We start from the raw sequence: 72,089 nt of genomic DNA, 5'->3' as shown, positions 1-72,089 counted from the left end.
AATAGCGCGAAACAAACTTGTAATTAGTCAAAAGCTAAATTGGAAAACAAAGATAGGGGACAAGAAACAAAAATGATAACACGACCGGGAAATAGCGGGAAGAAAGATGGACTGCATATACAACAATGCGCTATATAAGCTAGCTAAATTTTATGCAAATAAGCTACACGTACGGGGGCAAGTTTGCCCCAGACCCCACGCCCCCCCCCCCCTTTCACTCACTGGCATCCAGGCACGGGGGGTATTGGTTCCACATCCAAGAGGAAATGAAAGAAATTGCATAGGAGACAATATTAAACGTATAAAGAAATGAATGGAAACAATTATGAAATCCAAATGAACGCGTTATTTGCTGAATATCACATAATTATATAATTCCAATAGGCAATTTCTTTTCCAGCTCGCTTTGCACGCTGGCGACTTTCACAAATTTTCCCACATTGCTATTAAGTTTTGCCTCTCAAAATATTTGGTTCAATACGCAACTTGGTTGAATAAATGTGTTGTGTAAAAGCTATATTGGTATATGCCCGCGATTTGATTGAAATAGTGACAATCTGCAAGGTTTAATGGCTATGATATCAAAAAATTCCGGGGTTCCGCCCCTGACCCCAACCGCACAGCACTGCGTAATGGAAGGGTTGGGCCATGGCCCACGGTTCAACAAACAAGAACAAAAACAAGGAGGAAAGAAAAGCAACTAAGAATATGAGATATGCTTTTATTTACTGAATATATTATACTGTCAAAAAATAGCTCAAAGTTAGATTCTCATGAAAAGGTGATTTTTTTTCTCGCTCGCTTCGCTCAACTTAAACAAAGCAGCTGATATACTGCGCCCCTCGTTTTTTTTATTTATATTTTTACTCTTCACGCTGACGCAAATTAGAATCTTGTTCACAGTGGCGTACAGACCACAAAAAAAAGGAATCTTAATAAAGAAAGAAGAGTACAATATATCATTCTCTGGATATCATGTGAAAATATATCACAAAAATTTGATATTTGTCTTCGAAAAGGTCAAAAATTTTGCTCCCTCGCAAAGTTTTTAAAAGATAAATTCTGCCCGATGAGCAATATCTGGCCTTCTCAACCATTACGTCGTTTCATACCATGACCGGGAATATTTGGCGCTTGCCCCCCCCCCCCCCCTCCCCCGGCCGCGCGTTTCCGTTTTACACCCTGGCGAAGGCATTTTCCGGAAAAGTAGCCAAAAAGCGACTAGTGAAGAGTCTACACACGTCGCTGGTTGCATGCAGCGTGCGACACAGGCGAGTCCACCACCGCATGCAATTTGCAGTTACTGATCAGAGCACAGAGTTCCTCGGCACTTCATGTACAGAGAGAGCGGCAGTCAGGAGTGAAATCCAAACATGCTTTTGCAGTCGCGTTGTTTGATAGTTTTTTTTCTAAAAATAAATTATTAACTAAATGAATAGAATGACAGACAAAATCAAAATAAACAGATACTTATAATGGAAAGACAAATTGAAGTTTGATGGATTGATACACTTAGAAGCTGCCGAAAGATAGATATAGAAGACTGATAAATAGATAGAGACAAGACAGATAGATAGATAGATAGAAAGAGAGAGAGAGAGAGAGGTGGATAGATAGAAAGAGAGAGAAAGAGGGAGAGATGGATGGATAGATATAGAGAGAGGGGGGAGACAGAGAGGTCGATATATAGAGGGAGAGGGGGAGAGGTCGAGAGAAAGAGAGAGAGAAGGATAGATAGATGCTAGAGAAGGAGAGAGATAGAGAATTTGAGAGCCTGACAGATAGATAGATGTTAGATAGATAGAAAGATAAAGAATGAGAGAGACAGAGAAGATAGACAAATTAACAGATAGATAGATACTCTAGTTAAAAAATAGATAAATAGATAGAGAAAAATAGAGAAAGACAGACAGATAGATGGATAAAGAGATAGATAGAGAATTTGAGAGATAGATAGATGTCAGATAGATCAAGAATGAGAGAGTAGAGCGACAAATTAACAGATAGATACTGTAGTTACATAGGTAGGTAGAGAGAGAGAAATAGAGAAAGACAGACAGATGGATGGATAGATAGAGAGAGATAGAGAATTTGAGATAGATAGATGTTAGATAAAGAATGAGAGAGACAGAGAAGATTATTAGATAGATAGATACTGCAGTTACATAGATAGATAGAATTTGAGAGATAGATATATAGACAGATAGAGAGAAAGACAGACATCAGCAAATCGGCAAAGGCAAATGATCAAGGCAAACATTCGTATTGAACCTGGAAAGTATAAGCTCAGCTGCATTTGCAAGTACGGTATGTTCTGCGGATAACTTCGGTGCGGACTTTGGATCGCGCGCCCAGCTGATAATGTAAACAAACGTAGACGTAGACTCTTCACTAGTCGCTTTTTGGCTACTTTTCCGGAAAATGCCTTCGCCAGGGTGTAAAACGGAAACGCGCCCCCCGGCCACCGACCCCTGTTACGCCTCTGCAGGCTACCTATCTACCCTTATTCCCGTGATACCAATTCACTTTTGTTTTACCTAAGGAATTGAATTAAATCAGGGGCGGAAATCTCTTACAAAAGGTAGGGGGACAAGGAGATGGAAAATTTGACAAACAAAAAAAAGGTTAATGACCCAAAATAGGTCATTTCGACGAAAATATAGAAAAGCAATAAAAAATAACAATAATAAATAAAAAGTTTATTATCCCAAAAGTAAGGTCATCTCGTCCGAAAATACATGTTTTATCATGATTTTGAGTGATGTACTGACCATCATAAAAGACCACGAAAAGAAGAGGGGCATTTGATATTGTGCTCCCCCTACTATTTTTAGTATAGGACACGTACGTCCCCCTGTCCCCCTGGGATTTCCGCCCATGAATTGAATTGAATAACTTTATTGTCGCATAAAGGAAATTCGTGTTTATCAGCTGCATGGATTACACACATGTCGATACAATACACACAACAACGTACTTCTATGTGTCCCTCTTCTTTACTGTTCTCTGTTTTTCCAGGAATCTCCAAAATTCTAGTAGTGGAGTGATAATATCAACTAGTGATATAATGATAGAGAGTTTAATTCCCGGGCTTAATTCTAATTTTTATAGTTCATTGGTGCGTTAACACTGTAGCTCCACAAAAGCCCGGCCTACCGTACGTCCTTGAAAGACCCAAAATACCTCTCTCATCTCTTTTGTATCCTCCTTCGCTAAGCCAAGCTTGGCTCGGAGCTAATTAGGTGGTGGTCGGGGCAGTAGTTGCCCCCCCCCCCCTCAAAAAAAACACCAACATTCCATTTTTCTATCTTGTTTTTCTAGCATTCTTTTAAGTTCCTTTCCCCTTCTTATTTGTTGGTCATTTTGACCGTTTTAACATTTTTTTCCTTTTTTTATTTCTTGCTTTCATTTCGGGTTGTTCCATTGTGCCTATGACAGGTCATAGGCACAATGGCATAGTTTGGTGAATGAATGAATGAATGGATGAATGTGAATGAATACCATTTATGCTTGTCCACTAGTCATTTTTTAGTTCCGTGGACACACGTAACCATAATGTTGCAGGAGATTTCAATGCTAACCCCATGTAGACCTCTCCCAGGAAATGCACGGCTGACATTCTCAAGAATTTTCTTGCTTCAGAAGATTTGATTTAATTTACTTTTCAACAATTTATTTCCTTGCATTACAATAAGAAGTTCTAGTAATTTTATGTCATTGCATGTTTGTATTTAAGTAGTTTTCTATTGTAAATTGTACACATGTTTTTATTCAGCCTTTGGCTGCGAGGCATGTTTTAAATAAACCATTATTGAATAGAATCTCTATAAGCCTCCCTGCTTCAGTTAGCCAAACTTTCACCTCTGCTCACCCCCCCCCCCCCCATCCTTGCCACTAATATCTTATTACCCTCCTCGCACCTAGCTAGCTGTCACTCTTGTTGCCAATGTTATATGACCCACTGCCTCAGATACATTCTTAAAATTCATCATATTCGCTTAGAGAAATTACTTCAACACAAACCAACCTGCGGATAGCCGCTGATCCCGAATACCGGGGGAAGAACAACAAAGAAGAATAAGGTGGTCCTGATGGGTGTGGCTAGCTCTTACTGGATGGCGGCTCTAGGGTGTTTTCTTTACACTGAGGTCTTAATTATCACTCTTTGGAGGTGGAGTCAATTTAATTTATTCACTTAATGTATTCATGTATCCACTTAATAGCTCCTGGTACATGTCTGCATGCTTTTGAGTACCCACCTTAGACTGCATTGTTCCACTGCAGGTGACACTTTGTTTCAGATGGCTCAGTGGTTGGTGTCGCGTGTTGTGGGTGCTCAAGCATGCCGACAGGGTAGGCCTATATTTATTTTATTGATATTATGATATATATATTTTGATGTATTTATAGTTTGTGAATGATTATTTTTTGTTTTAATGCACTTTTTGTTAATAAGAGTCTGAGGACAATTTTTGTGTTTTTAATCATTAAACATGACGATAAAATAATTGATTTGAATTGAATTGAAATTTCCTCCGCCCCCCTCCCCTTAAATTTTGTCTGTCCTATGTGAAATCAGGGCCCCGTCTTACAAAGAGTTACGATTGATCCAATCAATCTCAACTCTCTATATAGAAAACCATCCATTCCATATTTTTTTTCAGGAAATTTGCACAATTTCCTTTGTAAAGAATCACACTGAATCAAGAGAATGATGAATGCATGGCTATACATTGTATCAGTAAATATTTTGAGCAAACATGTAGTTTAGGCGTTGACGTTGCTGGCAGTCCATAATTGTAGTTGATTGGATCAGTCGTAACTCTTTGTAAGACTGGGGTCCGTTGCAGAGAGAGTTGCGTTTAAACGCAAGTCAAAAAATCAATCAAGTCCAAAATGCATGCTGCTGATTGGCTAAAAATCAAGTTGCGCATGATTTTTAGAGTTGCGTTTGATTGCAACTCTTTCTGCAACGGGCCCCTGGTCCCAGTTATACACTGTAAAAAAATGAAGTGCTATATGTATCGTGACTGCACTACGAGTGCTGATTTTCTAGTCTAAATTTGAACTAGAAAATCAGCACTCGTAGTGAAGTCAATATACAAGCACTGTAAGTGCTAAATTAGCACTTAATTTTTTACAGTGTACAAATCAAAGTAGATTTTATGACGTAAGATTGGACATTTCAAGAAAAGTTGGTCATATTAATAATTTTTGCCATGACGCAATATGAGCTAGGTTTATGGAGCATATTATCTGCTTTCTATTTTTTTACATCCTTGCTATTTTCTACTGGCATATTATGGCGTATGATTTCAGAGGTTTCATAAAAGTGGTCACATGTATTTCATTTAGTCCCCGAATTCGCATTTTTCAAACTATTATCAGAAAATTACCTTTGATTGGCCAATTAACTATTGCACACCTAATTTATTGCAAAAATATTACTCTACACTGTAAAAAAAAGTTTGTCAATTTGACTAAAAAAAAATAGTCGTATGGAATGTCTTATAGGATCAATTTTAATTAGTCAGCCACTTATCATGACTAATATATATTAGTAATCTTGACTAATAAATATTAGTAATTCAAGCGATGTCTTATAGGATTAATCTGTAGTCAAGGGACTTTCATTGCTAGTCAAGCGACTTTCCCTTTTAGTCAGTCAGAGATGACTAAACAATCTTAGTCAATCAGACTAATATTTCTTGGTCTGAATGACTAAACAAACTTAGTAATTTTGAATGATAAATATTGGTAATTCAAGTGATGTCTTATAGGACTAATCTGTAGTCAAGTGACTTTCATTGCTAGTCAGAGAAAGTCAAAGAAATTACTAAACAAACTTAATCAATCAGACTAACATTCCTTGGTCTGACTGACTAAACAAAGGTCAAAGCTTCCAAGGTTAGGTTGCATGTAGCCTATACTATAGATCTTGGGCTAACTTGTTAGTCTAAACACAAGTGTGTAAAATTATACTAACATAAAAATATTATCTGTGATATAGACCTTCGCCCCTTGATATTTCATAACCAAGTCAAAACCCGTCGGAATAGACCTAGATCTATTCTACATGGCCCAATATTGGACCAGAAAATTTAGAGAATCAAGCTCTAGATCACTTATTCAGTGAACAAGGTTATGATACAGGGATACAACCTTGTTCTCTGTTAGTGTTACTACTCCCTGTGCGGCAAATTAAGGTTAGCAATGTTTGGCTATTTGTTCTTGGGGACAAATGCTTGATTCTTTTTACAGTCAGTTTCCATTACAACTATTTATAATGTAACTTGGCTCTTAAGTAAATTGAGTTCTTGTATTTATTTTTCGAAATTAAAAATAGAGATTGAAAAATAACAATGCTCTTGAAATTGTATTTTCCAACAATAGATTCTGGAGAGCCTACACAAAAATGCTCAAAATTAGTTTTCGAGTGCTCTTGTGAATGAAAGAAATAGTCCCCAAGTCAGATCTACTAGGCCTAGGCCTAATGAAAAATAAATCACAACTAGGTCTAACGTTAGGCCTACATATGGAAATATTTTTGGTTACTAAACTGACATTTTAAAGATTTTTTCAGTGTATGTTTTTTAACATTACTGAATTGCCACTGGCATAGGCTGGCACTGGCATAAGATCTACCTAGATTCCCCAGCCCAGGCTGATGGGTCAGTGGCGGATCCAGAGGGGGGCGCCCGGGCGCGCGCCCCCCTATTTTCGCCGGATTTTTTTTTTTGGATGGTTATATTTACTGGATTGGTACAATGTAGTCAATTTCAAGGGCTAGATCTAGTCAAAACTATATTTTAACTTACGCTCATGGCCTTTGTGTTCGCACAAATGCACCTCTGTCATACTGTATTGCAATATGTAAATTCCGGAATTCCAGGGCGCGCAAGTCGATTGGTTGGAAAGTTGCACCACTTGTAATCGGGAATTGCAGTGCAGTGACCAGTGTAAAGATGTTGGATTGGATATCATTTTTTCCCGAATTAAGTTGTGTTTTTTGTAACATGCGTTTGTCCGTCTTTATGGCAAATACATGTAAATTGTAAGTAACAGATCGCGAGAGAAAGTGTCAACGATGCGAATGATAATGTCTATCCCCGAGATTATTCTTCACTCAAAGATGAAGCCCTATATCGGGCGCCACGTGCGCAGCATTATCATTCTGCCTTGGTCATGTACGTTTTCACTGAAATGTATAGGTCAGACATATGTAAACTAACTTTTACACTTTCTGGTAGATTCAGAGGCATATTATCCAGGGCGCCCCAACTAAGTTTCGCCGAAGCAATCATTCCAACGAATTATCAAGGACAGTGGCGTAACTACGGGGGGGGGCATGGGGGGCACATGCCCCCCAATCGGTGGCCAAAAAAAAACGGGGAAAAGAAGAAAACGAGGAAAAAGGAAGAGAAACGTAGTGGGGGAAAGAAGAAATTGTTGTTGATCATAGTGTTATATTATATTATGTTATATAACATAAGAAGCATTTTTTCACAACTTCATGAAACATTATTTGCTCAATTGTGTCTTCATTGTTCCTGGCGCTCGCATAGACTTTTTAACGAGATACCTGCTGTACTAAAGCCTCCCGCTTTCAAATCAATATACAACAAAATAATATATTTCCTCACAATTAGAGCTATTATTGTTATAAGTAGGGATATATTCTTCTTTTTCATGACTACTGAAAGTTATTTTAAGGTCTTAATATAAAACATTTCCTGTCCGTGCTAACGTTCGCATTAGTGGATTGGTGAGATTTCTGCTCTTCATGAACTCCTAAAATCAGTCCTTAGAATGTCAATTTTTCTGATCTGAATATAAAAAAATTTAGCTCGCGCTTCGCGCTCGCATCATTTGGTTAGTGAAATACGTGAGGTCTTAGTGAATTCCTACAAACAAGCCTTGGAATGCCCCTCTTTATTTCCTATATTTTCAGCTCGCGCTTCGCGCTCGCAGTATTTCATTAGTGAGATGCGTATAATAATCATGATTACAATGACTTCAAAAAGTGATCCATGTGTTAAGATGTAATTTTAACAAAATCAGCAAGCGCTTGGCACTCGCATTAGATGACTATAGTGAGATGTGTATACTCTGACTTAATGGATTCGTAACTATAGTCCTTAAAATATCCATGTTTGTGGTCAATATATACAAAAATTTCAGCTCGCGCTTCGCGCTCGCATCATTTGGTTAGTCAAATACGTAGGGTCTTAGAGTATTTCTACAAACAACCCTTACAATGCCCTTCTTCAGGTCTATATTTCCTAAATTTTCAGCTCGCGCTTTTGCGCTTGCAGTATTTGATTAGTAAGATGCGTATGATAATCATGATTACATGACTACAAAAGGTGCTTCATGACTGTGTTTAGATGTAATTCTAACAAAATCAGCAAAGGATGGCAATAGCATTAGATGACTATGGTGAGATATTTATACTCTTAATGGATTCTAAAATATAATCCTTAAAATTTCCTTGTTTAGGGTCAGTATATACAAAAATTTTACCTCGCGCTTCGCGCTCGCATTGTTTGTTTAGCGAGACAGTAAAGTATCATGATTACAAAACAATTTGCTTATAATGTGATTTTTAGCCCTCAATGTCAAAAATTTTCAGCTCGCGCTCGCATTATTTAATCAGTGAGATACCTATCCGTTTGATGGCACTGCATGTCCTTAAAATATCTCTATTAGGTCAGTTTACTGGTGCCCCCCAATGCTGTGACCCACGGTACGCCACTGATCAAGGAGCAAAATTGTATATTCTCAATCACCAGTCGACCCTACTCCGCGTTTGCTGTGTATAGGCAGCTATATGTCAGCGTAAGGAGCGAAGATTTTATGTGACGGGGGGGGTGGGGGTTGGGGGAGAAAAAATACTTTCGTGCTGGGGAAAAACGTCCCGAGGACACATTGTGTATTGTTAAAAAGTAAAAATTTTGACATTAACCCCCCCCCCCCCTTACCCCATTTTTAATGTTTGATAATCTATAGGTTTGCTGATTACAATATATCTTTAAAAAAAATTGCCAGCAAAATCGAAAAAAAAAATAGTTTTAAAAATCTAGGGGGGACGACCTCTGGGAAAAGGTTGATTACCAGAAGATGATGTCGTTTTTTTCTGTAGTTTGTAACAATTTACTGTGCATTTTGGGGAAAAAAGAACCAAATTTTATGCATGTTGCCATACGACTAAACAATTCTCGTTTGAAACACACAATGTAAATACACAAATGACAATAAACAGAATGGATTATTCGGAAATTATCGATTACAAGTCTCAGTTTCGTATCATTTAAATTTGACGTTTCAATCACACGATGCAAGCAAGTGAAGAGCCTTTGCCAAATGTATGTTTTGAATGACCGCTTATACGGTGTGTGACTGGAAACCAGCTCCTAATTGAGTCAGTATATGTCTTTTATTCATGAAGTTACAGTGATTTAAGTGTGCATTTTTCTTCTAAAGGTGCTCTCAAAATACGACTATTGGACATGATTTTTTGAAAAAGTCCTTGCCGTGGGAGGGGGGTATCCCCCTCCCACACCCTCCCCCCGCTCGATCGCTTCGCTTCCTCGCCACTGGCGCCCCCCCTATTTCAAAATCCTGGATCCGCCCCTGTGGGTGGTAGCAGTGAACATGTGACCTAGATCTAAATTTAGGTTCAAGGCAGATCCACAAAATTGACAAAGCTCTTATTTTTTATTTCTCATAACAAACACATAAATGTCAAGTCCTAGCCTAATAATAACATAATAAATTGGGGTCTATATCTACAGTACTTAAAACTTAGAAATTCCCTATAATTTCTGAAAAAGTAACAAAATAGATGGTGCTTATGTGCCAAAAAATACAGAGAAGAAATGGTCACACACAGTACAATCATTACATAGGCTAGTGGCCAAAAATATATAGTTTTATAGGTCTACTGCCCTGAACTCTGTTGTGCTTCCCAGCGATGCCATGGAAACATGTCACATTGTCAGACCATCGTTCAACTCAGGTCTCAGCTGCCAGAAAGTGTCAAGATCCCGCTAAACGAAACTAAACGAACCACTAATGCAGGAACACTTGGGGCGCGGCCAACTCACGCATTGACTTTTGTGTATGGCAGTGAGTCCAAACTTCGCGCGTGTCCAAACTTCGCGGACGGCCATTATCTCAAAAACTAGCCAATATCCTTAAAATCTGACATCATCAATGTGAAAAGCGACCTACAATTACCCTTCGCTGAAAGTTTCTTTAGGATTAGTCCAGTATTCATGAAAATATAGGCAAAAGATCGGCAAATTTGTCACCGTTAGCGCCCGTTTTGAAGAAAGCAACAAGCATCACGATATCACCATTTTACAAGCAGAAATCATAAAAAATGTGAGTTAAATTTGGTACTAACCTATTCCATAGCATTTTGCCATCAATCTGATATAAATATTTCACTTTTTGAGCTTGAGTTTTTGTTTAAATCTCCACAAAAGCTTTGGTGCGCGAAGTTAGGTCACACTTTTTCTGAACGGTTTTCAAGCACAGCCCGCATTCGCCGATCAGAATAGAATTTTGAGATCGCGATACTGGCGAAACTCCGTGACCTACTTTATATTTTCGTCCATGATTTTATAGTTTACGATCTTGCCGTTAATGTGGTAACTATTTCTTGAATTGGTATTCTATAAATTATGAATAATTTGTGGACAAAATTAAGCCTGATGAATATTTTTGAAAAGTGCGCGAAGTTTGGACACCCCATCATACATGCCCGACAGCATGATCTAGCGCCCCGATGCGGCATGCCTAGCTAGCTAGGTCTAACGTTAGACTAGGACTAGGACTTGGCTTTGCTGGTAAAGCAGTACGGTCTAAATAGAGATATAGATCTAACAAGTTATTGGCTGTACTGTAGACTCGATCTCTGGCTGATGGATTGCTAAAAGCTGCTGGATTTGTGGTTATTTCATTTAGATCTAATATTTAAGTTAGATCTAAAGTTAGGCTAGCCAAACAAAATAACTGTACCGTTAGACCTAAACGTTAGACCTAAACGTTAGATATGGTTTTGGTCTAACAAACTTCGCTCGAGGTAGGTCTAGGTCTAGACCTACCTCAAGCGAAGTTCGTGCAGGCCTACACCACTTCACTACCGCTATACACTACGCTTCGCCTATACGGTACCCACTCCATAGGTGGAGCGTAGTGTAGCGGTAGTGAGAAGTGGAGTGATCGAGCCTGCACGAACTTCGCTCGAGGTAATCTAGACCTAACGTTAGGTCTATTTACTGACTACAATCTAGACCCTGTATAGATCTAGGCCTACGCTACGTGAAAATTAAAATTCTAACCTGGAAGTTGAAGATTTATTTTTCCTAAACTGCCTCAGTGCTACATCAATGACAGACCAAGTCCATATCGAGCTGGGGCTAGGTTATTAATAACTAGACGAGTCGCGTCGAGATCGATTGCCAGTACAGTGAATGACTTGCTGAATAGGTCAACGGAAATGTTTAATTAGTAACCGTCGGAATTGCATTACCAGCAGAATTAAGTCAACGGAAGTCAAACCATCGGAATGATCGAATGACTATGGGCCTATTGCTGAATTGGTCAACGGAAACTTTAAATTAGTACAGGGACAAACCAGCATCAGAATGAATCCGTTGACTAGTCCAGCAATTGGTCATTCATTCCGATAAAATTCTGTTGGACAAACTATCGGAATGAATGACTTGCTGAATAGGTCAACGGAAATTTTAAATTAGTAACCGTCGGAATGAATTCCAGCCGAATAAGTCAACGGAAACTTTCAATTAGTACAGAGACAAAACATCGGAATGAATGACTTGCTGAATAAGTCAACCGAGTTTGTGGTTTATCGGAATGAATGACTAATAATTGCTGGATAGGTCAACGGAAATTTTAAATTAGTAATCGTCGGAATGAATTACCAGCTTAATAAGTCAACGGAAACTTTAAATTAGTTCAGGGACAAACCATCGGAATGAATGAATTGTTGAATAAGTCAACAGATTCGGAGTTTATCAGAATGAATTAATTGCTGGATAGGTCAACACAAATTTTAAATTACCGGTAGTAACCGTCGGAATGAATTACCAGCTGAATAAGTCAACAGAAACTTTAAATTAGTACAGGGACAAACCATCGGAATGCGAATGACTTGCTGACGAATAAGTCAACGGAATTTGGAGTCAATGACTTGCTGAGTAGGTCAACGGAAATTTTAAATTAGTAACCGTCTGAATGAATTACCAACTGAATAAGTCAACGGAAACGTTAAATTAGTACAGGGTCAAAACAAAGTAAGTCAGAATATATTACCAAGCCAAATTGGTCAATTGATTAATGTTATCTTAGTGTATGACTAACTGAATAAGTCATTGGAAAACTTAAATTAGTAACGGTACAAATATAGTTAGTCAAAACACATTACTAAGCAAAATTAGTCAATTTGACCAATTTATCGGACTGATTGACGAACTTATTTTTACAGTGTATAAGCGCTTTGTAACTTTTGAAAAAGCGCTTAATAAGAAGGAATTATTATTATTAATTATTATTAAATTATTTTTTGGCTCACAACGCTTATTTGAAAATGAAAAGGGTGCCAAACATCTAAAGATCAGCCCCTCAAACTTTTGCCTGATTATGACTCTTTTAATGTTTTAAATTGAGTTGGCTTTGAACTATATTTATGAACTTATAAAGTGATTTTGTTCGCCGATTCTAAAGTATAACTCTTCAAGAAAACATGTTTGATTTATCAATAATGGTATATACACAGAATTATATTTACAATTACTTTGTCACTTTTGTCATGTTGAACAAATTGTGGTGATACTTGAAATTTTAAGGTTATGTCGGAAAAAATCCTTTTGTGTAATCATATGAGTGTAAGAATGTTTATTTTTACTTATTCTATATTTATTTACCACTCGTGGGATGATGGAACACCCCATTAGCAAATTTTGATTTTCGTAGGGGCCCAATCAAAGGGATAATTCTAAGTGGTTTATGTAGGCATATTTTCAACTACTCAGTATGAGTGCCTAAAAACCAAATGATGTTGCACCTTATGTTCGTGAGAATGTAGAACTCAAAATGATTTGTTAAAATCATTTGTTATTCAATTATGAGACATTAATTGTCATGAATTATTGTTTATTTTGCAGTAAAGTCTTTTTAAGAATAAGAAATTGATTACCTCGTGTTTTGCATTGCTGTTTTTTTTTTCATTGACGTCATGAAATGTTGACCAGAATAAAGGAATGAAATAAATTATAAAACCAATTTGAAAATAAGGAGTACATTTTCTCCCAAAAACATGCAAACTACTTACAGATGTAAGATTGTAATATATTGTTTTGTCTTGTTGGGAATTGAAGTGGAGGACATCATTGGTATATAAACCATAATTATGATTGGTACATAAACCATATCCATTGTACATAAATCCGATCGCATTTTCATAAAGTACCAATTTGGTCAGATATAAAGTGAATAACACATAGTAAAGTTAATAATGTACTTTCATTAAAAATATTTGGCATACACATCCAAGGGCGCCGGAAGCGGGGGGGCAGGGGGGCACTTGCCCCCCCCCAAAGAAAATTTTGGGGGGGCAAAACGAGATTTTGCCCCCCCCCCCAATTTTCCCCCCTAAAAGTAGAAAAATGATATTATTTAAGGACAAAAGTAAACGATGAAGGCACTTTTCTGCCTAAGAATTGTCATTTCTTTTGTCAAAAATGAAAAAATTAGCCCCTGACGGGGCAATTACACATCATAGTAAGCCTTGCGTCTTTTAATTTGACGAACATGTCCCTCTGTGAAACATACCTTTGATAAGCCCCTTTTCCATCTTATTACAGTGTGATAAACAAGACCGCTGAAAGACCTTTGAAAGACCATGAATTTTGGTTGATCTTTCAGAGGTCTCTCAATGAACCTACAATGGTCTTTGAGGTCTTACGCGAGTCCTGACCAATCTTTCAGTGGTCTTCGTGGTCTTCATGGGCTCCAAAACTTCTTGAAACGGTTCAAAACAGTCTTACAACGGTCTTACAGGAAAATTGTCTTTCAGTGGTCTTTCAGCAGTCTCTCAAGATTTTTGCGGAGATCACTGTAAGACTCATGAGAGATCATTGAAAGATCATTGAAAGACCAGGCAAAGTCCATGGAAAGAATTCTGAAAGATCACTTATTGCATAAAAAATCTCTGAAAGACCATTGAAAGATCTCGAGAGGACTATAGTCTAAGACCAGTACGACAAGAAATATCCAACTAGTCTTTCAGAGTTCTTTGAGGGGTCTTTCTGAGCCATTCCACAGAGTCGACAAATTTCATTGATCTTGAAGACCGCTGTAAGACCTCACCAATCTTTCAATGGTCTCCGTTCTGTGGAATGGGGGCCTATTAGTATTAATGAATACATTTCAGACTAAAACCGAATGGCAAATTTGCATGCTGTGTCGGCTAACAAACGCGCGGTCGCCCAGAAACGCTCAGACCGGGGTGGTGTTTCATAAATATTTTCGTCCGACAAGTTGTAAGATCTGACAACTTTCCTGTATTCTGATTGGTTGAGAAGCATTGTTACCATAGTAACTGTCGGATAAAACGTCCTACAAGTCCTTTCATGAAACGCTCCCGGACCTGGGGAGTGTTTGATCCGACAAGTTGTCAGATCTGACATCTTTCTCTGATGTTGATTGGCTGAGAGGTACTGTTACTATGGTAACTGTCGGATGAAATGGGACTTTTCGGATAAAACGTCCGACAAGTCCTTTCATGAAACGCCCCCCCCCCCCCCGATATCACCAACGCGCGTGAACGCTAGTTACTCGAGCAACATATGGAATCTGAAAATAGCTGTAAAACCGAAAAGTTTAAAGAGTTATAGAGGATTGAGTAGTTGCTTATTGGATAAATGAGAAGATGCTAGCTTGATTCGGCGAATGGAGTGCAGAGCAGGAGTACTCATCTATCAACTAATCAAGCCTCTTCTTCAACCTTTTCTGGTTTACTGTCTTTATCAGGACTACGCTCATTTGAACAAAACATTACTCGACTTTCACTGTCTACTTCCTCCTATCAATTTCAATTCTTCCTCTATCCACTTTTTTCTCTTTTTTTCGAAAACTCCACATGGTGTACCGTCAACCACATCCGCTGTTGGAATGTAATTGTTTTCTTCTAAATAATTATGAACTGCCGTAGTTTGTTAGTTCATGATTATTTACCAATGAATATTTCCAGGAATTCGATATTCATCATTTCCTAGTTATGGTCACATTTTCCCCAGAAAATATGTAAAGAAAAAAGAAGATTTTGAAGGGGTCATCCAAAAGTGCTTCCCAGCCATACAAAACATGCCAAAGGAAACACATAATTCGAGTAATGTTTTACATTTTCAGAAAAGTTTTAAATTGTTAGACAATAATTAAGCAGGTCATATTTCTTTTTTCTCCAGTTACAAAATATGAAACGTTTTGCCTATGTATGTATAATCAGGGACTCTCTCCAATGCTGAGGTCAGAAATGATTTAAATAGAATGGGTATTTAAGCGCTTATCGTCGTCTGCCACGTCAGAACACCCGCCATTTTGAATTTAAAAAGACATTCATTGGAATGTATTTTGTTTCTGTTGTTACGCTTCTTCTGCTTCTTCTTCTTCTCGCGTCGTCCGTGTATGTAAATGTACATAAATAAATATTTCTGAAAGGATATTGCATGAAAAATGTAATTTCTGGTATTTTGAGTCAATATAAGCGTATTACTTTTTTTTTTTTTTTTTTTTTTTTTTTTTTCAGAATTAAGTGATCGTTTTGCGCGTAGATTTCATAGGTTCTCATAAACTCTGAGTATAGTCTTTCGTAGTGAATTCTATGTTTAATTCTCAAGAAATTTATTTTTGCATTCTCTTAGAAACGTAACTTTTCAACTCCATTTTTACACAAAGTCCTTACCGTGGGGGGGGGGGGGTCCCACGCCCTCTACCGCTCGATCGCTTCGGTATCTCACGCTGTCAAAAATATTGTGCCCCCTTCGGGATTTTGCCCCCCAAAAAACTGAGTGTTCCGGCGCGCCTGTACACATCATCTAAAGTACTGGAACTACATAAACAAAGCCATGTCAATGATTTTGGTGATAAATATTACTCTTAGTCCCATTAATGTTTCACCTTCCACCCCGCTCCCTCCCTTGAATCGGAACCTTGGCATTGATGTACAAGAAAAATCTCTGCCAATCAAGCAAAAACAAAAAACAAATACAAACCAAACAAAAAGACACTGGCTATTATTCTCCCAATACTCTATAACATTATTATCATCATTAATATTATATTGTTATCATCATTATTATCAGTGGCGGACCGTGACCCCGAGGAGACAAAGCATTGGGGGGGGGGGGCACGGCATTGTTCACAAACAATGCAGTGCCCCCCCCCCCCCAATGCTTTGTCTCCTCCGGGTCACGGTCCGCTACTGATTATTATTATGATTAGTTATTTCATTATTGTTCTTTTTTATCATTATTATTATTTAGTAGTAGTAGTAGTAGCAGTTAATTTTATGACATTATAATCATTATTACGATGTAACTCGTAAAGTGTTATGATGTATGTATGTTTTTTTTCTTTCATTTCACCCATTGATACCATGAGACTGAATTTACTTTGAGAGGGCTAAAGTCTGAGTTCCAAAAATTTTCAACTTCACATGTCACTTCCAACGAAATTTTCAATTCAACCGGAGCTATCGTTTGCGATTGATCACGCATGCACGATAGCGATATCGCCGGATCTTGAGATCGCGAATTAATTAATTGGATAGGATCAGGATGAGGGAAATTTACTGGTGATATGTTACTCTCTCGTGCAGTCAGCTAGTGTAATTCTGCAATTAAAGTGCAAAGCTAAAGGATTTCAACAGAATCATTTCATTTTAGTTCACTCTACGACAAGTTTATGACTTCTTAAACTGAACCATTTCTTTTTGCAAATTAGTATTTCATTTGACGTGGTACGGTACCGGTACGGTACGGTCATCTGGCTCTGACGACACGTTGGCACTGAATCGCCGGACACCAGCCGCACAGAGACAGACCAGTCTGAGTTGGCCTAGACCAAAAGCTTCAGTCTCCGTATTTGGTTGTTCCGCTGAACTGCGTTGGCTCACTCACCAAACGGGGATTATTATAGTAAAATGTCAGAAATTGTTGAATAAATCCCAGAAACGATGGTTATTCCTGTCTAACTCTACTAAGAGTCACTCTGAGACTGAGAGTGAGATCGACACGCAGCTTTGCTGCTTTGCCTTTGTCTTTGCAGTTTGTTTGGAGTTGGACTTGGTCTTGGATTTGGAAGTTGGAACGCAGCAACAGTGCCAACAGTCACGCCTTTGGCTTTGCCTTGGCTCTGCCGAAGCCGTTTGACATAAAAAGGTCGTCGTCGGCAACCCTTCAACTTACTGTTTATAAAATAAGGTCTAACAAAGTTAGGCATAGCCATCCCTAGACAGGAATGACCGTAGTTAAATTAGGAGCTGATCTTACTCAAGTGAAGTAGATCTAACGTTAGACAGGAATAACCGTCGTTTCTGGGGATTTATTGAACAATTTCTGACATTTTACTGTAATCCCCATTCACCGACGGTAAAGTGTGCGCGTGGGCTCGCATTTGTTATAACACCAGCACTTTTGTCAATCCAGAGTCCAAACTTTGGGACTATATTACACATCTATGTATGGTGAGTGGAGCCAACGTAGTTCAGCAGAACAACCAAAATACAGAGACTGAAGCTTTTGGTCTAATCTAACGTTAGAGTCCTTGACTTGAGCCGATATTGAAATTGTGCACCGAAATGGAAGAAAATGTAGAGAAGGCTTTCGGGAAGCTGACAGAGTTCATCTGCAATACAACACATTACATTCAACCAACTTACGATGCGGCGATGTTGGAAATGAATCATATACTTTCTTCAATTGACTTGGATAAACTGAAGGAAGAGTGGATTGCCATTGGAAAACGAAGCATTCAACTCGCAGTTGCAGCTGCTGATGGTAGGTTAAGATGAGAATCTCATACGCTTAGGAAGATCATGTAAATTTGCTTCATAAATTGAGCTTTTTCCCTACATGTAGTTTCAGATTTCGTTTTAGTATTTATATCATTTGGTATTTTCTTGAGGCAAACAAAAATTGTACGGTTATGTGTGTTTATGATATGGAGAACCTGATACTATCAACTATGGTAGTGATATCCACAGTAGATATCAAAGTGGTACAAATTTGGTTGAGCCTTGATAAAATGAAATAAGTCATTGACAACATATACAGTTGATTACTTTTGATCTTGCATGGTTCAATTCTTGATGCAAATTACAATGTGGAGTTCTATTGAGAATAATGTGACATCTACAGTAGATGCCGAAATATTCAATATTTTAATTTAAATCAAATAACAAATTATTAAATCAAGGCCTTCACAGCAAAAGTAGTCTATGTCTTTTTCTTCACTCATTCTCCTTTTCTTTATGTACCAGACGCAATTTATAATGATGTCAAGTTTTCTAATTCAGACAATATCTTCAGAAGATGACGAAGTAGGGAAAAAAATCTGACCTCAACCACTTGAATCAAAGCATTCCTAGCATACGTTCATATTTAATTATTTTTGATCAACAGTTTTAAATTATTGATGCAAATTACATTACAACTTACAATGTGGAGTTCTATTGAGAATAATGTGATATCTATATTAGATGCCGAAGTAGTTTACCGGTATATTTGAATTGAACCATGATGAAATATCAAATTAAAGCCTACACAGCATTAGTGTTTCTTATTTTCACTTACTTTCTTTTTGCCCCTGTAGATTGCAATTAATAAATGCAAAATTTTAACAGGGGCCAAATCTACAGTAGATGTGGAAGTAGTGAATATCAAAGTGTGCATCAACAACTTTAATCAAAGCTTTAATAATACCATTTTTTTTAATTCAGTTAGTAATTGACATGTTTGAATTCTTTATGAAATTACAACTTTCAAAATGTGTCATTTTATTGAGGACAATGTTATATCTTAAGTAGATGCTAAAGTAATCTACAGTGTATGTTTGAATCTTGAATCATAAAACCAATGCCTTTAGAGTATAGAGATGTTTTGGTTTCCCTTTTTCACATTTCATTGTAGACTATGAGTTAATATGGATAGTATGGTATCTTCTACAGTATACAGGGGTGTAAGAGTTCAGATTTTTATCTGATTTCAGATTTTTTTGTTTTGATTTTCAGCTGAATTTCAGCTAATATTTGGCTTTCTTCTGTACAAAAATGATGGGAGCTCTTTCTATTTATACTATTTCAATACTCTTCAGCTTTTTTCAGATCTTTTTATTTTTGACCACTTACACCCCTGAGTATAGTAGATGTCAAATTATTGAATTGAGCCTTGGTGAATGGAATTAAGCCATTCACTGTACAGATGGTATTTTAAGTTCCTTATATAATGATTTATTAATCAACATGTTTCATTTTTAATGCAAACCACGACTTACAATTTGCAATTTTTATTGAGGTTATTGTGGTATCTTAAAGTAATGCATATAGAGCCTTAATGAATAAGGACTTCTGCTCTATAGATGTAAATTCTTTGATTTTAATTTTTTCATTTTTTTTTTTTTTGGGGGGGGAGGGATGAGGGTTGACAAATCTTCTTGTGCAAAGTGCATTTTTTAAGCAATATTTTTGTTCGCAAAATTTTAAAGATTATCATTTCAAAAAGCAAAGACAATATTTTGTCCTTGGCCAATTTGAATTTGAGGTTAATAAGAAATAGAATAAAACAAAATAAAATCCCTTATTAAATTGAATAAATTCAATGATTTAATCTTTTTGGATGACATATCTTGTCCACCAATCATGTACATCTTATTTATTGTATGTAAGTCACTGATTTTATGAAACTGTGACCTGATTCGGTTAGTTTTATTTTGCATCATTCTTTGCATTTCATTGTCCTGATAGGCCTATATGTACCTGTACATGGTTTGTAAAAAAACAATTTGTACATGCATTGCATGTGATCTGAAATTCCTGTTCAACAGGATTCTTGATTTAATGACTCTGAAATGATTGAAATAGCTTCCTTTGTTAAAGTTTGAAGAAGTCAGAACTTGTTCTTCCCTCTGTAACTTTTGTCTAGTACATGTACACCAATTTCCACCTTGTAGTACACTTTACTAAGTTAATACACTTAAAATCAAACTTGTAGCACAGGAATCTGTAAAACTAATTTGCAATATTTTCCACCCAGGCATACTGAAAGAACTTCCAAGGCTACAGGAGAATGTCATGTATTGGTTGCAGGAGATCATGGAGAAAGGAGAACAGCTTTCAAGGGATGTTAGCAGCAGAACCATGTGGACAGCATTTTTACTCACTATTGCTTTCATCTGGATCATTTCTCCAAGAAATGATAGGGGCAAGATGAAAAAGGAGTTGGGCAGAGATATAGAAGGTAAGTTATGTAATGCAATGTTACTTAAAATTGTCCTTTCCTGTATTGAAAGTAACAGCATAAAAACTGGGATAATTGCATCTGTTATTTTTTTTCCTGTTCTCTATTATGCTTGGTGAATTTTCATGTTAACGTATATTTACAATGCTAAGGTTATTAAAAAGGAAAAGAAAACTAAATAATTCACATGAATACAAGCCATGCTTTTTCATTGAAACTCAACATTTTTACTGATAGTGATAAATTATTATGTATTCTCTACCAAACATCTAGTGGAAAAAAATTTCAATAATATTTTTCTGTTGGAAATAAACTTTTTTTTTTCTTTCCCACCCAGACCATATGATTCTCAGCCTCTTAAATCTTGCAAAGGTAGGATTACATTATTTGGTGATAGTTTGAATGTACAAGAAAATGCTACAACTTGCTTTATCTAATGGCTATATTCGACAGAATGATTATTCTAAGAAACATGTTGATTAATTGATACTAACATTATCTGTCTTTAATGAATACATATCAGAATTACTATAAATTATTAAATGGTTTTATGTGAAGTTAGTTGTTGAGGACAGTTTATAATGAGAACATGTATTAAATAAATTTTATTCACTGGAACTGTACATATTTCTTAAATCAATACATGAATCCATAATGGCAATGTACCCCGTGAATATAGACATTTATAAGTATAATTCAATTCATGCCAACTCATTTGTAATTCTGAAAGATTTACTTAAAATGTTGTTTATGAGACCCGGGGGAGCCACTTACATTGACGAGTGGATACCATGCGCGACCTAAAAAACACGTAAAAAAGATGTCTTTTTCCACGATAGGGCACGTTACGTACGTAACGTGATAAGGGTGTCAAAAACACAAAAATAATGAAAAAAGGGTATCTATTTCGCTAGGAAAATTACGTGTTTAGGGTCGAATTTGCGGGGAAGATAAAACAAAATTAAAATGTTTTATAAAGGATGTCCTTTTTGCCCCAACACTTCGTGTTTAGAGTCTGATTTGCGCGAGGTGTAGAAGGTGGGGTCGTACTAAACCAAATAAGGTAAAGCTGACGACCGAAGGACCCGTAACAATAAAACATTCCTGTACTTGTTTAGGGGTTTATTTCAGGGAATATTTGCCAAGAGTATCGTTTTTTTTCCAATACTTGTTATGGGTAGGATTTCACACGCCAATACTTATTAAGGGGTGCATTTTCAGAATATGGAAATTACGTGTTTAGGGTGCTTTTCGAGACCCCATGGTCGCGCATGGTATCCACTCATGAATGGAAGTGGGCCCCCGGGTTATGAGACGAGTTGTTTGTATGAGTAGGCATGAAACTGTTTTAATTCTTTTACAAAAAAATCATCACTGGGTATTTTTATTGAATCTAGGAAAACTATTAGGAAATTATTAGAGTGGTTCTTGGCATAAAGAAAATATGTATGGATGAAATCTACAGCAGCGACATGTTTATTACTGCTTTCATCTTTTGGTTTGATTACCTTTAGTTTTATTCTCTTTTGCACTCTATAGGCCTCCTATGTGAAAGCAAATGCTAAAGAAGTGATGGACATTGTAGATGTACTTCACGTTGATCCAAATTACTCAGTTTCCGAAGACAAGATGACACTCTTTCTGGTAAGCAGTCAGTCAGTCAGTAGCCCAAGGTTTTCTGGTTTTCAATCTTTGTTGAACAGGGTGGACCTAATTCACCTCAGACTCATGGTAATCACCCTTACTCCCTCCCTGCATTGAGTTAAGATTTAACATGAATTTCTTATTTCGCAAAATATTTCATTTAATATTATGTTCCTTATGTTATGAGTGAGTGTACCAAATTTCTCATTAAAAATGAAAGAAAAAACACCTCGGGCAGTCATTTTCAGATAGAAAAGAAAAATGGTACCCCATGTCTGCGTACTCATTCACTTTGCACACGATTCAGGGATTATGATGAGAAAGGCTGCACTTTGAGGCTGTCACTTGAAATGCCCTAAATTCATTATTTTTCACCATTTTGAATCGGATATTTTCATGAATACATGTCTATGTATTGCATGTGTAAAGTTTGTGCTCGTTGCGTATCTTCTTTTACAAGAATTTCGCAGATATGCATGCGTTTGCGTATCGCGCAGACTTGGGGGAACTTGCCATACACTGTTCATATTCGACCCAAGATCAATCACACAGTAGATGTCACTCCGGTTTGTGTTCACTTGGTCTAGCTGGGATAATCCTTGGATTATCTTATACCACATGGGCTAAACCCATGTGATCTATCAATTTAGTCTCATTGCAATTTGAAATCTACTACACATTTTCTATTACCCAATCATTCATTCCTTTTCATTTATTCTAATGCTTTGGTCTAATTGGCACTGTGCCTACATATTTATTTTTTGCTTTGTCATCTGAAAATTGTGAACTTCATATAAATGGTTCATCTATTTAGTCTAGATGGTTGGATATACCAAGTGGGTATGAGACAAAGTGGGTTTATCTGCCTAATTAGAAAGTATGCAAAATGTAAATGGACTGAATGGCCAGTTAGACAAATAGGTTGTGGATGAGACGAAATGGAAAGTAGATGAAGCTGGTGTAGACCAATTTCAAGTTTACTGTCGTTCCATGTATAGGCCTCTATCATAATACTTGATTGATAGGATTGAGACATCAGAATTGATTTTTGAAACAATTTAAAGCATATTGTGACTTAATCTGGATGTAGCGCTGATGTCAGATCTTGGGACTGAAATTCCCAGTCTGGTAATAGATTTGGTTCTGCTTGAAATGAAAGTAGTTACCACTTGCAATAATCACACAATCATTCAATATCTATATGTAACATAAATTTAATTCAGAGCGACCAGCTCTATAAATGTACATATAGTTAAAGAAATTGAATAATCAGAATTAAATCATGAGTCACATGCATATCAACATAACATCAAACTGTTTTCAGCAGTTAACATCAGCATGAATTAACCTATACTGAATATGTTGCAATATGTATCTAATGAGAGTGATTTATTTATATTTAATCAAGGCCTAATAATTCGGCATCCAAACGTGACAATATTCTTGGTTATTAATTCCACCAATTAAGTTTCATCAAAAGAGGGTTTATACTTGGATGAATACCTACACTGGACCGTAGTATATCTAATCTGGTTATAATTTAAATAGTTCAGAATAAGGACCCCTTCGACATCGTCAATGACTATCGTTGGTCCGATGAATATAGTCGTCTAAGAGCGAGCTGCGGTGGCTTCGACGACGCGAAGTAAAGCGAGCGAACTCTCGACGAAAAGCCAGTCCAGATTCGCGGACGAAATGATGAGGGCTGAGAGCCACAGTACAAAGATTGCTACGATGAATCACAAGTCACGAACTCTGAGTTCAAGGATGAAGTACGAGCCCAGCTCGTCCCTAAAGAGAGTAAATAAATAACCATCTCCTAATAGACAAGGTCCAGTAATAACACTATAAATGTTCACAAGTCAGTTAAGATATACTAGCTTGAATTCACTGAGCTACTTACGGAAAATAATGTAAAAACAAACTACGGTATCTTTTATCCCTAAATAGCAAAAGGAAATCTCTCTTCTCATAGAAGTATAACTTCTCAGTTCAATGAATATTTACATCAACTATATCATATACAACATCAATACACTGATCCTGGCTATTACTCTTGTTCAGTTCACAAGCCATATATCACATAACTATCAGTTTAAAATATATGGGAATCGTCATTGTCATTGAGCGTATAAACAAACAATTCTTCCATATAAAATGTCTACTTTAATAACATTTAATTACTTCATCTTTATATCATTACTTCATGTTTAGTTGGTTTCACAAAGTTTTCATTTATGAAATATGATTTACTATACAATACAACAAAGCATTTAATATTCTTTGCACTTAAGTGTTCAATACTCCAACATTAATCATAAGCAAAATAATTACTGAATTTCTGTTTTCTTTGAAAACACTGAGTTTTGCTTTTAATTACAATAATTAATTATACCAATAAAATAGTGAACTTACAGTTCTTTGGAACAGTCGTGCCTGGTGAGATGAGGGCAGAGGTGGTGGCTTTACCTGGCCTGTGCTGCCTGGATCCAGCCTGCCAACGATGGGGGATTAAGACTCCGCTGTGCCTGCACTACACAGCCTGCAACATACACCCAAAGTAATGGCCTACGAGAACCACACCCTCATACTCCGAGTTAAGACCAAATGTGGAAGGGTCTTCCTCTCCCGAGGATCAAACGATTTCTGATTTGCTTTTACTCAAACACCACTCCATTTTGACTCTCACAAAGACAAAGTCATTAACATTCTCAATATTCCTCTGCTTTACTCTTCCACGCTGAACATATCCAATTAAAACTACTTAACTATCCAAGCTTTAATTTCACCTATTCAAAACTCCCATCTCAAACATTCTCAACAGTCTTTTCCTCTCATACATAAAAACAAACATCTATAGAATTTTAGAGCCCCATTGAACTTAACTAAATATATCAAGTTAAATGACCCAATGCTCATGACCTAAGATTGTCAAGAAGTCAAAGTAAAATTCTAATCCTTACACCCCAGCGGGTTTGATCACTTACTTAAAGATACAGTTGATTGACTCTGGGGCTATGACAAGAGTCAACCACCCAAATTCCTTTTATTATATACAAGCTGAATGGTTACTAGGGGTTAACACTAAATAGACTTACAGTCGCATTGTGACATATCTCCCCTTCCTTCAAGAAATTTCTATAATTTTTGGAGTGAGTTTCTCCGAACCTGGAAGGAAAATCAAACGATTAATATATATATACAAATATAAATGTATTTACAAGAAAACCAAAAACACTCATTCTGGTTTCTGCTTCATGTAGAATCATTATCCGGTATCCTACTTAGGTAGTCTGCACCGACGTTCTCTACACTTTTGATCGCTGTGATGGTGAACCGGAACGGCTGTAGTAGCAGAGCCCATCTCAGGATCCTTGCGTTTGCCACCTTCGACTTGGCAATACATTTCAGAGGTTGGTGATCCGTTTCTAGGTGGAAGTGCTTGCCATAGAGATACGGTTCAAACTTCAGAACTCCCCATACAACCGCTAAGCACTCACGTTCCATGACTGAGTAGCCTTGCTCTCTTGGAAGTAGCTTCTTGCTGGCATAGGCGATCGGAAACTTCTTACCTTCTGTTTCCTGAAGCAAGATTGCCCCAAGGCCATTATCTGAAGCATCGGTCCTCAAGATGAAAGGGTGATCTAGGTCTGGAAGATGGAGGATGGGTTCTCTAGCGAGCTTCGTCTTCAAGGTATTGAAGGCTGCCTCTTCTGCATCTCCCCATTTCACGAGAAGTGGTTCCCCCTTCTTCGTTTGATCAGTCAAGGGTACTGCTATGGCTGCAAAATTCGGAATGAATCGCCTGTAATAACCTACAAGACCTAGAAAGGATCGAAGTTGCTTTTTGGTCTTCGGTCTTTGAGCTTCTTGCACTGCTTCGACTTTGTCTTGCACTGGCCGAAGCTCTCCTTGACCTACTCGATGACCAAGAAATTCGATACTTACACATCCGATTGTACACTTCGTTGGTCTGGCCGTCAAGTTGGCCTTCTTCAGTCTCTCGAATACCTCCCGGAGGGTATCCAAATGTTCCTCAAAACTTACCGTGTGAATCAAAATATCATCAATGAAGTTGTCTACATACTTCAATCCACGGAGTAGATCTCTCATAATCCGACTAAAACTTGCTGGAGCGTTAACTAGCCCGAAAGGCATGCTTCGAAATTGGTACAAACCTTCTGGTGTCACAAATGCCGTCAACTCCTTGGCTTCTTCTGTTAGGGGCACCTGCCAATAACCTTTGGTTAAATCAATTTTAGTGAAATACTTGGCCCTAGACAATTTAGCAAATATTTCTTCCTGATCGGGAATTGGTTCTGCATCAGTTGTGGTGACTTGGTTTAATTTGCGATAATCACAACAAAACCTAATAGACCCATCTTTCTTTTTTACCATAACAACAGGGGATGCGTAAGGGGAATTGGACGGTTCCACTATCCCTAAATCCATCATCTTTTGAACCTCTTCGTTCACCTTACCTCGCAGAGCATGTGGCAATGGATACGGCTTACTCTTAATGGGCTCCTTAGTGACAAGTTTAATGTCGTGCTTACCTAGGTTTGTCGATCCCGGCATATCTGTCAAGACTTCTTCATACTCATGTAAAAGAGAGTTGACTTTCTCTTGCTGGTCATCATCCAGTTGTGGACTGATTTGCACATCGTTGAGTGATTCTGTAGGGTTAAGATTAGGGAGATGAAGAATGTCTTTTCTTACCGAAGGGTCCACATCTTCACTCTCTCTTTCACAATCCCCTTATAAAAAAAATTGAATGGTATACCATTGACTACCATTTATCATACACCATTGATATACCATTGGAATACCATTCGCACAGCACCCACCATACACCAATGGTATACCATTCAAGCCTCAATGGTATACCATTCAAACTAATTTAAATAATTCGGACGTTACTATTACCATATTCATGAGCACCATTTACCATTCATATACCATTGATCAAACACCATTCACCATTGATCTACCATATGGCCACTATAGACAGGTTTACCATTGACCACCATTCACCATTCAGCCACCATTCACTGGCCTAGCATTTACCATTCAGCCACCATTCACTGGACACCATTGGCCTACCAATTACCTTACACCATTCGCCTACCATTCAACATACACCATTCGTGTACCATTCACCATATACCATTCGTGTACCATTCACCATCCGCGTACCATTCATCGTATACCATTCGCGTACCATTCACTTTACACCATTCGCGTACCATTCACCGTACACCATTCGCCGTACACCATTCGTGTACCATTCACCGCTCACCATACACCATTCAACTACCATTCGTCGTACGTACACCATTCGCGTACCATTCACTGTACACCATTCACCGTACACCATTCGTGTACCATTCACTGCTCACCATACACCATTCAACTACCATTCGTCGTACACCACACACCGTTCACCATTGATTGACCATTCACTTTACACCATTCTCTACCATACACCGTATACCATTGACCTACCATTTACAGTGCACCATTGGCCTACCATACACCATTGAACTACTATTCACCGTACACCATAGGCTTACCATACACCATTGGCTTACCATACACTGTACACCATTGACCTACCATTTACCATACAACACTGTCATACACACTATACTATTAGTCAACCATTCAAATAACATCATTGGTCATACACTATAGACCACAAGTGTAAATTCAATGGTAGACCAATGGTTTACACTGAATGGTAGACAGTAGAACAACGATGTGCAATGTATAGTAGGCCAATAAAGTACAGTGAATGGTAGACCAATGGTGAACAGCATATCTCTGGGGTTAATGGTAGGCTTAATAATGGAATAAGTATACACAAGAAAAAAATGAAAACAGTTACTTATTTCAAGAACGTCAATAAAATGTTTTTACTATAAGAAGTTTAAGTACAGCATAAATGGCACAGAGTATTCACAAGTATAGACTTTATAATAAAGCACATAAGTTATTAATATATATGACTTAGCTACTCGTTGATATCTATACTCTGTCAATCTTGTTATCTAAAAATAAACATGCATCAAGACAGAGTTTGATTGAAAAAACACAACAAATGAAGACTAACATTTCCAAGAATAAACCTGTTCTCTCATATTGCTTTTTACATGGATTGAGTACTTGGCAAAACCACTGTTCTGCATACAAACCTGATACTTGTAATACAATAAACTTGATGTTAAATCTGTTATGTGTAATTGCTTTCAACGACATTAATACACATTTTTACTAATAAGTTCAAGTACAAAAGAGTATTGACAGGTATGGCATAAAAGCACCATATTATGAATACATGTGACTGTGCGACTCCACAAGAGATCAATGATTGCACTCCACATAAATATTATGTTAATCTTCCTATAAACAAATTTACATGTAAGACAGAGTTTGGACAACAAACTAATGAACACCAAATTTCGAAGATTAAACTCAAAATGTGTGATAGCCTTCACATGGCCAAATGAATAAAGTGTACCACACCTAGAAGAAATGAAATATCCCCAAAAGGGGGGAAAATAGTACCCCCAAATTGGTCTCTTTTTTTCTTTTCACCTAAAAAGATATATCAATGGCATGTTTCTACATAGAATTGTTAAAAGGTATTACCCGCCTAAGTATCCAGAATCCCGGATAACTGTAGAAACAGACGCGATGCGGTTTATTGATAAATTGCATCGCACAAAATACGGTTTCTCAACCATCTCTCTGAGAGGTGGTTATTGCCATGTTAATCCGTTTAAATTTTTTGTAAAAACATGGGGCAAAATAGCATACGTGTCTGGCTTAAGTGCGTGAACCAAGAAGTGCGATCTCACAGTATACATATATTCTGGCCGGTTTTTATCTCGCCAGCTGATCGCGAAACGTGTGTACCTGTTACAATGAGTGAGATCTACCATGAATTTTGAAAATTTTCCTAACGAGATGCAATTTTTGACATACCAAAATGCAATGTGAGGTTATAGGTTGAATTTTCCAATTTTCCGATTTCCGCCGTATTTGCGACGCGAAATGCAAGTTAATCAGATTATTCAGTCTGTAGAAAGAGGTTGGTTTAAGAACGATAAGGTTATTCGAGTCCGGAAAAGATAAACTGTTTTTAATGATTTAATGTACAAACACGCCAAAGGTTTATCATAAATACAATAATGATACATTAAGAAATAAATAATATATCACACATAGAAAAAAAAATATAATGAAAATAGGGAAAGAAAATTATTCAATTTGGAACACTAAAAAACAGAAGAAAAATAGAGACCTTTTTTGCAAAAAATATAGAAAATAATATATACAAGATACCCACTTATTTCTTTCTATTTTTGTTGTGTTAAATCAGATGAATACTCAACTATGTGTGAGAAATAATATGATTATTGTCTTACACAGTAAATCAGTAGTCAATCGTAATTTTTTACAACCGAGCTTGGACAAAATTTAAATTCATATAATACAAAAATATATATAAATTGTGATCTTGTATATTCATGAGAACTTGCAGAGAACAGTTTTACCAAAAAATAACAACTTTAATTCGTCAAAACTTTGTTAATCCTCAACAAATTTTTATGAAATTTTCAGTGTTTTTTGTTGTCTGATGTACACTTTGAATTATATCACATAGCTTTCAGTCTCGAGTACCTCTAGCCCTTCAATCAAATTGGTTGGACGACCGGTTACATTTTACATATAACATAGTTATAAGGAGAATGAAGGGGACCATAGAAAGAAAGCATGAGAAAAGGGGAGATTTTGGTAGGGAGAGAATGAATCAGAAAAGGATCATGCTGAAAATTTCATTAAAATCTGATAACAAAGTTATTGAATTTGAACAACATTTTGGTAAAAAATTAACCCAATGTACACATGATCGTCAGGAATATTTGTTAGGCTTATTCTATAAAATGAAATAATTATTTCATATTTTCATACATGTGTGTATGATATGTCCCAAGTATCATATCATTATTTCCAGCAATGCATATCTTCACATTAAAGGTAAAGTCCACCACAGAAAAGGTTGTTTTGAATCAAAAGAGAATATCAGGCAAGCATCATGCAAAAATATTTCATCTAAATCGGATGCAAAATAAGAAAGTCATGACATTTTGAAATTTCGCCTATTTTTCACAAAATAGTTATATACACAATTTACCCACATGCATATGAGAGAATCGATGATGTCCCTCACTTTTTGTTTTGGTTTTCATTGTTTGAATTGTACAATATTTCAATTTTTACAGATTTGACAATAAAAAAATCAAAATAAAACTTTATTTCATAGGACAATGAGGAGAAAATTATAATATTTCATATTTAAAAAACAAAGAAAAGTGAATGAGTGATGTCATCAGTTCCCTCATTTGCATACCGACCTGGATGTGCATGTAACTATTAAGTGAAATTGAGCGAAACTTTAAAATGTCATGCCTTTCTTATTTTTCATCCGATTTTTATGTTTGATTTTTCTCTTTTTAATCAAATCAACTTTTTTGTTAGGGTGGACATGTCTTTGAAATAAATTTTCACTCCATTTTTTATAGTTCTCGGAGGACAAAATGTAAATTAGCGCGACTTCTTGTAATAAAATACAAGTGGGGATATGACATCAGCTGGTTAGTGGTTCTGACTCTCACCTTCCAAACAGAGGGTCGTGAATTTGAGTCCTAGCCATGGTGTGTTTTCCTTCAGCCCGAAATTCATCCACACTGTGCATCACTAGACCCAGATGAAGTGAATGGGTACCCGGCAGGATTAATTCCTTGAAGCTGTAATAAGAAATATTGGATGATAACAATGCAAAGGACAGTATATTAGCTAAGGGTTCAAAATATGAATGCTTGTCGTGTGTGTAAGCTTTCTTTAGAAGTTCATATATTTTTTTATATATCGAGAAATTTGCAGTATACTCTACCATTCAATTGAATGATACCAATTAACAAATATCAACAAAACATTTGGTAAAATATGATAAATAAATTAATGTTTAACCATAGATGGGTAGACAATAACCTATCTAATGGGAGGTTGCCCTAATGATGAAAAATACCAACAACAAAATACCTGGGGACAAATTGTCCACCCTTCCCCCCTCAGCCAACATACTGATATTTTTTCTGGGGGGGGGGTGTCAGAAAAGACTTGTGCTCCTCTAAATAGGGATGACATTTGTCCTTTCTCAGGATTTTTTACCATTCCTGACAAGGTTTTTTTTTCCAGCTATGCCACTGCAGGAATACAATCTGTTTTATCTCATGAAGCTTTGCAATTTTTTCTACTGAAGAAAATTCTTACACACCTACCTTTCATAAACTCCAATTGTTTCTTGTACATGGCACGTTTTCTGTGTTCAACACCCGTCGTGTCATTCCCAGATAAGGCTGGACCATCTACCTTATCATCCAGTGTATCCGTCGTCCAAACTTTGAAAATGAAATAAAATCAATTTGAGTGTTGTAAAATCTGCATGTATGTGCAGATACAAGCAAAAATAGAATACTAATATAGTAATAGAAAAAGAATGATCTTAGAACTTTAATGTTAAAGATATTTTTCATGGATCTCTGATTACCAGCCCAGAATTCAGGATAAAAATAAGGAAATGTGATAGTATTCAGCGTAGTTCAGACAAGGCTGTATTATAACTGTGCATGCTTTATACTAGTAAAAGCTAGGTCATCTGAAATCAAATGTCTATAGCAGCAATTTTCAAGAGGGTAATCGATGACATAAATTCCATTTTTCTGGTATTGACAACCGCAGAAGCAGATCCAAGAGGGCACATTTGACCTGTGCCCCCACCTTGAGAGCAATAGTCGATGTGTTTGATAAAAATGTGGCTTTCTTACACAAGTGTTCCCCCCCCCTTCGAAAGTTACAGCAAATATTTATATTAAAAATATTGTCTCATACAAGAGGATCTCTTTTTGGTTTGCTTGTTATTTAAAGTTTCCTTGGGAAAATGTGCCCCACTACCCCCTTTGAGAAATCATGGATCTGTTCATGGACAATCATATGCCAGTGGATGGACTCCAGACGTTTTTAGGCAAGTTTTGATCAGTAAATAAATAAAAACAGATAAAATGTGATCACAGGACAAACTTAACTTTAAAAAAGGATAAAATTTACTTTAAAAATTGATATGCCTAGCCCCATGAAAGGATCTAAGAATACCCTCCCGCACTAATGCAGTTTCACACCAGCCAACTCACAGTGAACAATTGTGTACAACGGATAGCGGAGCGTGAACGTAGTGGTCGTGTACATTTTTGCTTATTACATGACGTCATCCAGCCACTGCCGAGAACCAATTTATGAATGAAAATATAGTAAGCATGCGCAGTGCAAGCCTTTTGTTTCCCCACACAGAATTCCACCAAAACAAGTGTGCAATTCCCTATCACCTCGTACCAAAATCGACCTAGAATTTCAATTTCGCATATTTTATATGAATTATGAAAGGTATTCTCAGAGGATCTATTTTCTCACCGATACCGCACAGGTAAGCGAATTTCGAATACTTCTTGCTTTTCCATCAAAATTTTACGAATTAGCGTCTATATGTCATTGTGTTCCTTGGAATTTATAGAGTCTATCGCAACGTGCAAAAAGTCAATTGGCTTCCGGGTTTCAGAGCGTCGTGTGAATATGCATGAAATTGCAGAGTTTCGATAATTTTTGATCGATACCGGAGCGATCCGATCACGAACCAAGACCATTTACCGCGTACGCAACATGACCGGATATCGTTATCGCTATTTCCGCACGCAGTCCAAAGGAATTATTTTTGGGACCATGTGGTCATGACGTGATCTGCGCGATTGACCGATCAGCGGTCTTCGAATCGCTGTGCGGAGACGATCTATCCGTTGTACACAGTCTATGGACAATTGTTTGTTGTGCATGCAACTTCGAGCAAAACTCCCCACCAGAGTTGTCTACACACATTTTGAGATCAATATTCAATATGCCCACCACTTTTCAAAATATTGCGGATCGCTTGGATTCGCCGTCATGTTGATATGGACCGAAGTTATGCGATCAAAAGATTCGCATGCGGCATGCTGGCAGTTTGTTCGCCACATGTTAGCATGATTTGGTTGCTAACTTCAGTCCATATATATATTAAGGCGAATCCCAGCGATCCGCGAAGTGATGTCTATGGATTAGATCAACGACGTCGAGATCAAGACTAAATACAGCCATTCCCAATATTTTGAAAAGCGGTGGGTATATTAACATAGAAATGTGACTGAGAGACCTGTCATGACATTTGGGAACAAGTTTTGGTGATGAGGTATGCTGGTAATCGGCCGGTGCAAAACTGCATTAGCGCCAGTTTTCTCTGCATAATTATTGCAGCCTCTGTAGAAAAATTGAATAGGAATCGTTTGTCACTCCGTCCAGTCACAGTTCCACACACAAAGTGCACATTTTACCATTGAAATAGTATGTGCAATTACACAGCGACAAATTGTGTACAACGGATAGCGGAGCGTGAACGTAGCGGTCGTGTACATTTTTGCTTATTACATGACGTCATCCAGCCACTGCCGAGAACCAATTTATGAATGAAAATATAGTAAGCATGCGCAGTGCAAGCCTTTTATTTCCCCACACAGAATTCCACCAAAACAAGTGTGCAATTCTCTATCACCTCGTACCAAAATCGACCTAGAATTTCACTTTCGCATATTTTATATGAATTATGAAAGGTATTCTCGGAGGATCTATTTTCTCACCGATACCGCACAGGTAAGAGATTTTCGATTACTTTTTGCTTTTCCGTCAAAATCTTACAAATTAGCGTCTATATGTCATCGTGTTCGTTGGAATTTGTAGAGTCTATCGCAACGTGCACAAAGTCAATTGGCTTCCTGGTTTCGGAGCGTCGCGTGAATATGCATGAAATTGCAGAGTTTCGATAATTTTTGATCGATACCGGAGCGATCCGATTACGAACCATGACCATTTACCGCGTACACATCATGACCGGATATCGTTATCGCTATCGATACTTCCGCACGCAGTCCGAAGGAATTATTTTTCGGACCACGTGATCATGACGTGATCTGCGCGATTGACCAATCAGCGGTCTTCGAATCGCTGTGCGGAGCCAATCTATCCGTTGTACACAGTCTATGGACAGTTTGCCGTTGTGGTGTACAGTGTAGCTAAGTTATAGACCTGCGTAGCCTTTATCATTTTTTAAACTTTAGGACCCATGTTTCACCTCCATTTTATCTCATTTCAATACCAACATCTATCAACAACAAATTATAGGCCTAATTTCAAAGCAATATTTGTCGGCAAGTTTTCAATTTCAGTGAATTAACGTGTGCAGTAACGGTCTATTTCACAATTAAAACTTTGACAGTCTTGACATTAGCATTAACAAATCATTCATTCATGAATTCAATGTAGGCCTATTCAGAGATGGTTTTTGTAAAACATTGACAATAAACATCAGGCAATATGAGCGAATTACTATTCACTGCTCGCCGAGCTAAACTCTGCCAATACAAAGCATAAAAACCATAAGCACTCCCTATCGTCAAAGCCACGTCCGGCCCGTAGAGCAGCGGCCAGCGCCAACGGGGCAGTGACGGTGGCAGTGCAGTGGTCGTGCATGTCGTGGCAGTACAACGACATCTAACATTTTGAGACAATTTGAGAAATAAATCAAAGAAAATTGTTATAGAACTTACTGTTTAGCCTTCTACAAATGACTTTGAAGTCGCTGTCCGAATCTGACCCGTGTTCCTTTAGTTTTTGATGAATTATCGACGGACTTATCAACAGCAAAACGGTAGTAGGCCTACCGGTAGATCGAGTTTTCTTTTTCAAATATTGCACTTGGCGGTTAGACGTTCGCGCGTGCGTGCGAGAACAATACGTATTTATAATAGAGCTACCTGGCAAGCAGCCAAGCGGCCCTGCTCGCCAACACATATGGGGGGGATAAATTATGACCAAATCTGGGGGAGGGGACTTCTTCGCCAAGATAAATACACATCCCGATATGGGTGGGGGGGGGTGAATCAAACCCAAATCAGGGGTGTCTTCTTTTTCCTCTCGATTGGTTCGTGGTTGGAAACCATGATGGCGTGAGATCAATTTTTGCCACTGTTTCCCTTGGATCTTGGAATCTATGAAAAAAAGTTTTCGATCCCTTCATTTTTTTCCTTTTCTTTTCTTTTCTCTTCTTTTCTTTTTTTATTTGTGTGTCTTTTTTTCTTTTCTCCTCTGCCTTTTTCTTTTCTTGTTTTTTCCCTTTATATGTATATTTTACTCATTCCTCTTCCCTTCAATTTGCTTTTGTTTTGATTGAAATAGAGATTTCATTCAGTATATTTCTTTTCTGTTACATTGTACTATACCCTGTATGGCGGCAGGGAATTTTGATAGGGGTGGGGGAGCAAGACAATATGGATAAATCATTTCAATCAAGTAATCCCGTCCTATAGAATAGCTCTCCTCTTTATGAACGCCGTCCGTGAGAAAGAATAATTAGGGCCTAAAAATAGAATTAGAATTTTGAAAATATCATTTGTAAAAAAAAAAGAGAGGAATAATTCATGATTGGAAGCAGCTATAAGGTACAAATGGGTTCGGAGGGGGCTTTGGACGTTGCAGACTGACCATATCAGGGTTTGCGGATGGGAATTTGATATAGTTGGGGGACCAAGACAACCAACAGTGAATTCATTTTGAGCAAAATATGGGCCGCGGGCATTGCAAGAAACTTTCAATCGAACGAAAATCAATTTCACACTCCAAAATCAATTGAAAGTCATACTTTTCATTGCAAACTTGCAACTGATTTATGTGTTCTTCCTTCCATCAAAAAAATCCAAATTGATATGTTTTAGATAAAATTAATGTATATAACCTATAAATTTGTATCTTGGGATTAATTGCAAATATCTAAGTTTGGAACACTCCAGATATAGTTCTCTTCATAAAAAGCGGCCATAAATAAGCAAAATGATTATAAATTAAATAGAATAAAACTTTGAAAATAAAAATATGAAGAACGTAGTTTAAAATAAAAACGAACAGTATACGTATACCGTACGATAGAGGAGCTACATTCATGCCGTTCATTAATTTTGACTACCAAGAAACAAAAAGCGAAAGGAAACAAAGGGAAAAAGAGAGGATGGTGATCAATGTACAATTTTCTATTTAGCACGATACGCATCTTCTTCATGCTCCCTATAAAACGTGAATGTTTGAATTTCAAGATTTTAATGGTAAATGATTACAGGGAACTTTCGGGAGCGGCTGTGAAATGATTTGTCCGTTGGTATTAAGGTACAATTAAAACCCTTTTTTCTCAAATAAGATTTCATTGACCGATTGATTTTGATTTTGCACCCATTGCATCAGATTTAAATTTAGAAGGTAATATGTACAATCGTAAAATATACAAATTTATAGTATTGTATTATAACCACTGGATCAATTATATTTAAACACATATAGACCTTTTACTTAATAAGGACAAAGACAATTTAAAAGAATGCAAGAGACCATGTTTACCATCATGAGCGATTACACTTGATTAGGGGAAGCTGCTCGCATAAAAGTCACGACTCAAAAATTTTATTAACTCTAAATACTTTTAAATCTTTGATATATTTTCTTTAAATCTTCGAAATTATTATATTGGGTAATGCAATTGGGCATACCATTCTCCATTAACACAAATGACATTCATTAGGCACACACCACTAAGCCACTATGGCATTACAATTATCCAACAACTATCCAATGATTATACCACTAGGCACATACTACTAAGACACAATATATGGGCATATGGTATACCATTGATACCAATCATATCATTAGGCATATGCCACTGAGACTATTGGATATCACTGAGACACCATTGAGTATATGGTATACCATTCACCATACCAGTCATACCACTATAGCGGCACATACTACTGAGACACTATTGAATATCACTGAGACAACATTGTATACCACTGAGACACCATTGGGTGTATGGTATACCATTCATCATACCATTATAGAGGCACATACTACTGAGACACCATTGAATACCACTGAGACACCATTGGGTGTATGGTATACCATTCATCATACCATTATAGAGGCACATACTACTGAGACACCATTGACCACCACTGAGACACCATTGTATACCACTGAGACACAATTGTATACCACTGAGACACCATTGGTGTATGGTATACCATTCATCATACCATTATAGAGGCACATACTACTGAGACACCATTGAATACCACTGAGACACCATTGTACACCAATGAGACACCATTGGGTGTATGGTATACCAGTCAAACCATTAGAGGCACATAGTACTGAGACACTATTGAATACCACTGAGACACCATTGGGTGTATGGTATACCATTCATCATACCATTATAGAGGCACATACTACTGAGACACCATTGAATACCACTGAGACACCATTGTACACCACTGAGACACCATTGGGTGTATGGTATACCAGTCAAACCATTAGAGGCACATACTACTGAGACACCATTGACCACCACTGAGACACCATTGTATACCACTGAGACACCATTGTATACCACTGAGACACCATTGGGTGTATGGTATACCATTCATCATACCATTATAGAGGCACATACTACTGAGACACCATTGAATACCACTGAGACACCATTGTACACCACTGAGACACCATTGGGTGTATGGTATACCAGTCAAACCATTAGAGGCACATACTACTGAGACACTATTGAATACCACTGAGACACCATTGGGTGTATGGTATACCAATCATACTATTACAGGCACATACTACTGATACACCATTGAATACCACTGAGACACCATTGTATACCACTGAGACACCATTGGGTGTATGGTATACTATTCATCATACCAATCATACCATTACAAGCACATACCACTGAGACACCATTGAATACCACTGAGACACCGTTGGGTGTATGGTATACCATTCATCATACTAATCATACCATTAGACACATACCACTGAGACACCATTGGGTATATGGTATACCATTTACCATTGAATAAACTACCAATTACCATTAAGAACTTACCATTGAAACACCACTTAAATACCATTCGCGTACCATTTACCATTCAGACCACCATTCAACTACCATTCGGCACCATTCAAATACCATTGGCGATTTTTATAAGGGTCCTGGGATACGTCCTCGTCCACTACAGAGACACAAACAACATCAAACACTCCCGCACTTACCTCTTCTCTCCTGTAATATTTCTTCAGAAGGTTTGCGTGAAATGTCTTCGTCTTCCCGTCCAAATCGATTTTGTAGTCGAGAGGTCCTACCTTCTGCACCACCTGAAAGGTCCTTTCCAGTGCATCAACAACTTGTTGTTGTCGCTTGGAAGTAGAAGAAGAACTTCGTCGTCGACTTCAAATTTTCGCTCCTTGGCTTTCTTGTTGTACTGTCTTCTGTATGTCTCTGCTGATTTGCTGAGATTCTGCTGGGCAAGTTGACACGTCGACTCCAGCCTCTCCTTCAGATCCAGTACGTATTGGTAAGTAGTCTTGGTATCTGGCTCGTCAACCTCACCCGTCCAGAGCTCTTGAAGAATAGCAAGAGGCCTCGAACTGCTCTCCCATACAGGAGTTCAAAGGTGAGAAGCCTGTGCTCTCCTGCACTGAATCTCTGTAAGCAAACAAGAGGGGGTTAAGATACCTTTCCCAATCCTTGGGTCTTTCTTCACACATTTTGCGGAGCATGGACTTCAAGGTACCATTGAAGCGTTCAACTAGCCCATTGCAAGCAGGATGATAGGGTGTAGTAGTCATCTGCCGGATGGAGAGTAGACGACTCACTTCCTTCATCAGCTCTGATGTGAATTGGCTGCCACGGTCTGTCAACACCTCTCGTGGTATCCCTACCCTGGAGTAGATGTCCATCAGTGCCTCCGCAACCGTCTGTGCGTCAATACGGCGAAGCGCTACTGCTTCTGGGTAACGAGTAGCATAATCTACAACAGTTAGTATGAATCGGTTACCTTTACCACTAGCCGGCTCTATCGGTCCAACCAAGTCCGTCGCCACACGTCTGAAAGGTTCATCGATGAGAGGGGTTGATCCCAGAGGTACCTTCGTGACCTTTCCCTTCGGCGAAGTACGTTGACATGGCCCACATGACCGACAATACCGGACTACATCTGCATGCATACCTGGCCAGAAGAAATGCATCAAGATCTTTTCACAGGTCTTCTTATTCCCTAGATGACCACCTAGAATCGACTCATGAGCCAGTTTTAAGACTTGATTTCTGAACTTGGTGGGCACGACAACTTGTAACAGAACATCTGACCCTGGGGTTGCATCCATGTATTCCCTATAGAGTACATCCTTCTTAAAGAAAAAGCAAGATGAATTTCCACCCTTACTTATCTTCTTTTCTCCTTTCTCAGCGGCTTTCCTAGAGGCATCCAACGAGCTGTCTTCCTTCTGGGCCTGGATGAGATTATCCACTGACACCATGTCTTCTAGTGGCTTGGGTACAGGAAGAGGAGGCCTTGTCCGTCCCGCCTGCCGCTTCTGCCCTCTTGTCTCCACTGCACTGCCTTGATGATCTCCTGGCGTCCAGTCTCCTTCTGGATCAGCTGGTTGCCTCGCTCCAGGAATATTACCTAATACAAGATCATAAACAGGGGTTGGTACACATAGAGCTTCTACCTTACCCTTGAAGTATGGAGTATCTATGTCGATTTTGGCACGTCGGAAGTTTCTCAGCGTCCGGTCGACGAGCAAACATGTCAGCCTATCTCCAAAGAACTGCTCTTCACGCACCAACTCATATCGGACGATGACTGTTGTGCAACCACTGTCGCGAAGAACATCCACGGGCTTCCCATTCACCAATCCATCGACGACTGGCATCTCCACTTCTGATCCACTCGCCACTGCCGATAGTACCGGTAGAGTGTCACCAGATGCCAACTTCACTCCGCTTCCATCTTCTGTGAGATTCTCCTGCACGATTAGACTCAAACTCTTGTGGTTGAAGTGTCCGGCCATCTCTCTAGTGTCGGTAGGTCCTGCTGCAGCATCATCTCCAGCTGATGTGTCTTCTGCTGACCTGCCTGCGACAACACTGGCTCCCATCTCTCGACGACCTTTCTTGTTTGGACAATTAAAAGAGATATGTCCAAATTTATTACAATTGAAACACTTCTTGTCATCAAATTTGGACTTACCTGGTTTTTCAGCCTTAGTGTGACTAATTGCATTGTTATTACTCTTATTCACATTAGGATTTACATTTCTAGAACTGGACTGATGGGCTTTATTCATTCTCCTTATTCTCATATCTGCATGGGCTTCATTGAATTGATCAGCTAGATTTAGAACTTCCGACAGATTACAGGGGTGACGTTCCTTAATGAACATCAATAATTCTTTTCCACATGAATTATATACTTGCTCCTGGATGAGCAAACTCTTCAGACCTTCCATATTGTCATCATAAGAGCTTAGCTCAATCCAATGATTGAGATACTTCTCAATCCTGCAAGCGTACTGCACATAGGTCTCACCATTATTGAGTTTAGCGTACCTGAACTTAGTCCTATACCCTTCTTCTGTAAGATCATACCCTTTAAGAAGTGAGGATTTTACTGTTTCATACTCCTGAGCCTGGGACACTGTAAGTCTTGAAATTATATCAAGAGCCTTACCTGACATCAACGCACACAATGCAGGTGCCCATACTGACCTATCCCAACCCACAATTATGGCGTGTTTCTCAAATCTAGACAAATAACTATCTAAGTCATCCTTTCCTTCTTGAAAAACAGGGAGGGGCGGAATACTAGGCTTATGTGAATGCCCTGCACGTGAAACATTTTCTGTCCCATTATTTTTCCTTAACTCTTCAAGTTTAATCTGTTTATCTAATAACTCTGATTCTTTTTTCCTAGCTTCATCCTGTTGAGCTATTATATAAGATTCTGCCTTCCTAGCTTCAATCTCAGCACTCCTTGCTGCTGCTCTTTCATCTCTAGCTTCTCGCACACATCCATCAACATATGCTCTCAATTTATCACCCTCTAAACCAAACTTCTCTCCTTGTGCAATGAACTTGTCTCTCTCCATACTGTAGGCCACTCCACAGGTTTAGTTACAAACTTACCATATGCAGACAGTTTACGCAGCGCAATGAAGTCCCAATGCACACAGCACTGGCACATACAGGCGTACACGCAGTAAAGCCTCCTTGCCCTGACCTCCACATGCACCACTGTCTTCTACAACCTTGGACCTACAACAACTTTGTAAGAACAACCAAATGGAAAAGAGATCAAAATATCATTATCAGATCTACATACAAGTATAATTACAATCAATGATAACAATCATTTCATTATTAACCTAACCTATCAAATGGACAAGAGAGTCCCTTCGTGGTCGCCAAAATGTCAGATCTTGGGACTGAAATTCCCAGTCTGGTAATAGATTTGGTTCTGCTTGAAACGAAAGTAGTTACCACTTGCAATAATCACACAATCATTCAATATCTATATGTAACATAAATTTAATTCAGAGCTGGACCCGCTCTATAAATGTACATATAGTTAAAGAAATTGAATAATCAGAATTAAATCATGAATCACATGCATATCAACATAACATCAAACTGTATTCAGCAGTTAACATCAGCATGAATTAACCTATACTGAATATGTTGCAATATGTATCTAATGAGAGTGATTTATTTATATTTAATCAAGGCCTAATAATTCGGCATCCAAACGTGACAATATTCTTGGTTATTAATTCCACCAATTAAGTTTCATCAAAAGAGGGTTTATACTTGGATGAATACCTACACTGGACCGTAGTATATCTAATCTGGTTATAATTTATATAGTTCAGAATAAGGACCCCTTCGACATCGTCAGTGACTATCGTTGGTCCGATGAATATAGTCGTCTAAGAGCGAGCTGCGGTGGCTTCGACGACGCGAAGTAAAGCGAGCGAACTCTCGACGAAAAGCCAGTCCAGATTCGCGGACGAAATGATGGGGGCTGAGAGCCACAGTACGAAGATTGCTACGATGAATCACTAGTCACGAACTCTGAGTTCGAGGATGAAGTACGAGCCCAGCTCGTCCCTAAAGAGAGTAAATAAATAACCATCTCCTAATAGACAAGGTCCAGTAATAACACTATAAATGTTCACAGGTCAGTTAAGATATACTAGCTTGAATTCACTGAGCTACTTACGGAAAATAATGTAAAAACAAACTACGGTATCTTTTATCCCTAAATAGCAAAAGGAAATCTCTCTTCTCATAGAAGTATAACTTCTCAGTTCAATGAATATTTACATCAACTATATCATATACAACATCAATACACTGATCCTGGCTATTACTCTTGTTCAGTTCACAAGCCATATATCACATAACTATCAGTTTAAAATATATGGGAATCGTCATTGTCATTGAGCGTATAAACCAACAATTCTTCCATAATAAAATGTCTACTTTAATAACATTTAATTACTTCATCTTTATATCATTACTTCATGTATAGTTGGTTTCACAAATTTTCATCTATGAAATATGATTTACTATACAATACAACAAAGCATTTAATATTCTTTGCACTTAAGTGTTCAATACTCCAACATTAATCATAAGCAAAATAATTACTGAATTTCTGTTTTCTTTGAAAACACTAAGTTTTGCTTTTAATTACAATAATTAATTATACCAATAAAATAGTGAACTTACAGTTCTTTGGAACAGTCGTGCCTGGTGAGATGAGGGCAGATGTGGTGGCTTTACCTGGCCTGTGCTGCCTGGATCCAGCCTGCCAACGATGGGGATTAAGACTCCGCTGTGCCTGCACTACACAGCCTGCAACATACACCCAAAGTAATGGCCTACGAGAACCACACCCTCACACTCCGAGTTAAGACCAAATGTGGAAGGGTCTTCCTCTCCCGAGAATCAAACGATTTCTGATTTGCTTTTACTCAAACACCACTCCATCTTGACTCTCACAAAGACAAAGTCATTAACATTCTCAATATTCCTCTGCTTTACTCTTCCACGCTGAACATATCCAATTAAAACTACTTAACTATCCAAGCTTTAATTTCACCTATTCAAAACTCCCATCTCAAACATTCTCAACAGTCTTTTCCTCTCATACATAAAAACAAACATCTATAGAATTTTAGAGCCCCATTGAACTTAACTAAATATATCAAGTTAAATGACCTAATGCTCATGACCTAAGATTGTCAAGAAGTCAAAGTAAAATTCTAATCCTTACACCCCAGCAGGTTTGATCACTTACTTAAAGATACAGTTGATTGACTCTGGGGCTATGACAAGAGTCAACCACCCAAATTCCTTTTATTATATACAAGCTGAATGGTTACTAGGGGTTAACACTAAATAGACTTACAGTCGCATTGTGACAGCTGATACCTTTCAATAATTCTATGACAATGGCCAGGCTATTGCATCTTGCCTACATCTGGTGCTTCTCAGAGCAGTGCTAAAATTCTCTGACCCTTTCAGTGATTCTATTTTTGTGACTTACTAGTGGTCAGTAGTTCGCTGAAAGAGGTGCTGCTCTTATTTAGGAATAATGAATCGGTGTATGAATTTCTTAATCATTTGTTTGTGAAAACATTGGATGACGTTTTACTATTAAAAGTATGTTTCTGTTTTTTTGAAGTGTGCTTGCCTTGGAGGAAGTACAAGCCTTGTAAACTATTTTCTGAAAAGAGGTGAGTTTTTTTCAATAAAAAACATTTATCCTGCATAGGGTATTAGAAAAATACTAAGCCTCCCAGGAGTATGTTGTCTTCAGAATTTGCATAAAATTTTTTCGTTCAATCATTTCAATAATTCACTACATCTTTTCAAATATTTTTTCAAGAAAAATTACTTTTACATATTTGAACGAGGTCATCTTTAATTGAAACTTACTTGAAATCATGATGCATTTCCAAGAGCTTCTTAGTTTGAACGATGATGAAGAATGTGATTTCAGCCACAAAAACTCTGATTCATTCAAGTTTGCATTGCATTTCAGATGTGTATTTAATATTTCTTTGATTTTTTTCTCTGTATTGGGTATATACAGACACTTATGATTATTTAAATCTTGGCCCCAGCCTTGGCTTTAAATATCACAGTCAGAAATATAGGATGAGGGGGGGGGGGGCTTGCTCAAAACTGTGACCTCTGAATAAGTTTCACACTACATAGTAGCTGAATTAGCTCAGTCGGTAGAGCGGGATATTCTTATTCCGGTAACCCGGGTTCGATTCCCACTTGGTGCGCTAGTGCCCTTTGGTAAGGCATTAATCCTAAGTACCAGGTCCTTCGGAGAGGACCTTAAGCCATCGGTCCCAGGCCTAATCGGTCCTCTGGTTGCTTTCTTACACGCATTCATGATTTCTTAGCAATCACGTAAAAAATCACCCCAAAAATCACAAATACAGTATATGTCACAAGAGTCAATTATTATAAAATACCATGCATGTTCCCTTTAAGTTCACAGTTCTACATTTCTATTCTCTGCTAGGGGGTGATGTTACAAGCAGAAACGTCCATGGTGATAGTTGTCTTCATCTAGCTGTGTTCTCTACATCAGGATCAAGACATCCTACCAAACGACTGGTGGAGATTCTCCTTAAAAATGGTAAACCTCTTGTTTTTTCTAGCATGTGTGTTTAAAGACTTGCATGGGAAACAAATGGGAAGGGGACAGGGAGGACATGCATGCATGTATACTAGCTGACCTAATGGGGAGTGGGTTTATTGTAAAATTTTGTGACGTTTTTAGGGAAGTTATACCTCTATAGAGCTGGAAGTTACGGAACCAGCTTGTACAAGCATTTATGCAGAGTTGCCAACTTGTACTGATTTTCAGTAAAAAATTACTGAAAAAGTAAAAAGAATATTGATGATTTTCATGCATGGTACTGATTTCTAGAATTTCAGTTTTATGTGTTTTTCTGTGGTATTTGTTTGAAAATACAGACTTTCATCTTTTTTAAATGATGAGTATAGTTGCAAAAGGGGTTAGGTCCACTTCGGACCATTCTGAGAAAAGTCATATTTTTATTCTCACTTATTGCAATATTCTTATGAGAAACTATTTTGTCATGTGAACATAGAATTGGGTATAAAAGAAATCTACCTGTCTTCAATTTTTTTCTATACATTTAAAAATAAATTATCATTGTTGACCTACCACCTTTTGCATGCAAACTGATATGAATCCAATCTCTTTTGATTAAAAAAGTGATTTTTCTTTGCCACTTTCATTCACATTTTCATTTGAATTTCAAATTTTCTTTGGTATCATCAGAGTGACTAAGAATCTAGAGACAGAAAACAATAAAATTTGTGAAAAAAATGGACCTAACCCGCTTTGACAAATGAGTTATTCAGAAGAGTTTTGTTGCGAAAGGGGTTAGGTCCACTTCAAGAAAAAAATCTTTTTTTTCTCCCATATTGCAATATCCTTATATGTGGAACTGAATTTTCATTATACCCTACCACAAGAACATTAAATTTGGTATCAAAAGAAATCTACCTGTCTTCACACTTTTGAATATATTCTTTTCCCACAAAAATTCTGTTTGGACCTAACCCCTTTTGCAACTAAACTGAAATGGACCTACATGTAACCCCTTTTGAAAAAAAGTGAATTTTCTTTGCCATTTTAGTTCACTTTTTAATAGGAATTCCAACTTTTCTTTGGTATCATCTTATAGAGCTACTAAAAATCTACACATTCAGACATAAAAATCAAATTTCATGAAAAATAGACATAACCCCTTTTGCAAGTGAGCTCAAATACTGAAATGTTCATGTTCAGGTTGGCAGCTCTGATTATGCATCCTTTCACCCCTTCGCGTTTACAGTGTCAGTGATTTTGTTTGTATATATATGTTTTTTAATTGTGGAAATAAATTTTTGAATTGAATAGAATGTTTGAAATTTATTTCATGATATTTTCAACAGGGGCAGATCCAAATTGCCAGAACACCAAAGGAGACACCCCCTTGCACATTGCAGGCATGACTAACGATACAGACATGATCCAGCTTCTCATGCTGTATGGTAAGATGGACAATTCCATAACATTTGCGCCAGCCATGATTGCTCCCCTATAAATTGCTTACACTACACTGTAAAATATGTAGTGCTAGTTTAGCACTTACAGTGCTTGTATAGTGACTGCTGTACTACGAGTGCTGATTTTCTAGTTCAAATTTAACTTCATTTTTTACAGTGTAATTGAATGACTAACTTCAACCCTGGATTTTACACTCAACCCTACACTTAACCCTTAACCTATTAAAACATAAAAGCTTATTGCAATCTATTTTCAATGTCGTACCATTTAGTCGGTTTGGAGTAAGTTTTGTTGGAGTGACTGTAGCAATAGACCAGGGCTTGAGTTAGACAAAAGTTTTAAAAATGGATATATATATTTTTTTTTATTCATTTCAGGTGCAAATCCTTCAATCAGCAACTTTGATGGCATTCTACCAATTCACATTGCAGCAAATGCAGGTAATAACATTCATTACAATTCTCTGAGATGCAGTGTACTCTAAAACCTGTTTTAAGATTTGGAACATTTAAGGATGTAGTTCATAGTCCAATGAAATTAGATATAAACACAACAAAAAAAGTAAGTCCCCCCTAAATCAGATTGCTGTAACTTTTGAACTGAATAATTTTGAAACATGATATTTCGTTGGTGATTTTTTTACACTCATTAAACAACTCCTGGGGCAGAATGAGATTGATCGGTTGAGTCATGCATGAGTAATCAAAGATTGAATTAGAAATGACATTTTTGAAAGTCACAAATTTTTAGATTGTGTAAATACCCCGGGGGGGGGGGGGCCACTTACATTGACGAGTGGATACCATGCGCGACCAAAAAAAACACGTAAAAAGGATGTCTTTTTCACGATAGGGCACGTTACGTACGTAACGTGATAAGGGTGTCAGAAACACAAAAATAATGAAAAAAGGGTATCTATTTCGCTAGGAAGATTACGTGTTTAGGGTCGAATTTGCGGGGATGATAAAATATTAATATGTTTTGTAAAGGATGTCCTTTTTGCCCCAACACTTCGTGTTTAGAGTCCGATTTGCGCGAGGTGTAGAAGGTGGGGTCGTACTAAACCAAATAAGGTAAAGCCGACGACCGAAGGACCCGTAACAATAAAACATTCCTATACTTGTTTAGGGGTTCATTTCAGGGAATATTTGCCAAGAGTATCGTTTTGTTTCCAATACTTGTTAAGGGTAGGGTTTCACACGCCAATACTTGTTAAGGGGTGCATTTTCAGAATATGGAAATTACGTGTTTAGGGTGCTTTTCGAGACCCCATGGTCACTCATGGTATCCACTCGTGAATGGAAGTGCCCCCCCCCCCCCGGTAAATACAAACTTGGGCAAAAGTTGTTTTAGGTGAATCTTATGGTGTTAATGCTGTTTTACTATCCATCATTTAGCCAAATTTTGATATTGTATGTTTCTGTTTTGGTGAGCACAATGTTTTGTGACGTATCATCAAAGGGGTCTATGGCAGTATCCCCTACAGCCTTCAGGCTCATTTTCGATCAAATGCCGGGATCATGCCCGTATTTCACTTGCAAAATTGGATTTGAGATTCTCTTATTTTGCATTCGTGCAAAGTCTATGGGAAATATTCTAGCTCAAACGGTTAGGCGCCAGACTTGCATCTCATTCAGTCATGCAGGCAGGGGTTCTAGTCCAAGGGTAGCTTATAAAACTACCTACACGCTCATGTAGAAATATATTAAAAACTTGCATTGGATCGGAAATAATGGATGTTAGTTTAAGGGGGGACTTACTTTTTTGTTGTGTATATTTTGATGAATATGTGTGAAAGAGAGATGCAATCTAAAGACCTGATATCTATGGTTAGAAATAGCAATCAGAATACTATGAATTAATAAAATGGGGTCTTGACAAAACTTATTTCCTTTTGGTATAAAACCGTTTTTCAAGCATTTTAAGAAAAATTAATTATTGGTAAGTCTTCAACTAGAAGTTAATTTGAATGAAAAGAAAATGAAATGACAAATACGCTGAAAATGTCATTAAAATCAGATGTACAAGAAGATCATGACACATTTTAAAGTTGTGATTAATTTCACAAGACACAAGTCATTCTGAGCCATCAAGATCTATAATTTACCGTGAACCTTCTGAATAGAGTCAGGATTTAATCCAGAATAAAATCTAAGATTCTGTTACAAATGACAAACCTATACCATCAATTTATTTTTCAGGTTACATGTCAGCTGCCAAGCTTCTGATGGTTAAACTTGAGAACAACAATGAATGGAAAGAAGGGGATACCCCTCCCAAAGTCACAATTGGTCTCCTTAGTCCAGAGAAAGCTCACCTTGTCCTGTCCTCCAGGCCAAGAAAGATTGCCTACTCTACCTGAATATCACTTCGAAAGAATGCCGCAGTGGAATAATGGCCCTAACTCTTGGAAGTTTTTGAAATGTCACTTGAAGGACCAAGTTCATGAAACTTGGGACATAAGGGTAATCAAGTACAGAACTACTGAATATCCTGTAATGAAGTATTTAATCACTATTTCAGGTGACTAGGCAAACTATCACTTTCTCGGCAAGCTGGATATACTCGCTATCTTTCATCAACTTCGCTTCGGAAAGATAGCTACATCCAGCTTGCGTCAAAAGTGATAGTTTGCCGATCACCTTCACCAACGGTGATTATTTGCTCATTGATATTTTCTTGATGCCATATTAGAGTACATAGAATGAATATGATCTTTTATTATGACTTCATGATGATTTTCATATAAATTTGTTACGTAGTGCATGTATACAGAAAACATATTTATTCAAAGTTTATCATTCATATTTATATGTACGTGTAAAATGATGCCATTGTATGCTTTTTCAAGACTTCATTAGAATTTTCGTGTAATATTGGTAACATAGATATGTTCTTATATAGAAAAAAATATTTATTCTAAGTTTATCGTTTATATCTAAGGTGATTGAAAGTTAATATTGTCTTGATGACACAGAAGAGTATAAAAGTATGAATATAATGTTATGTACAGTATATTACACATATATTACATGATTACCTTCACCAACGGTGATTATTTGCTTATTAATATTTTCTTCTTGCCATGTTGGTGTACATAGTAATCTGAATATGTTCTTTTATTATGACTTCATGATAAATTTGTTACATGGTGTATATATGTACATAGAAAACAGATTTGTTCAAAGTTTATCATTTATATTTAAATATACATGTAAGTTGATGCCATTGTATGTTTTTATCAAGACTTCATGAGCATTTTCATGAAATATTGTTACATAGTCTATGTATGTATGTATATATAACAAAATATTTATTCAAAGTTTATCTTTTATATCTAAGGTGATTGAAAGTTAAAGGGGATTCCAAACCAAATAAAAATTTATTTTTAGAGGAAAAGAAAAATCAGATCAGTTGATAGGTGAAAGTTTGAATATCGGACAAACAATAAGAAAATTATGAATTTTTAAAAGTTGTACAAATTGGTAATCACTATACCCATGGAGACTTCAAATTGACCGCATATGTGATGTCATAGTGATGTGTTTAAAGGCAAGGACTACTCATCCATGTACTCCAATACAAGAAACAGCTGAAATGTTGTTTTTTTTTTCAAAAATTTTACTTCAAATTGTATTTTACTTTCATGAGGACATGAAACAATATACTACCTGGGGGGTGTTTCACAAAGATTTAAGTATGACTTAGAGTCGCACTTAAATGTCTAGTTGTGCGCAGTATAAAAGGCATAACAGCATTGGTCAGATCATGCCAAGCTGACGCGCACTACTGCGTATTGATCAATAAGATTGCGCGTTGCATATTGTGTACGCGTCGACATTTAAGTGCGACCTAAGTCATACTTAAATCTTTGTGAAACACCACCTGGTCACATTTAGATTAAAGCCCCAGGGGGAGGGGGTACTTCCAAGAAAACCACAAATCCCTGATAAAGTACATGGCCTATGGGAAAGTTGTCCTTGCCAATTTGAAATCTACATAGTATTTGGGATCTCAATTTCAAAGCAGCCATAACTTTTTTAGTGCTTGTGTGATTTCTTTCAAACTTTCACCATTCTGTTTCATTTATTTTTCTCCTTTCCAAAACATTTTATAACTAGGGCTGGATTCTCGTTTTATATTGTCTTATGACGACATTAAAGATTATTCATGGTATGAACATAATGTCATGTCCAGTATATAGTACATCCTCTGGAGTTAAATATACCACGATATATGAATAGGTTTGTATCTCGGGGGGCACTTACATTGATGAGTGGATACTATGCGGGACTAATAAAACATGTAAAAAGAATGTCTTTTTTAAGATAGGGCACGTTATGTACGTACAGAACAATAAGGGTGTCAAAAAACACTAAAATATTGAAAAAAGGGTATCTATTTTTGCTAGGAAGGCTACGTGTTTAGGGTCAAATTTGCGAGGGTATAAAAATTTAAGACTAAAATGTTTTAAAAAGGATGTACTTTCAGCCCCAAGAGTCGACATGTTTAGAGTACGAGATGTGGGAGGTGGGGCTGTACTAAACCCAATGATGTAGGTAAAGGTATGATTGATGTCTGTGACATAACAAATTAAATATTTCTGTACTTGTTTAGGGGTTCAATTCAGGGAATACTTGCCAATAATATTGTTTTGTTTCCAAAATTTGTTAAGGGTAGGGTTTCACAAACCAATACGTATTAAGGGGTGCATTTTCAGAATATGGAAAATACGTGTTTAGGGTGCTTTTCGAGACCCCATGGTCACGCATGGTATCCATTCGTCAATGGAAGTGGCCCCTCCGGGGGGAATATGTACTAACAAAATCCATTAAGAAATTGCTGGTATATCCTTTGATTGTGACCATATAACAAATTGGGCAGTAGCAAGGAGACCAATCAGACACTTTCTATTATACATATATGTAAAGATACATGCACTCCAAAAGCCACACATTTGAAAAAACTCCATAAAATAGTGTTGCTCCTTCTTTATTCAACAAAAATAATGATAAGCACAACATGTTGACATTGCATCGAGATCAACTACTTTGCATTCTTCTAGAAGAAGATAATCGTTACTCCTTTGGTATACAAGAGGCAAATTCACAGACATGGATATTTATATCAACTAAATGAATGGAAAATTAACCCTTTTAACAGTGTTGAACCTGGAAGTTCTATTATGTTATGCAATTTGATATATTTCCCTTTTCTGCATGTACTTGTATGTTACACCAGGTTCTACAATTGTTCCGAGTTGAGTTTTACATTTATACAAATATTGTTCATTTTTGCAAAGTGCTGATTTCGTTTGGGTTTTATTTTCTTTTTCATACAGGTATGATATACATGTATTTTGTAATATTCTTACATGTAATTATTTGTGTGATATTTGCCGTTGATTCTGATATTACATGACCTATGTATCCATGTAAATAAAATCATTTTTAATTTCATTTAATATAAAACCATGCTGTTTTTTTCACTTTGCACGGTACAAGAAGCATGTATTAAGTACCAGAGTGAGTTTGGTTTCTAATCTATTGGAACTCTGTAAGATGAGCCCGTAGTGCTCGGATATCAATGATAGGCACATCAGCTTTCACACAAAAACATAATCAGTTCCTTTTGAATTTGCTAGCCCCCTCAGACACCCATCCCTGGTACCGTTATTTACAAATTACATGCAGCTTTTTATCAGTTGGCATAAGTTATGTACATATTTACCAGTTTCTATTTACACAACATGCTCATTATCATTCATCCTACTGTTTCCTTTGATCATATATTCAAGTGGACCATAGGGCTGGGGACCGTTTCATGAAAGTTGTCATCACTGACAAGTTGTCTTTCTCCAGCAGTCACCATAGTAACAGTCAGAGCCAGTGCCTATCAGCCAATCAAAACTAAGGATTTCACTGAACCTGACAACTTTCATGAAACATCCACCTGTTCTTGGGTGCCATTTCACCCTCATGATGGCCAAAATCGCCCCCATAATTTACAACATGGAGTACTTCGGGGCAACCTTCTTTTCACTTACCCAAGATCTGCCACGAAAAAAAAATATTAAAGAACATCATGAAAATCAATATTCTACATACAGCAGGATAATGATATGCAGTTGCAGCATAATTGCTCATTGAGTAAAAGGTAGCCCTTGAAATGAAAAACTAGCCCCAATGTAGCTATAAAAAAAAGGCCCCTGAAAAATGCTGAAACCTTCAAGGGGTGGGTCGCTATCTGTTCTGATCCACATGAATATATGATAAAAGGCACATACAAGATTATCATTATATTCACTGTACCACAAAATGTTCACTATGCATTAGGTGGTTGTTTCACAAGTTGCCAGCATTGACTAAATTATCACCACTGACAAAGTCAGTGGAATCGTTGGTTTTGATTGGTTGAGATGCACTGGACTCTTGACTGTTACTATGGTAACTGTATGAGAATCATACAGTTACCCATCGGTGCCGATGTGCTTCATGAAATTGTGCCCTTGGGAGTGTTGCCTACTGAAACCGGTTCCGTGTTCTGAGGCTTCTCTGGGGACCAAAGAATTCAGTAGAAAACTGATTAAAGCACCATTCTGATTGGTTCACGGTCAGAGTTTTGGACAGGATGCAAATGAAACGATGTACTTGATTGGCCGTTGCCACCTAGTCATCGATCAGCAACCTTCGTGTCACGAAGCCCCATGCATTGTGGGATTACATGATCTTTGTACCATGAATGCCTAAAACTCATACATGTAGGCTGTATTCTGAAGTCTGGTTTAATTTAAGACAGGCGCGGATCCAGAATTGAAATTGTATGGGGTGCTACAGGATTTTTAAAAAAGGGTGGCACATTTTAACCGGTAAAAAAAAAAGGGTTGTCACCTTTATTTCTCTTTTTTTTTTAAATCCTACGGGGTTAGCGCACCTTCAATTCAGTCCCCCCCCCCTGGATTTGCACCTGTAACACAAGACCTAACTCTGTGCTAACATCATGGAAGCCAAACAAGACAAATGTTATGAACACTGCATTTTACTCTTGTTCACTCTGCTCTCTCCCATGCTAAAGTTGCAAGAAAGTGATTCATTTATTATTCCTAGATATTTATGAATGATTTGAGGAACAGGTGAGCTGATTACTCAAACTTGCAGTTATTGTATAGTGAGTAATTGTATTACCGAACACACGCATCGTACGCGTACAAAAATAATTTCATACACTCAAAACTCTGCAACATCCTTCCAAAGGGAACTTGAATAGAGAGATGATTAAAGTGGTAAAAAACACATTTTCAGAGTCTTAATCTTAATATTCTAATACTAAAATATTGTCAAAATAGCTCATCGGTGATTTTGTTGCTTGCTCAATTTTCCCACAGGAAACACATGTTCGGTAATACGATACCTTTTTCAAGTGACCAAAATATTTCACATGCGAAGAGATGTCCGATTGGAAGCTAATATGGTAAAAACAAAAAACACTTTCGGTAAAATTTTACATATTTATATTTTGAAGATAATTGTGTATTTACGGTGAAAGTTTGACAAATTTTATGAGAATGTTTCATACGATTGAATTCATGAAAAGTGTTCAGTAATACGATCCACTACCATACTTTTACTACTGTGCCAAATTGGCTATCCATAGTTACACCACAACTTCAGAACAAAATTTGAATTAAACCCAAATTCAGAATAAGGACCTTACTGCACATGTATATCTTCAAACATTCTCTGTACACAATTACACATCATTTACATAATTACACATCATAATTTTTCCTTCGAAAGATAAAACCTGAAAGGCTTGTCCACATGTAACCGAACCATATGTGAGCAAGCCTTGGCCAGGTTGTAAAGTTTGTGGCTGCCTGAAGCATAATCTTGCGATCAAACACTTCATCGAATCATTCATGATTCCTAACACGTACACTTGCTTCTGATTGGTTGACAAGGAAGTTACGATTGATTCGTGAAGTTGTGTTTCATCTCAAACCCCTATGCGACAGGTCCCATCTCATACCACAAATTGCTATCTTGCATTCGTTGCGATGCAATACTGATTTCGAAAAACATAGAAGACATTTGCCCTTAGGACAATATTTACCCTGCTTAGAAATATAGTTTGAGATTTTAGTGTAGATGAATGAAGAAGATGTTAAAATAAGGGAAGCAAGTGAGGGAGACAGATGGGGGAGGGGATCACTGATTTAGTGACCGTTTGCCATTTTTCCTTGTAATGACTTCTCTCGTAACAGTATGCAATTCAGGAAGAAGAAAAAAATTGGTATAAGAGGAAAATGACTTTAGGTCTCAAATATTTTATCCAAAGGAGATGGGGGTTCCTATAACAAGAAAATATGTCCAGACAACCTTTTAGTTAAAAAAAAAATAGTTAAAAGTAGAGCAGAATTGTTATATCTGTCCCAAATGACTTGTGAATTTAGCAGAGGCATCGATACACTGGTGAGCCCATACCCTTTTGTATTAGAACATAAAGCTTCTGTTGGGCAAACATATCATTGTCAAGCTGGTTAAAGGTAAAGGTAAATTTTCGAACGAAATCTAGAGGAAACAATTGCGTCAAAGATGAGTATTTTGTTGGAGCAAGAAATATATTCTTTTAAACACATCGAAAATATATTTTGTAAAGTGGCAAACTATTGATTACTTCATTTTACCAAACCCAATATTAACCTTAATTTTTGTTAGAATGAGGGGTGGCTTTTTGTGCATGCAGAACTATTGGACAAAGAGTGAAAACAATGCATGTCAAAATAGAGAAAAAAAGAGAAGATAGAAAAGCAGGGGGGACAAGACAAAAACACAACAAATACTGCTCCTTCCACGACTCTTCATTTTATGTGACCAAGCAAGCTAGGCTTGTTGGTCGGCCGACTGTCATTGTGGCGGCATGGGGATTCCCCGAGGGTCCATGGCGCTGGTCTCGGTGAGGTTCTTGATGAGCTGGGCCAGCCAGCGTTTGGTGGAGCCGTCGTCCTTGAGGACGGCCATGAAGCTGTTGTCCTTGAGCTGGTCCGGTAGGCACTGCCGGAGTGCACCGCGGGCTCTGCGAGCAGAAGAAATAACACACATTAATCAGCACATTGAAATGTGAATGTAAGTTACATAAATGTAATTATTTCACTTCATGTTATCATTAATGATGATGGTGGTGATGTTGAAAATAAAGTGATGATGCTGCTGAAGATGATAATGACAATGGTGATGATGATGACAAGTACTAAGGTGCTGCTGCTGATAACGATAGTGATGATGGTGAAGGTAATGATGATTGTGATAATGAAAATGTTGGCGATGATGATGGTGGTTGAGATGATCCTGTTGGTAGTGGTGATGATAACTATGAACTCAAAATATTAGTTTACCTTTGGTTATCTGAAAGTCTGAGGTAGCATCTAACTACATGCTTCAAGAGTCTAGCTGACGGTTCTTTCGCCAGTGCTATCACCATCTTGCCCTGGAAATAAAATGAAATAATTTCAAATTAAGACAAATAATGCTAGGCTCTCACTGCTCAACTGATGAACCCAATCCCCCCCCCCCTCCTATCTATCTCTATTAATTTTGTAAAGAAACATAATATGCATTGAATTTTTACATGAAATCATACTCTTCTAAATTTAAAACCTTTTTAATTCGGTATTTTATTTTGAGAACTTTGGGGATTGAAATGCACTTTAAAATATTGTGGGATTTCAGAACCACATTACCCAAATGTTGCAAATTTACTCTCAAAATATGTGCTAGACTTTAAAAAAAAGAAGACTTGAAATGTACATGTATTGCCAAGATCTGTTAACATTACAAATTGAGCGTGAACATTTTGAGAAGAACTTTTTAGCCCCCCTGCTAGATGGGTTTAACATCTTAAATAAATTATTAATTTCCTTTTCTTTTGAAAAACACCATGTACCACTACAAAGGCAAAATTATTCAACGTTAAAACTTACTAGTATCATCGCTACGTGGGAGAATCTTTCATACGTCTGACAGATGTAGGACAGACCCGTTTCATCAAGAAGAATCTTCTGAAGTATGAAGGTAGCAACCTGAACAGGGTGGTATAACACAGAGAGGTAACATTGATATCCACAATTGATTCAATTGATTGCAACTTTCTAAACATGGTATGTCATATGGGGCATCAATAATAATAATTGGCATTTATATAGCGCTTTATCAATCTACGACTGCTCAAAGCGCTTCACAGTTATTATTACCCGGTCAATTGATTCATAGCATTTCAAGCAGCCTGTTAGGCGCACACTTGCTAAACCAACCACAATGACGGTTGTTTCCTACCGGTACCCAATTAGCACCTGGGTGAGAGTGGCAAAGTGTAGATTACACCTTGCCAAAGGACGATAGGCCACGGTGGCATTCGAACACACGACCCTCTGATTACAAGGCGAGAGTCGGAGCCGCTACACCAGGGTGCTTCCATGTTGCAAGAAACATGCCCTCAATTGCAAGTCAATTTCCAGTCTCTAAATCCTTTTAATAATATGCATTGCAATTAATTGTAAATTTGTGATTGATTGCTAACATGTTCTTGAAAGAAGGAGTGTAATCTGATTTGCTATAGTTAAAAGTGATTTATTCATTGTAAAATTGCAACAGAATATTTGCAATTGATTGCAAATATTTTCTTGTAACACCCCCCCTTAGAATTACACTTCAGCATTAATTGTATGATTGATTGTATATTTTATGTTTAAGGGTCCATTAGATAGGAAGATGGGGCAAAATACATATATAATAGCCAATTTCTTATAAAGCACTTTTCCCAGAACTGCTCAAAGCACGTTACAGCAAATGATTACCCCGGTCATTGGATTCATTTCGATCCCGCAAGAAAAGTGCACAATTTCCACTCCCTGGGGAACATTCCTTGCATTCATCGCAGCCTCATTATGGCGTTGGCAAAATCAAACATACAATATTTATCTTTCGCATCCTACCGGGAACCCATTTAGCACCTGGGTCGAGAGTGGCAAAGTGTAGATTACACCTTGCCAAAGGACGATAGACCACGGTGGAATTCGAACACACGAACCTCTGTTTACAAGGCGAGAGTCAGAACCACTACACCACGGCTCTTCTACTACATTTCAAAATAATGTTTTTGTTAACATATATCTTTTTTTTTCCTATTTCCGCACCCCAAGATACAATGTATTCCTTTTCTTTTCTTTCCTGTTCTTTGACAGAATTTTCTACAAAAAAGTGTATTGAGCTTTCACTATAAAAAAACCCCTAATATTTAAAGGGAAAATAAAAAAAACTTTTTTGAAGGCATTTGTCTTTATAATAGAACGAAATACATGACACATCTAAATCTTACAATATTCAAAACATAGAACAAGATGAGTATTTATAGGGAACAACAATAGCTAAAACAATATGAACAAAATATTCAGTATGTCAAATTCAAATCTAACTTTAAATAATCTCACAACATCATTAGATAATAAGGAGAAAAACAAATTCCCAATTTTGAAGAAGTAAAATTTTGCTTGCAAACTTACAGTTTTTGAAAGTTCACTGCCACTCTCCATAATCCTGAGACATAGGGGGATAATCTCTGTCGTCAGTAAGAAATTGATTACCTCCTGTTCATCAGTCTGAAAAAATAAAAATAAAAATCAAATCAAAATTTTCAACTATTCATATCAATTAGTGAAATCACATTTCTGAAATTTCATCATTTACAGTTTAAAGCTAAATAACTGCAGTTTCATCAAAAAATTATTTCATGGTACATAAAGACATCAATCAAAGTGTTTCTCTCTCAAAGTGATTATAAACCACATTTAACCACTTCACTTTTCAAGAGACCTTGCATATCATTCTATAGATTTATCCCTACTCTACCCTTTGCTTGGCATTTCTTGCTGAAGTTAAACATTTAATTCTTACTCCCAGCATGCATTACACGTATCTTGCACGTCTCTCATAATGATGAACTCTTAGGCCCGTATTCTGAACTCAGGTTTTGATTTAACCCTGGTTTAACCTTAATTCTCCCGGGGGGCATAATGGCCCCCTCTCGACAATTTTCGCTTTATTTGCTGCGCAAAATTTTTTGACCTCGCCGCTCACTGACTTTTTACTTTCAAGTCTCGCGCAAATTTTGAGACCAAATTTGTGATGCCCAGGTTTCGCGGTTACGACATTACACAACATTATGTAATTTTGCTTTATTTATGATCAGAATTATGTCTGGAACAATTTCCATCGAAAAAACAATAAAAAACAAAAAGTAAAAAAAACAAGGAAATACATAAGAAATAAACAATAAAATACAAATGAAATCAATAAAAACAATAAAATACAAATGAAATCGTTCTTGGTACCAGAATTTTTTTCATTCACAATTGTTAGGAATGCTATAAAGAATATTTTCACCAAAAAATAGCATTCTAGGAGCTTTACTTAGTGAATCAGAGCAAAAAGTATGATTTCATGAATAAATTAGCATAATTAATTCATACAAAATAAAAATATAAGAATTCAGTGAAATTACCAATTCACCTGCGTAGATTACGTCATTCTCTACCATCATGCACACGCGCAATCCGCGGCCGAGATCTTAATGCCACCCCCCCCCCCCCCCCGGGAATGACAAGAATCAAAATACCCCGGGAGATTTAGGGTTAAAGTTGTGGTTTAACTAAGAAGAGCCAATAGGGGTATGAATCCCCAACAGGATAAACCCAATTTATTGACTTGTTTGACTCTCAAAGTGTTGTCTGGGAAAGAGATTTTTCTTCATAATGAAAGCAAGGGGAAACAAAATACTAAGCATAAGAAATATACTATATAAACAGGATTTTTGAATTTTTGGCTCCCTATAATTTTAGCACAGAGTTAGACCATGGTCTAAGTTAAACCTGACTTCAGAATATGGGCCATAGTCTGTTGTCTGCACTTGAGTTAAAGGGTCTGAATGTGCAGCCTATAATGACTTGTGCTCTGACGGCCCTCTAACTCAACAAATTGATACTACAAGTTTGTATGTGCTGGTCTTCTGCACAGACCCACTTATTGATCAAAGTTTCAATAAGGGTCTGTACCTGCAGACTAATAAAAATTGGTCGCGCACGCATTATGAAACACAAAAATCCTGTGTCAAACATTACCTTGACAAGAGCACCTATGACACCAAGACTCGTGAGACGAAGGTACTCGAATGGGCGTGTCTTGCTGACGGTGTGTAGGAAGGGGTAGAGGAACAAAGGGATGTGAGCTGTTGGGGAACAAGACACAAACCAAAACAATGAGCTATCGTACTTTATTAGGATGCACTGGTTTTAACTTTTACTGTGAGAATGATTGATCATGTTTGTAACAGTAATCAGATTAGAAATCTATTTGAACCACATTCTCTCAGACGGTCACAATGTCGTTACTCGACCTACCCCATCTACGGCGAGTCAATGGCAGTCTGAACATATATCGTTCAGACAACAGCGGGCAAAAGCTAACAACGAAAAGGCAAAAGATGCAAATTTTTGTGTTCACAGTGGACAAGATGACTGCAGTACTGAGCTATCGGCAGAGTCAAAGCGAATGGAGCAATGCATGTGTCTTTCATGACCATTTGGTGATGCAAAACAGCTACAAGAAATCAGTAAACTAACATAGTTTAAAACACCGAAATAAGTTTATATTGGCCTGGTTACAAACAGTTATGAAGCAGGCCAATCCATACTGACATCAATGTGGAATTATTCTCAGGGTTTGAGCCTAGTAAATGAAGAAATTATGACAAAATCAATTCTTTCAACAACAACAAATCTGTAAATTCCTAAGGAAATTCATTGCCATGATAAAGACAAACAACTATCTAGCCTACAATCCACTGTTAATAAAATAAGATTCATGTTACCTTGTAAGAATGCTGATCTCGTTTCTGGATGTGATGCTATGCATTGTAACAGAGCCAGGGCATTGCACACTCGATTGGACTGGTGAGCCTGAAAGAAAGAGAAAATCATTTTTTTGTCTTCAATGAACAGGATGAAGAGAACATGGTAAACAACATAGAAATAATACAAAGAACAAATTTATTTTATTTATTCAAAAATTCTTAAGCACTTTTCCCATAAAGCCCAATCTTAATACAACTATTTAACTGTGTGCAAATATGTAATCTTAAATCTACAAAATATCAAGTATTATCTTGTAACAGAGTAAATCCCTCTCAAAAGAAGGAGTCTAGGTTTGTAGTGCCGGTTGGTAGCTCATCCTGATTGGCAGGAATGGAAATAGAACAACTGTTCATCAGGACAAATCATAAGGGGTAAAGGAACTAGTGATGACTATACAGAAAAAAACAATGTGATCAAATAATAACAAAAGTGGCTACTTATATAGCGTACAGATCCACCTTTCGGTGCTCATGGCGCTTCAAGAAAAATAAACAGACACACAAACAATAATAGAAAAAGATGAAGAATAGACAACTAGATAGGTAAATATCACACCAAACTGTTATTAGACATGACATCTATGTATATACCCATTCTCAATCCATAGCCTTTTTTAAAACATATAATTTTATATACAAAGTATAAAAATAATAAATGCTGGAATTCTGTATTGACGTTGTTTTCAATCTACCAAACAGGGTGATACTTGTAAACATGGCTAAGATGACCAACCATAAAGTAATATTCCTTTATTCTCTAGACCAAGGGGCCGTCACAAAGACTTAAGTGGGACTTAGAGTCACACTTTAATTTAAGAAGCATGTGGTATATATACGCACATTGTCGCACGTTACGCATACAACTGCGTACCCATCAATCAGATTATTCTTTAACAACATGTTTGCATTGGCATTCAAGCGTGAATCGAAGTCACACTTGACTCTTTGTCGACCCCCCCGGTAATGAAAAACATGCGCTGTATTTTAAGCGAAATTTTTCCTAAGTCAAACAGATTTCAAAAGTCCAAAAAGATTTTACCTTTACCCATTCACAGAATAATTATGAATAAATACAATTTTTTCATGTGCTCAAACAATTGAAAATAACAGTTCTTTAAAGAGCCATTATCATAAAAATAAACCAACAGTCCTTTTCAGGACTAACTTACATGGTGTTACCACAAACCTCACCATTAAATTTTTGTTATTACAAATTTATATCAATAATAAATCCTTGAATTCTACATTAACTTTGATATCAATCCATTAAATAGCATGAGAAAAATATTGGAATTGGCTATATACTGATACAGGGCATACTGTAGGTTCAAATCTGTCACTACTACATGTTTTACATACTGTGAGAGCTGGTGGGTTGATGTATGGATAGATGTTGACGATCTCTTGTAGCAGTGCAGCCACTGTACCGAAGGAGTGCCACAGCATGGGGGCCAGGTCTGGAACCACCTCACGCTTTTTACTGTTGAAAGAAGAGATTCAAAATAAAAGAAAAGTAAAAAATTAGCATTTCAGCTATTACTGACCCTAGTTGAACATAAGGGCGTGAAAAAAGCTTGATACTTGATTTCAGTACTCATTATGATAGATAGTACCAGATGCTTTTTTTATGAATACATAATAGTATTTCCAGGAAAAGAGGAAATTGGATTTCCTGACAGAACTGTCTTCTGGATATATGGCCATGCGTTTTATGTTGGGCCCGCAAATAGGTGGTATCGTTACATTTGCACGACAAGCAAAGAAATAATTAATGGTATAAAACTTGAAATACATGTGCTACATGGGTATATTTGGTATCATATTAAAGGGAATCTTTATACCAATTACTTGAAAGAAAAAGAAATACTTGAGATTACTTCATTTACCAGTAATTAGCAATTATGTAACATCAATTGGCCATTTTTGCATGGTGGTAGACGAGGGGAGCATGACGAGGGGAGCATAAATTTTCATTTCATTAAGAAACTAAATGTGTAACATCACAGTACCTGAATATGTAATAGTTTTTGGGCTCACTGGCTTATTCTTCAATCATACATGTAAGTGGGTCAAATTTGAACTTTTAAGTTTAAAGGATACCTAATTAAGCTAATTAGTATAATTAATTGATGTAAATCATGAAATTAACATGATTGAAATTGTGACTGTCTGATGTATAGGAAATGAGGAGAGATAAAATATAGTTGTGGGTTACACCTTCAATAAAATTTAGAAGCTGCAAAAATTTCAAAAAGAAAAGCACAAACTAATTAAAGGCTTCAGAGATAAATCAATCTATTGTTTTAATAATTATGACCTCATGGTTTCAATATTGACAGCGTAGACTGATAGTGATAACTTTGATGTGTCCGAATCTTCAGATTATTCTGGTAACATAACATATAGCAAATACACCTTTTATGCAATTTTAATTGATGAAAACTTGTTTGTTGCAATAAAGCCCTCATCTGATGCTATTTACTCTTTTTTCTTAATGTTACATCACACTGCATCTATAAATCAGTAGATGACACATATTTGGCTGGTACAAAAGTGTTCAGAGAATATTTTTCCAAATTATAAAAAAAATAAACAAAAAAGTACTTGAGAATGAAACTGGCACAAAGATAAAACTATTACAGAGGCAAATGTACCCATAGAATATGTTCTGTGCATTGACATTCAATTGACCCAGAACCAAGAGACCATGTCCTGCAGAATGTTGAGCAAGAGGGTATATTAAAATATAAAACTCTAAAATAACATAAAGTATTTTTGCCAGGTGTATGGATGTATTGATATGATGTTAGTTGTTTTTGTTCACACTAAGTTTAAATAAGCTAAAGCAGTAATGAGAACTTTTCATTGTGCATTCACATTTTTCTTATATCTATATGTTAAACCTGACTCTCAGTTGTCAACCTGTGGTCCACCGGTCTTTGAGCCAAGAGGTGAAAAATCCCACCATTTGAGTCAAATGAAATCATGTTTTATTCATAATAACCACAGTAAATATATCATAATATACTGGTTAGTGTTTGCAAGTGTATTTATGCAACTAAAGGCAAGACTAATCAATATTTTAGGGGTAAATCAAGCATTGATACATATTTACCCGAAAAATTGTGATGTGAAATTTGGTCTTAAAAGATGATTGCGCCCAGTTATTTTGGTAGAGTTATCCCCAACAAGTTATATATCACTGGAAAGGTCTCACTCTAAAGAGTTGAAATATGCATGTTATTTTCCTATAGGGTGGAAAGTTTATCCGATTCTCAGATTTATTGGGAAGTATGTTTTTTTCACAGTTTTCCACATATTTTGACCTTTAACTTTTTATGACATTACCCTATGCCTTTTCTGATTGCATTTTTGAATTCCTCAGACAATTTCCTTTCAGAATATATATACTTTTATGGGTATAGGATGTCAAACATAAGACAAAAATACAATTGTATAAAATGGTGCGATTTTGGAGGAAAATTTGAGTTGTAACGGAAATGGGCCCAACTCAAAACGCATGGCCATATACACTTCTGGATGATCTGGTATAAATGCAGCAGGTGAGATAGGGTGTGATGGTATCTAGTCGTATCGCCGGTGGCTCTTTTCAATCTTTGACTTGATCACCTCTAGTGATGTACTATTCACTACCTGTCATGGGAGATGGTTCCAGCCAAAGGCATACTCACAAGAAATGATTGTTTTAATTGCTCAGTGGTTGTGGGGTTAATAGGGAAACCTTTGTTGTGGTTTACTTCTTGTCTTCCAATGATATTCTGTACTTGTTCATGTTACATAGTACATTTTCCTTGGTAAAATGAAAGCACCATACAGTATATAATTTTTCATTTGGTGCAGAGTTTTCATTAATTCATGACACTCATATGGTTAGATTTTTTTTCTAAATGGGAAATGGTGGGATAAATTGGGGTAGTTCTAGGATAGTTAACATATAACTTATACTAGGCAGTCCTTCACGTTTATAATTTTGTGGAGCTCAATAAATCGCTCTCCTTATTTTTTTGAGGAGCTCAATTGAGCTTTACAGAATCGCTCTCCGTGAGGAGCTCAAATCAATTCATTACAATACATGTATGATAATAATTGTAGATTTTTCTTAGCATTGTATATATGCAGTAGCTGTGTTAGCTATTAATATTAATCTGTGGTGAAACTAGACCTGGGTCACGTACGTTTACAATATGTCGTACGCGCTCCTACTGAAAATTTTTTTTTTTTTTAAATTGCTAATATTTCACATTTCACATCTTTAAATCCATGAAATGGCCTTATTTTTTCCATAATTCCTTGAAATTACTTTTAGTTGAAAACTATCAGAAAAATGAAGAATCACCTCTTTTCCGACTCTGATTTGAAACCTGTCCACAAAGTCAATTGAACGGAAAAAAGAAAAGTGGTCTTCATGAACAGGCAGCCATAATGAACAGGTTTGTACAATACATGTTTTGAAAAGGAAAAATTATCGAAGGGGGTCCAGACTTGTGTTCATTAGATAGAGGTATTTCTTCTATACAGGGGGCCGCTAAAGAAATAGAGAGAAACCAAACAGAGCTGCCAACCTTAGTTGTAAAAGAAATCTTTTTTTTTTCTTTTTATCCTATTTTCAAGCCTAAAATCCTATTTTGCTTTAAAAGTTTGAAAAACAAACCATACTATCATTCTTACAAGTTTAAAAAATCCTATTGAGTGTCACTTTTCCCTTAAAAATCCTACTAAAAAGCTTTGTTTATAGGTGGTTCTCGTACATGTATGTAGGTGGTTGCCCCGGGGGGGGGGGGGGGCCACTTACATTGACGAGTGGATACCATGCGTGACCAAAAAACACGATAGGACACGTTACGTACGTAACGTGATAAGGGTGTCAAAAACACAAAAATAAGGAAAATAGGGTATCTATTTCGCTAGGAAAATTACGTGTTTCGGGTCGAATTTGCGGGGATGATAAAACAAAATTAAAATGTTTTATAAAGGATGTCCTTTTTGCCCCAACACTTCGTGTTTAGAGTCCGATTTGCGCAAAGTGTAGAAGGTTGGGTCGTATCTTTGTGTCTTTTGTTATGTCTGTTTAGGGTTTGTTAGGTTTTGTAAACTGCTTAATTTATTTTACATGTACTTTTTTGTTTATTTATTTGAAATATACTCTCTTTTCATTTGTTTGTATATGACTTGGTTTAAATTGTTTGTATTTTTGGTGGCAGCATTTTATAAGACTTCAATGTTCTTCCTAGCTGTCTCCACATTCTATTTTATTGTATATATTTTTACCTTGTAATTGTTTTTAATTTTGAATGAAATAAATTGAAATTGAATTGAAAAAAAAAAACAAAAATAAGGTAAAGCCGATGACCGATGGACCCGTAACAATAAAACATTCCTGTACTTGTTTAGGGGTTCATTTCAGGGAATATTTGCCAAGAGTATCGTTTTGTTTCCAATACTTGTTAAGGGAATTTGACGATTAGGACCTCCTTGGCTGAAGCACGAAATGTTAACATAATGGAATTCCACGTGTTCAGGGAGAAATGAAACTTCATTTCACATGACAATGACGAGAAAATCAAAATATTTCATATTTCAAACAATAAAAAACAAAAGAAATAGTGAGTGAATGACATCATCGACTCTCTCATTTGGCTGTAGCTGGCTCATTCATATAACTGTTTTTGTGAAATGAAGCGAAACTTTGAAATGTCATAACTTTTTTATTTTACATCCGATTTTGATGAAATTTTCAGTGTTATGCTTGTTGAATTTTTCTCTTTTTATTCAAATCAAGTTTTTGTTGGGGTGGACTTGTCCGTTAAGCATGTTAGACTGTATACATAACATATTTACCTTAATTCGTGTAGTGCATTTTCCCTTGTATCTGGACTAGCTAGCTCCACAATCCACTGGTAGATCTTCTCTCTCTCCACCGGTGCCATGGGAGGGATGGAGGAAGGGGCTTGGGGAGGCGGGATTGCAGCTCCTCCAAGACGCTGATGGAATACAACAAAACATGAGATTCATTTAGACTACTCTTAACCCTATAAGGACTGAGCTATTTTGCATTGAACTCTTAAATCATCCCTCAAAACTCACTTATTTCAGCAGAGGTGACTAGCTTAATTGGATAAGCCTGTGCCTATGAATGTTCGTAACAAAAACATGTAAATTGTTAAAAATAGATTCAGTGCCCTCATTCACCCAAGTTCACTGTCAATTTTTCACGACTAACCATCTTCCGGTAATCTTGTTACGAAACCTGATATGTTTACATTGACTAGCAGACTTGATTGGTGTCGTCAGCACTTGACTGGAGAATGAACTTTCCTAGATTTCTTGTGTCAATCTTTGAAAACGAGACATTTCCTGTAATCTGGGACGGACCCAAATTTCTATCATAAAAAAGACTTTTTTTGGGGGGGGGTCATCTTTGTTTAGAAACTCCTATCTTAATGATAGTCTTTATCATGGAAAATTATGAAATTTAGTTTGGCATATTTCCAAATAAATGTATGTTTTTCTTCCAGTTTATCATCATGATCATGCTATCTTTTCTTTGTTTCTTTCTGTTTTTGTTTTGACACTCATCATCAGACATTCAGCATGTTCACACAGCGACAAATTGTGTACAACGGATAGCGGAGCGTGAACGTAGCGGTCGTGTACATTTTTGCTTATTACATGACGTCATCCAGCCACTGCCGAGAACCAATTTATGAATGAAAATATAGTAAGCATGCGCAGTGCAAGCCTTTTATTTCCCCACACAGAATTCCAACAAAACAAGTGTGCAATTCTCTATCACCTCGTACCAAAATCGACCTAGAATTTCACTTTCGCGTATTTTATATGAATTATGAAAGGTATTCTCGGAGGATCTATTTTCTCACCGATACCGCACAGGTAAGAGAATTTTGATTACTTTTTGCTTTTCCGTCAAAATCTTACAAATTAGCGTCTATATGTCATCGTGTTCGTTGGAATTTGTAGAGTCTATCGCAACGTGCACAAAGTCAATTGGCTTCCGGGTTTCGGAGCGTCGCGTGAATATGCATGAAATTGCAGGGTTTCGATAATTTTTGATCGATACCGGAGCGATCCGATCACGAACCAAGACCATTTACCGCGTACACATCGTGACCGGATATCGTTATCGCTATCGATACTTCCGCACGCAGTCCGAAGGAATTATTTTTCGGACCACGTGATCATGACGTGATCTGCGCGATTGACCAATCAGCGGTGTTAGAATTGCTGTGCGGAGACGATCTATCCGTTGTACAGTCTATGGTATGGACAATTGTTCGTTGTGGTTCAATAAACACACATCTTTTTTTTAAATATCTTTTTTATAGTTTTTCACTTTGGTCTACACAACACTCCATTAAAAAAAATCGATCTTCAATCAATCAAATACAAAATTATCTTAGCATTGACCCATTGTTCGATAGAAACTAATATGGGCCTACACAATTTCCAGTAAGTGGGACCGAGGCCGAACGGTTTTGCTGGTATTATGAAATGGGTGAAGGTCCTTCCCGAAAATTTGGCACTTTAATACATTCTACAATAAAGGAAAATAATCTAAATTTATATTGAATAGTAATCTTACCGGTTGCATCCCAAGACCATGCATTATACAAGCTAATTTCGAAAGTTCAGATGAAAATTAGACGTCTCCCCACTCCGAATTTCTGGCAACTCACTGATGATCAGTCCAGGGAATGATCGAGAGAGGGCGTTTTCACTTTCAATCGAGACTAGATCGACGTCGCTAGCTCGACTTTCCACTTCGCCGCCTCATACAGGGAGCAGTGCCACTCCCGGGTACCACTCCCTCATGATATTCAGATCTTACAATCATCACCATCATCATCACCATCATCATCATCGATATCATCATCGGCATGCCTCATCATCATCACCATTATCATCACCATTATCATCCCCATCACCATCATCACATTATCATCATTATCATCATCACCATTATCATCATCATCATCACCATTATCATCATCATCACCATTATTATCATCATCACCACCATTATCATCATCATCATCACCACCACCACCCAATAATGATCTTTATTTGATTATCATTATCTTCATTTCATCATCATCATGTGGAGGTGCCGTGGTTGAGTGGTCTCAGGCGCCTCACTATACATGGAGAGCCTGGGGTTCGATCCCCGGCCGTAGTACCTTTGCTCTTGAGCAAGGCATTTAATCGACAATGCAGTTTATCGTGCATTCCATGGAAATGCTCAACGCATTATTGGTAACTAGGTGTAACCATCATCATTACAATCAGCATGATCATCATCTTCATCACCATCATCATCTTTACTATCATCATCATCATCATCTTCATCACCATCATCTTCATCATCATCATCTTCATCACCATCATCATCATCTTCATCACCATCATCATCTTCATCATCATCATCTTCATCACCATCATCATCATCATCTTCATCACTATCATCATCATCTTCATCACCATCATCATCTTCATCACCATCATCTTCATCACTATCATCTTCATCACCATCATCATGATCATCATCATCTTCATCACCATCATCATCTTCATCACCATCATCACCATCATCTTCATCATCATCATCATCATCTTCATCATCATCACCATCATCTTCATCACCATCATCTTCATCACCATCATCATCTTCATCACCATCATCATGATCATCATCATCTTCATCATCATCTTCATCACCATCATCACCATCATCTTCATCATCATCATCATCTTCATCACCATCATCATCACCATCATCTTCATCACCATCATCTTCATCATCATCATCTTCATCACCATCATCATCATCTTCATCACCATCATCATGATCATCTTTATCATCATCTTTACTATCATCATCATCATCTTCATCACCATCATCATCATCTTCATCACCATCATCATGATCATCTTTATCATCATCTTTACTATCATCATCATCATCTTCATCACCATCATCATCTTCATCACCATCATCATGATCATCTTTATCATCATCATCTTTACTATCATCATCATCTTTACCAACATCATCATCTTTACCATCATCATTTTATCATCATAATCCTTATCACCTTCATCCTCATCTGACTCATTACCAAAACTTGCTCCACAATCTGACTTTATTACGTAAAATAACAGATTTTATTAACCTCCGTATCAACCAAAATTAGGCAGTTTTACACGTAAGAGAGAATTCATTGTGTATGCATAATGAATGAATGAAAAGGACAATTGATTTCATAATAATTCAAAATAAAATTGGCAAGTGCATCACAGATTTTTAACACTGAGAATGATTGCGTAAATCCTAAATCAGGTCCCAGATAAATTATGTTAACAGAATGGTATAAAACAAGACAAACTAGAAAGGGGGTGCCCAAGCTGAATGACATTGTTGAAAATTCACCTCCCCCATGGGCGGAAATCCCAGGGGGACGTTTCCCCCCTACTCAAAATAGTAGGGGGGACACAATATTAAATTTTCCACCCTACTATTTTTGGTCTTTTATGATGGTAAGAAATACATCATTCAAAATTGAAATAAAACATGTATTTTGGGACGAGATGACCTTACTTTTGGGATAACCTTTTTTTTTTTTTTGCTTGTCAAATTTTCCAGCTGCTTGTCCCCCCTACCTTTTGGGAGAGTTTTCTGCCCTTGACTCCCCCCCAAATATATATATATATATATTTAATAAAAAATTATAAAGAAAGCACATGCAAGCCTTGAATAGTGTCTAAATTGTGGCCAATGTATTAATCCTGTCTGAGGGTTTGAAAGTTTGCCACGGGGTCATGTGTCTGTACTTAAATTAATTGTAAAGGGTGATTTTTTTCTTTGGGGGGGGAGGGGGAGGCGAAGTTAAGCAAATTGTATCTATACCCTGATTAAGATTGGTGTATTAAATAAACAAGTGGAATGCCTCTGGCCGTCTCACCTGCATCACGCGATTCAACATAGCAGCAGTGCTGACTTTGAAAACTACTATAACTCGCACAAGATGTTCAGTGATACTTGGTTACTCTTATTTCCACATTTTATGAATTAGACCAATACACTTACAGAGATAGGATGGTAATTCAACAAATACCCCCATGCGGCCAAAGTTCATTGATCTCACATGACCTTTGACCTTGATCATGTGACCTGAAACTTGCACAAGATATTCAGTGATACTTGATTACTCTTAGGTCCAAGTTTCAAAAGTCAGATCAATAAACTTACAAAGTTATGATAGTAATTCAACAGATACCCCAAATATGGCCAAAGTTCATTGACCTTTGACCCTGGTCATGTGACCTAAAATGCGCACAGGATGTTCAGTGATACTTGATTACTCTTATGTCCAAGTTTTATGAACTAGACCAACACATTTTCAAAGTTATGATGGTAATTCAACAAATACCCCCAATTCGGCCAAAGTTCATTGACCCTAAATGACCTTTGACCTTGATCATGTGACCTGAAACTTGCACAGGATGTTCAGTGATACTTGATTACTATTATGTCCAAGTTTCATGAATCAGATCCAAAAACTTAAAGTTTTGATTGTAATTCAACAGATACCCCCAAATCGGCCAAAGTTCATTGACCCTAAATGACCTTTGACCTTGGTCATGTGATGTGAAACTCATGCAGGATGTTTGGTGATACTTGATTAACCTTATGTCCAAGTTTAATGAACTAGGTCCATATATTTTCTAAGTTATGATGACATTTCAAAAACTTAACCTCAGGTTAAGATTTTGATGTTGATTCCCCCAACATGGTCTAAGTTCATTGACCCTAAATGACCTTTGACCTTGGTCATGTGACATGAAACTCTAATAGGATGTTCAGTAATACTTGATTAACCTTATGGCCAAGTTTCATGAACTAGGTCCATATACTTTCTAAGTTATGATGTCATTTCAAAAACTTAACCTCAGGTTAAGATTTGATGTTGACGCCGCCGCCGGAAAAGCGGCGCCTATAGTCTCACTCTGCTATGCAGGTGAGACAAAAATTAGCATGTAATAATTTGCATTATAAAATGCTGTACAGGTGAACGAATGAAAAAAGACCCATAACAAATCAATAACTCACTTCATGAACACATGACGATTGCATTATAATATCGTTAATACAGAGATACAAAAATAAACATTAATGTACAGGCATTTCAATTTTGAGCGCGGTTATGAATTTTAAACATGAAACTTCCTTCACAAGGAAATATCCTGCTCTGTGTACGACTAACCATGTATTCAATAACTCTCCCTGTACACATTATTTCAAGTATATGTATTTACAAGACATAATTTCAATGTGAAATTCATCATAGTGAATATCCTTCCACATCTATGGTTTGTACAAACGATGTATTCTTCTCGAACAAATTGTGCCCGTAAAACACAAATATATATTATTCGGTATGCAGTATTAATCCAATGACTAGTGGCATGTTGCCAATTATAACCAAGGGAGTGTTTCATAAATAAATATGTCAGTGACTTTCACTTTAAACTGTTGAAAGCTACTAAAATACTTCGAACCGATTGGTTAAGGGTACATTTTTCTGTGAAAATCCCTGACAGGATGCTTAGTAAAATTCTCCCCTGACGGTTCCCCATAAATAGCATTTCAGAATAAGCAAGTTTGTAGATAAATGTAATTCCAATGCAAATAAAACTT

The 72,089-nt window shown here is 37.0% G+C and overlaps 2 protein-coding genes and 1 long non-coding RNA gene across 4 annotated transcripts in view; 1 reads left to right on the top strand and 2 right to left on the bottom strand.

The window, feature by feature from the left end:
• Positions 1 to 16,826: 16,826 nt before the first annotated feature.
• Positions 16,827 to 49,828, top strand: LOC121426226 (ankyrin-3-like). 2 transcript variants are annotated; one of them, XM_041622447.1, is made up of 10 exons: positions 16,827 to 16,882; positions 17,849 to 18,086; positions 20,340 to 20,543; positions 20,881 to 20,915; positions 22,083 to 22,187; positions 43,976 to 44,027; positions 44,831 to 44,947; positions 46,279 to 46,377; positions 46,771 to 46,833; positions 48,595 to 49,828. In XM_041622447.1, the coding sequence occupies exons 2-10, from the start codon at positions 17,888 to 17,890 to the stop codon at positions 48,753 to 48,755; spliced, it is 1,035 nt and encodes a 344-aa protein (XP_041478381.1). In that variant the 5' UTR covers positions 16,827 to 16,882; positions 17,849 to 17,887; the 3' UTR covers positions 48,756 to 49,828. The 2 variants fall into 2 exon arrangements, with proteins under 2 accessions (XP_041478381.1, XP_041478382.1); XM_041622448.1 differs by lacking the exon at positions 16,827 to 16,882 and having other exon boundaries at positions 17,353 to 18,086.
• Positions 49,829 to 55,003: 5,175 nt separating this feature from the next.
• On the bottom strand, positions 55,004 to 68,089 carry LOC121426323 (CCR4-NOT transcription complex subunit 9). The gene is made up of 9 exons (XM_041622582.1): positions 67,977 to 68,089; positions 66,215 to 66,357; positions 61,715 to 61,835; positions 60,314 to 60,401; positions 59,565 to 59,671; positions 57,951 to 58,046; positions 56,373 to 56,471; positions 55,788 to 55,879; positions 55,004 to 55,468 (listed from the first exon to the last, which is right to left on the bottom strand). Exons 1-9 carry the CDS (start codon positions 67,998 to 68,000, stop codon positions 55,300 to 55,302), a joined length of 939 nt encoding a protein of 312 aa, XP_041478516.1. The 5' UTR covers positions 68,001 to 68,089; the 3' UTR covers positions 55,004 to 55,299.
• Positions 68,090 to 71,497: 3,408 nt separating this feature from the next.
• The window catches only part of LOC121426038, a 2,426-nt gene continuing 1,834 nt past the window's right edge, over positions 71,498 to 72,089 (bottom strand). Inside the window, exon 2 of the long non-coding RNA XR_005971551.1 lies at positions 71,498 to 72,089. This exon is cut by the window's right edge and continues 776 nt beyond it. This is a non-coding gene — a long non-coding RNA (uncharacterized LOC121426038).

Source organism: Lytechinus variegatus, chromosome 13 (assembly GCF_018143015.1).
Source record: "Lytechinus variegatus isolate NC3 chromosome 13, Lvar_3.0, whole genome shotgun sequence".
Taxonomy (NCBI): domain Eukaryota; kingdom Metazoa; phylum Echinodermata; class Echinoidea; order Temnopleuroida; family Toxopneustidae; genus Lytechinus; species Lytechinus variegatus.
Note: the sequence above shows the minus strand (reverse complement) of the source record. Positions and strands in the feature narration are given on the sequence as shown.

What these genes read in the sequence shown, in the direction of transcription:
- LOC121426226 (XM_041622447.1), top strand. Translation starts at nt 17,888, where the DNA reads ATGGAAGAAAATGTAGAGAAGGCTTTCGGGAAGCTGACAGAGTTCATC. An exon ending in CGCAGTTGCAGCTGCTGATG is followed by an intron (nt 18,087 to 20,339) that starts GTAGGTTAAGAT and finishes TTTTCCACCCAG; the next exon opens with GCATACTGAAAGAACTTCCA. An exon ending in GGAGATTCTCCTTAAAAATG is followed by an intron (nt 44,948 to 46,278) that starts GTAAACCTCTTG and finishes TATTTTCAACAG; the next exon opens with GGGCAGATCCAAATTGCCAG.
- LOC121426323 (XM_041622582.1), bottom strand. Translation starts at nt 68,000, where the DNA reads ATGCATGGTCTTGGGATGCAACCG. An exon ending in ATGGTCTTGGGATGCAACCG is followed by an intron (nt 66,358 to 67,976) that starts GTAAGATTACTA and finishes GTATTCCATCAG; the next exon opens with CGTCTTGGAGGAGCTGCAAT. An exon ending in AATGCACTACACGAATTAAG is followed by an intron (nt 61,836 to 66,214) that starts GTAAATATGTTA and finishes TTCTTTCAACAG; the next exon opens with TAAAAAGCGTGAGGTGGTTC.